This window comes from Phaethon aethereus (assembly GCF_964289735.1).
Source record: "Phaethon aethereus genome assembly, chromosome: 2".
Lineage (NCBI taxonomy): Eukaryota > Metazoa > Chordata > Aves > Phaethontiformes > Phaethontidae > Phaethon > Phaethon aethereus.
The window spans coordinates 121,617,377-121,689,465 of NC_138582.1; positions in this window are offsets into that span (position 1 = coordinate 121,617,377).

The following is a 72,089-nucleotide window of genomic DNA, read 5'->3' on the forward strand; positions in this document are numbered from 1 at the left end:
ATTGTCTTATGTGGTTTGCTCTCCATGTTGAGACCATGTGCGTTCTCCAGCAGGGCTTGTGCTGTTTTCTGTCACTCCTCAGCTAGAGAGTTTTCCACGAGCTCCACCTCTTGCAGTGAGTCATGGTTCAAAATGTACACTACTATTAAAAAGAAAAAAAAGGGGAAAACAATAAGTCGTGAGGGCTACAAAGAAATCTTTACACATTGTGAGGGAGTGAGCACCATTTCAACCTCAAATAAATTTTTTTTTTAGAGATCCCTGAAAATCTGTAGGAGGTGGATGAACTCATCTCCATCTCTTAAACCTAATGACAGTTCATATCTCTATGGTGAAATGATTTGTGCACTGACCCACCCGTTCTAAAATGCACGTCCTTGAATCTCAAAACTCGTCCCTGCCCGTAGGAGCTGTATCTCCAAATGTTCCCTGCGTAGCCGCCGAAACGTCCAGCGTCCACCTCTGTGATACAATTATGCGCAGTAAATATTAGCACAAAGGAGGTACTGAATACCCAAGTGCTGGGCAGAATTAATGCAGTTCATGCCTTTTCTGCAGTCCAAGCATGTTTCCTGAGAGCAATGATAACATCCTGAGCAGGCAGGTAATAGCAGGCTTCATACCGAAAAGATGCACAGATGATCCTTTGTCCCTCCCTCCAAACCCTTCCAAATTAGATGCGCAAAACTGGCTGCTGCTGCTGCCTTCTGGAGGAGCGTGCTGCAAGAGCGAGAGCCTCGGCGAGCAGAGTATAAATTGTCTGTGATATCTGAGCCTGTTTGCACTTTGCACTTTCCTTCCCTCACGAGATAACATTATCGAAATCCCAGCATAAAAGACCTGCAAGGTTGTAATGCAAAACTATAGGGAAATAATTCTGCACGTCCCTGACAGTCTGTTCTGCTGAGAAGATCTCCAGCTTGGGTCTGTGTGCCTGTGTGTTTTAAAATCTCTGCATAGTTGTGGCCAGATATGCCTCTAGGTCCGTGCTGTTCCTGCTTCTACTACAGTGCATGCACGCACACTGGGGGTTTTTCTTTATTATTTGCTTATGTGAAATAAACACTTGTGAGCCTGAGCTTCCTTTTCAGCTGAGCTCCTCCTAGAGGAGTCTTTACTCCCATTATTTCTCTCTAAGACTCATAATCCTTCGGTATTTAGAGCAGCAAGAACTGTCTTCTTCAGCACATGGGATGAATCAACATAATGGTTCTTCATCTCCATGTTGGGGGCAAGGTACCCACCCACGCTGGTGAAATGGCAGTCACCAAACATGCGAGACATGATGGATTTGGCTACGGTTGTGTTTTAGCATCTGTGACAACAAATGTTGCAGGTGAACACACTCTCCAACTTGGGCATTTGACTCAGGAAAGACCGTTTGAGTAGAAAATGTATTTCCTTTTGTGGTTTCCACCAGCTCATGGTTAATTTCCCTTTGTCCTAGTGTTACCGATACTCTTGACTCTTCCCATGTCACTGATATTCCCAGAGTTCTCTGAGAAGCACGTGATGTTGTGCAAGCACATACCCCTGCTTACTTATAGCCGGCCGTGCTGATGAGCCAGACCACGGGCAGCATGAAGTACCCAGCCTGCTGCTGTTTGTTATATTGCTGCAGACAGGAGGAAAAAAAGCCCTGCTATACATCACCCTCTCCCCCAGTCTCCTCACCCCAATATATTAAAATTATATTAATTAATTTAGCAGCACACTCCCATTAGAAGTAAATGCATGTTCTTAGAGGGCTCCATGATGGAGTATAAATGCCTCATTAATATTGGATATATCAACCTGGGAGCAGGAGCAAAGTCAGAGAGAATAGTGACTGGCAGTACAATGAGTCCACCAGACCCCATGCAGGGATGCTTCCTCGAGCTGCTCAGCCTGCATGCAGATGCATCCCGCTCTCCAAAGACACCATCTCTGCAGGTTTCCAGCGCCTGGGTCGTACCTCTGCAGCACAGCTCTGGCTGGTCTCCCTGGGCTTTTCACGGCGTTTTGACCAGGGAAAGCGGCTGTGGGCAGGCTGAGTACAAACCAGACCCCAGCTGACCTTGAAGTTGCCTCCCACAAGCTGTAAATATTGCTTTCTTCTCGGTATGCCACGGGAAGCGTTACCCGTTAAGAAACAACATTTCCTTGGATGCCAGCTCTTCTGATCTCCAGAAGTAACTGCCAGGAAACCTGTTAATACCTTGCTATGAGCCACCCTGGCGAGAGGACCGAGCCACCTCAAGCTGTTTTGTCCCAGCACGGAGCTGGGGTAATTCACCCATCTCAGCACTGCCATTTAATGGCACCTTTTCCAAAGAAGAGTAGGAGTTGTTGGAGGGGCAGAGGTGGATGAAGGTCACCAAGTGGGGGTGGCTCCAGTTAGCACCATGGCAGGGACAGACCCATGGAGGGAGCAGGGGTGATAGATGTCCCAAGGGCAGTCCTTGCTCCCCTCCTCCTCCTCATGGGTAGCAGGGAGTAGAGTGCTTCTCTGTCCTGTTGTCCACTAGAGATTTTTCACCCAGCCTTCTCAGGTCTCAAATGGTGGCAATGGAGGAGATACTGAGATCTGTTTATAGAGCTGTTTTTAGAAGCTCTTCCCTTCCAACACCTGGAGAAACACTTCCCACGAGTCATATTTCTTTCTTGGGCTCAACCCAAACTTGTACACTTCAGCCTCCTCTGCTCTGGGGTTTCTGAGTTCATTAGTCCGCTCTGTGCCGAATGAAGCATCTGGGACAATTTCACTCTATTTCTCTTTACAGACCTTGATCATTCAGGAGGAAGAATTAGTGGGAATCTCCTTCAGCATGGGGAAATCGTTATACATCTGCACTCACTTGCTCCTGCTCTCAGACAGGGCACAGAAACATGGCTTGCTCAAGGCTAAGCACGTGTGTTTTGGCATGTCTTGCCCACAGCAGCGATAAATCGACATAGAAGCAGTGATGGCTTATGTGGGTGCTCACAGGAGCCCGGACAACCCTAGTGACAGTAGGACTTTCCCACTAGGGTGTGGGGTCTGCTCTGCCCAGGACCTGGGCAGTCGTGCTTTCTGCCATGGGTGAGCTCTTCCTGGGCATTGCCACTGCACTTGGTCATGGTCCTCCCCTACGTAAAGCCCTTGTAGCAAGGCCTCTGGGAAGGAATCACTGTCCCCTGCAAGAAGATTGGCCCCATATGAATACGCAACAGGTTACATTTCCTTCTTGAAGCTGATATACCTATCATAAGTAAACTTCTGTTGTATATAAATGGGGAAGTTTCAGGGGAAAGTTGCATTGCTCAAGTCTAACATACTTCTCTAATTAACAAAGATAATTTTCTGCAATGCATGTGCACCTAATGACCATTCTGAGTGATCGTTAAGATGTACATAGAGTTAGCAGGATCCTTGCTGCTCATTCATCCGGAGAGACCTTATACACCAGGAAGGGAAAGCAGGGTGGAGGAAAACGGCTGGAAGTCCAGTGCCGTGCTCTGGACACGCTCCCACCCACGAGTGAGGTACAGCGTGCTGCTGTACCCGGCCAAGGGACCGCGGTGCGTGATCTCGGAGCTCACGTTTTGAACCAAGGTCCGCGCTACCAAGTCAACGATGGGAGCAAGCGTGCTCGGTGCTTTTCGCCAAGGTGTTAATGTACGTCTCTCGCTGCGTTCTCTGGGGCCTAACGCCGTGTCCGTCAGCTCCGACATTCCTCGCGAAGCTGGAAATTTCTACTGTCGGGCACCCAACAACTCGGGCACAGTCTGTTTCTTCCTCTGCTGAGCTGACTGCTATCTGACGGCCTCGCAGTCTCCCCTCTTCTTAACTCAGCTCTCGCCGGCAACCGAGCGCTTCTCGCTATAGCTGAGGCGCTAAGCCTAGGAAAGGGAATGCGTCGTGTTAACCGCCGCCATATCTGACCCATGTCTGCTTTTCATACGGTGACGGGGCGCGTGACAAGGTGGCTGCTATGCTCAGAAATGTGGGAAGCATTTGCAGCGAGGAGCGAAACCGTGCCAAGACAATAACTGGGAAGGGCTTTATTTCCAGCAGCTTGCCATGGGTCACAGCACAAATCCGTAAGGTTAGGCTTTTCCAGGTACGCCGCGTTGGAGTGTCGTAGCGCCTCGTAAAAGCTGACTGACAGAACACCACCGCCCCGGAGGAAGGAGAGATTTTAAGGTCAGCAGCAGCAGGTCTGAGCACGGCTCAGAGTCCAAACATGGCTCCTCAATCCCAGGGCTGCAGAACTTTTTAAGTGGACCTCTGCTGTGAGTCAGGAACGGAACGGTGACCCATGCAGGTTGAAGGTGAAGAACGTGTTTATTCAAATTCCTGTGAAACAAAACTATTCACTTTTGCAGAAGCCTAATTAGGATAGGCACCTTGTTTGCTGAGGGGAGAGAGCGAACCCGTCCTGCCACTGCCCCCAGGAAGGTCTGTGTGCCAGTCCCAGTCCCAGTCCCCTTCCAGCAGCCTCACTCTTTGGTTTATTGATGACTGAAGTGAAAATTTTTTTCTGATTATTTTTCCCCACATTTGTTCCTTTGAGAGAACAAAGTAAAGATTCATCACTTTCTCTCCCATGCTGGCCAGAAACATCCATCTCCCTTTCAAACAGTGTCCTCCTACCGCTGAGCTACCACGAGCGTGGCCAAGGAAGGCCGGCTGCAGGGGTGGCCAGAGCATCTGGAACGTGATGATTTGGGTTTCTTTTCATTTTTTGACAAAGTTGTGATGTGCTGTAGCCCAGCCTTTTCTAATGGGTTACTTTAACTCAGAAATCAATGCTTCTGGCAAGATGTAATTGCATGCCAAAGCTTAGAAGACTTTTAATTTAATTTCATTTCAGTGTACAGTACAGCCACAGCACAGCTTCCACGTTATACATCCTTGGAAGCCATCAGGAAGAAGAACGCTCAATTTAATGGGATGGCCTAGCTGGCCAGAGGTGAAACCAATTCAAGGAAGGAGATGCCTGGGCCATACTCATTAGTTCAGAAACTTTGCAGGACAAGATGAGTATTTAACTCCAAGAGCAAACAGGGAAAGCAGATGTGCTGACAAGTAAAAATCAGGTGCCATTAGTGATTTTCCAAAGGAAAAGAGACAAATGAACAACTGAGGCTTATTCCAAAGCACGGTGAAGTCCAGGAGAGTCTTTAGTCTCAGTGGACATTGGAGCAGGTCCCCGGTACAGTCCAAGGTCAAGCTCATCTCAGTTACCCCTCCATTTGTTCCTTCCTTCCTTCCTTCCTTCCTTCCTTCCTTCCTTCCTTCCTTCCTTCCTTCCTTCCTTCCTTCCTTCCTTCCTTCCTTCCTTCCTTCCTTCCTTCCTTCCTTCCTTCCTTCCTTCCTTCCTTCCTTCCTTCCTTCCTTCCTTCCTTCCTTCCTTCCTTCCTTCCTTCCTTCCTTCCTTCCTTCCTTCCTTCCTTCCTTCCTTCCTTCCTTCCTTCCTTCCTTCCTTCCTTCCTTCCTTCCTTCCTTCCTTCCTTCCATTTCCACTCAGGAGGTGCTGAGGGCTTTCTGCTGATAACCAGCTCACAGTTTACATGTTTTACATGGTGCCTGTGAGCCGCAGAGAGTGACTCGTGAGGGTCTGCAGCCACCTCCACACCCATGAACGCCACTGCAAACCCCACGGGGAGCTGCTGGGAGAGGCACTTGCTCTCCCTCTGTCTCTCCCTCCTCCCCTTTAGCAACACACAGATTGAAAATCCCACCTCAGTGATTCACATCAACAGTCGGCCCTGTTATTTCTCAGGCTGAGAACTCTTAACATTTCCTACCGACAGCTATTTGGGGAATATTAAGCCTGAATGTTTTGGTGGAAAGTGAATTCAAAGGGCCAGAAGAGCAGGGGAATGAACCAAAGCAACTCAACAACACTAAAAATTTTGTAATGCTTTTTTTAAACACAGAGGGAGCTTTGATACCGCACATGGCAACAAAGACTTTTGTCATGTAGGCTGCTTGGAGTTAATATGAAAGTGTCTCCGTTGTGCCAGCATTCGGTCGCAGGAAGCAAAGCTTGTAGTGGAGCGTGAGATGAAAATATTTTTAAGGCTCATCACTTTTTGACATCTCCATTCCAACACTTCCTCCCCAAAGCGGTGTGTACAGACAGCTCCGTCGTGGCTGCTACTTCTGATCTTCAGCCTCACCCAGCAAACACACTTAGAGCACACGTGCTGATGCAGACTATATGAGGAGGTGGAGGAGCTTACAGCGACAACCTGAAATCAATCTAAGGTGTGCAAGCTCTGGCCTCCAGTGAGCAGTCATTATCTTTCACACTGAAGCACAAAGGAGTTGAATCTGTCTATGAAATTGCATTATTCTACAACAGCGGGAAAAATCGACGTCCCGCGGTCGTGATTATGCAGGCGCTGGGCCATGCTGGAGACCACTGTGTGGTTTTGTTTTGATTTTAAAGAAGCAACTGGGCATTCAAGTCGTTCAACAAAATAAAAACTCTGATTTTTGGCAGAGGTAGTGCACGCACTGGATTAGGATCTGTGTGCCTAATTTCAAAAGCATATTTCTTCGGGGAAAAAAAACTTTTACATTTTTCTCTTTTTGTTACCTTCTGCCTCGAGATCTCAAAGCAGAGCAAGATTTGAACAAATTGCAGCTAGCCAGGAACATGTGATATTTATTCACAGTAAATGCTTTTCCTAGAAGTGTTCTTTGGAGCACATTTGCAACATATTGAATAAAAATTTGCATTTTAGAAGAAGATTCAGCCTTTCTAGGTCTGTGCAGCGAAGGCCCTGTCCTGCTAAATATTTCCCTGTAGCTGCTACAAGCCCAAGTGTGGCCCTGATGCTACAAGCACGCACGCTGCCTAATCACCTCAAGACTGGGTAGATGACCTGGTGCAAACGTTTGTCCGTGCTACATAGATACTCATTGTGTAGTACGGTTACAGGGGGTATAAAGGAGGGTATCAGGACCTGTGGAGCCTGCTACTACCACACAGCGCAGTGCACGTAGTACGTACATCTGGTACGCCACAGGTTTCCCACGCTCTGTTTCAGCCTGCAGGCATGTATTTGCAGACACCACGTAGCTGATCGCATCCATCTGTACAGTAGGCAGTATGGTTTGTGTAGGTAAGCCAGGGACTGACTTTCAGGTGGATGTACCGTGGTTTGGTGACATGCCTGGTTGGGATTGGAGTCCTGCTCGTATCCTTTGGGAGCGATACGGAAAGCCTAGCACTGTGGGATGGCAGCTCAGGTGTGCTTGGAGCATAGTCTGCAACTCAAGTGTAAAATGAACTAGAGACTGGGTATAAATTTGGTTAAGTCATTCCTGGAAATTTGGCAATGGATTAAGCTTTCCATGCACATAATGCCTAGCCCTGCACGGTGCTTGGCTGAGCAGTGCTTTCCCTATGAAACTCAACCCTGCTTGGTTTCATGTCCACTTCCATTTTCTAGTCCCACCTCAGCTTTCTAAGGGGACCTGGCAGAGGGCAGAAGTGAGAAAGGCAACTTTTCTAGTGAACCAGTGCCTAATTTCATACTGAAATCATTTGGTTTCAGGAAAAGAGGATGACTTTAAGTCATGGTTTCTGCTAACTTGGGCATTGAATTTTGGAGATCTTTTGACTGTGTAGCTGAAAAAAAAGAGAGAAAGGTTCATGAGACATTCCTGGACCTGAAGCTACTATGCGTAGTGCTTCTTTGCTACCCAGCAGAGTGGAGTGAGTAGGAAAAGAGAAAATAATGTATGTAATAATTTGAATTTGAAAGTGAATTTTTATTTGATTGAGTTCAGCAGTCCTTCTGTGTTTGACTTCTGCATTTATTTGTATATTCAAGCTCTACAAGCATGAGGGCTTGCTGGGTGAATTTTAAACAGATGCTCATGTACTGACCATCAGTGAATTCTGAATAGTTTAATTCCTTGTAAAATTTACACTGTGCTGTGTTGTTACCTAACTCCTCTTACCAGGGAATAAAAAGTGAAATAAATGGATATGGCACACATTGCATATTATAATTTATAGTGGGCTGCTCTACGGAGAGGAAGTTATTTCCTGACATTACTATTGAACATAAATAATGAATAAATTAGAGAATGTTGCAATCTGTTTATAGAGAATTCTCAGACAAAGGTGAAATTCATGAAAAAAATATTAGTTGCAAATTATTTGCTCAGCTCTAGTTCTTACTCCCGTGGCTCTGAGGGACCTTGACTACTCACGAGCTGATAACCTTCAATTCCAGCATGACAAGCTATGAACTCCTTTACATGACTTATAGAATCAGAAGAAATTTAATTAAAATATTTACAAATATTCATGCCTGCCTTCATCTCCAGAATGACCTCAAAGCAGAAGGGGGCTTTAGTTGACAAGAAATTTAGGTTATTCTCCTTCTGCCTTACCTGTCACTGAATCTCATGTGAAGCTTAATTTTGCATCATGACAGAGTAACAGCAAGGGGCTTAGTCCATATAAGGTCCTAAATTTCGGATGTTACGTAGATGAAGTTTATTTGTACCTCTTGACCCTTAGTAAAAAATGAGTGGGGTGAATGCAACACTGAAATTTTATGTCCAACGTCAAGTAGCGGTCATTACCACGTCGGAGAAAGGAGACTTAGATCAATGATCACCCAGCCAAGGTGTAAGGAGGAGGTTGCAATCTCATGTAAGAGCTGATGTGCTGGTTGGTATGAACAGGCTGCTGTTAGAGTAACCTCTTTTGGGAAAAGTCTTCTCTGCAAATCAGGAGATGAGAGCTTTATTCTCAGCTGTGTCAGAGACTTAAAAAAAAAAAGCCATTTTGTCCAGACACTTTAAGACTTAAAGCATTGATGTAGGTGCTTAGCCTCCTGTGATTTCTCTTCATTATGTTTGTGGCACCTAATTGCCATGTGGATGTGAATTTCAAAGTCGCCCATGCCCTCTCGCTGCCTATTCCTAGTTCAATAAAATAAAGATTATAATCTCTGCTGATCTCACAGGGATTCTGTGAGTGACCATTATACGGCTTTTTGTCTTAGAAGAGAATCTATAAAAGTTATAATGCCTTATTAGCAATGCAGATCAGTCTGGTGTGCCCACAAAGGCTTTTCAAGACATTTTGGATGAAATGGTTTGAACCAGTGAGGGTCATCCTGCCCTCAAACTCGGGGGGTTCATGCAAGAGCAACTGGTTAGTCTTTGAGGCAGTTCCTGTGCCCTGGGTTTTGGCAGCTCTTTTGGAGCAGCGTGGTTTGGGATGGCGAGAATGAGCAGTCCCTGAGCAGGGTGGTCAAAACATCATTTGTCTCTTGCACACTTGTCTCATGCACAAGAAATCCCCAGAAGAGGCTTTCTGAGAGCCCGTTAAACACTTCCCACGCCTGCCCGCTGGCTGCGGGTGAAGAACTGGCCCTGGTCACCAGTGGCTCCGGCCACTGCTCCAGGTTTGGAATAACCATGCGGATCCTGTCCCCTGAGGTACTCACAAGCCCACGTGTCTCATTTCAGGTTCCTTTGAGTCCCTGGAGCCGTTCATAAAGATTACAGAGTACATGATAATCGGACTCTTTTAGGCTTAATGCTTTTGCATGTCGCTACCATGTTTGCTAACTATCCGTGCTATTATCTCTATTAGACTTCCCCTTCCTGTCTGATACGGTGCATTTGTGAGAGGTTCAAGCAGAAATGAAAGAGGAGAAAACTCTACTTCCCAACTTTGAAGAGTCATCAGTTCAGTTTCTGCCTTGTTTTGGCTTCCTCCTAGTAGCTTTTGTTTTCCTTCCTTCCTTTAGTAGCTTTGAAGTATTTCTGTCTTCCCTGCCTGTCTCCTTTCTGTGTGCCCAGAAATCCCCCTCACCTGGCGCAGTGTTCCCAGGAACGGCTCCTCTCCACATGGGGTATTGCCATGGCTTGTGGCCCCTCCATAGTCCGCGGTGCTGCAGCTCAATGGGGCTTGTCCTGCCTCAAGCACCCTGGGGTGGGAAGCATGGGATACTTCGGCTTCACAGACTGGCATGGAGAAATGGGGAGATACAGTCTGTCAGGGGGAAACAAATCAGGTCAATAAATCTTCCCACCCGGTTACCCTAAACCTGCTTGAGTTCCTGTTCTTTTCAAGGCCTGCATTAATTTTATTTTATTTTATTTTATTTTATTTTATTTTATTTTATTTTATTTTATTTTATTTTATTTTATTTTATTTTATTTTATTTTATTTCATTTCATTTCATTTCATTTCATTTATTTTATTTTATTTTATTTTATTTTATTTTATTTTATTTTATTTTATTTCATTTCATTTCATTTCATTTCATTTTATTTTATTTTTTAAATTTTAAAGATCCCCTTTCTGTGAACAGTCTTTAAGGCAGGCACTGGGTTATTGTCCTTTTGGTTTTCCCGTTTGAGATTTAGTTGAGATTAGCCAGGACATAAACTCCTGCCCTGGTTGCAGTGGTTTTGCTTTGATGCATGCATTTCAGCTTTAAAGTCTTCCCTCTCCAGCAGCTGTAAACCACACCCCCACCCTCACCCCTGAGATTCACATGAGCAGAATAAATAGACATTTGCTTGGGTTTCTCACATATGGGTTTGGCAAGACCCCCAACCCTCTTCCTTACCTTCTTTGGTCCGGTTTGCTTTCCCTGTGTGTCTGACCATGCTCCTGTAGGACTATAATAATACAAGTAATAATTCCTTCAAGTGAATCCTGTTGGGAGAGGTGTCGGAGGACATTACAGTAACTGAAACAGCACATCAGGGCCGAGAGAACGTAATAACAAGCTGTTCTGCAAATTGTGGCCTAAAAGAAATGTGAAAACAAAATCTGAGGAAGAGCTGCTGTTTTTATATTACAGAGACCGTGATTTCTCCAGCTGTTTTGCCACTTCCCTGTTTTCAGCTTTCCACCTCTGTGCTGTATAAGGTTACAGGACTTAAAAAGCATTTAACTGTTATCCAGAATATAAAATCTCAGCGTGGACTGCCGGTTCAATCACAACCCACTATGATATAATAGATGTCATCTCTTCTCTGGATTAAATCTAACCAGGAAAGGGGACCCCACAGTATCTCCTCATCCATCCTGCAAACACCAGATGGGTGGGAGCAACCAGGACCACTGCGGTGAGCACCCGACTGCCCGTTACATTCTTGAAATGGGTGTTTGGGGAAGGTGGGACCTATCACAAGCAGCTGAAGTTCTGGTGGGAAGGAGAAAGTAGCCCTGTCACCCGCTGTTTGGTCCTTTTTCTTGCCATACCGCTTTAAATAACACCACGGGTCTGCTGCTGAGCGGTGGCCCATCGTAAGCACCAGCAATAGAGCTGTGCGTTGTTTGTGGGTGTCATCAGGGAGGTGGAGATGAAGCCTTCATCCTTACTGCTATCCATAATGTTGTGTTGCCCAGACCTAGCTTCTGGCCTTTGCTGAACCAAGCTGATGCCCTCCTTCACCGAGGAGGTTTGTTCCTTTCCCCAAAAGCCAGTTCTGCAAAGGAAAAGTGTTTGCTGTTTAGTCCTAGTGGGTGTGGAAGCTTGTTCATAAATTACCAACCTGCACATCACCATAAGGGTTCAAAACTAATTTCTTCAAGTTTACAGGGGTTGGAAAAACACAGTGCGATACCTTGTGGTGTGCAGTCACAGCCCGTTCTTGCGTGTTTGGATATCATCCCCTGGGGCTGTGGATGAAGAGCTCTGCGTGTGCTTCCCGAAAGCCCCCCATCCCCAGCTCCCGCTGCACGTCCCCTTGTCCAGGGCAACTCTCTACGCAGCCCACCCCATGGCAAAGAGAGGGCCGAACTCAGGGCTTCGTGGGGTCTGCAGGAGAGCTTCCATCAGCTCTGCAGGGGTCTGGCCAAAGCATGCGGTGACAGCAAGGGACCCACCCTTTGCAGGAGCGGCTCTTCGGGTGGAGATGGAGTCAGCCCCGCAGGCGCGTGCACGCGCAGCTCCTGGCAGGAGGCAGGCGATGGGGAATTTGTCTTCTTGCGATCAGCAAAGACAGCTTTCACAACCAAAGAGAAAGGTTTACTCTTTCGGAGGGCAGAGTGTAAACGTACTGAGAGCTGGCAGGGAGCGCAGAGGTGGAGTCACAGAGTCAGCCGCGAGTAAAATACAGACTCCTGGGTCCATAGTATAAGTGGTTCAACGTCACTAGTCATATAGCAGGTTTGTTTCCCTCTTACACTTCCACAGCATATTGCATACAAGGTACCACTGAAGAGATGACATGACACCATATCAGAGCATTTTTTTCCTCCTCATAGCAAGAATATATAATAATCTCTCTGGGAAGCACATCTCAGGCTATCTCCAAGAACAATAGATGCTTGTAAGGCATCCAGTGAAGTCAGAATAGCTGGAGGCTGCAAGTCACATAACTTTTTGTGCTTGCATAGCATTTTGTTTTCAGTAGATCTGAGTAGAAGACAGGAAATAACCAGATTTATTTTTTTATTTTTTTAAAACTGGCTACTTCTCAAATTGGTGGTTTTTTGAAAACTAGGAACTGCCATCTTAATTATCACACTGGTAAGAGCAGGATCATGCCATAGAAACAGGGGATCGCCTGTGGATGCTGCTGCTCTTCAGAGCAGACCATGGGAGCGGAAGGAGAGTACTGGGAGTTTGGAGGGGGTTTTAAACGACTGGATTTTTTGAAAAGGGGGCCCTAATATTTAAGATACGTTTTGTTACCTATCTATGACAGCAAATCCAGGTGTCATTTAGCCTGGCTTGGGACATGAGATGGTGTTACTGTACCTCGTTCAGGCTGGAATGAGGCCCCTAACATACTGTGTTCTTCCCAACAATGTGGACAAAAGGCAACATACTCTAATTCAGTGTTACTATATTTTGCTCCTAATTACGTGTTGCACAGACTTGGATTTGAGGAGGATTTTGAGGGGGCTGAGAGCTTCTTTGTGTTTGCTTTTTCCCCTGAAAAACAGTTTTTTCAATTTCATTAAGCTGTAGAGAAACAAATCATAATGTATTAAATCATACTTGCTGGAGAGGGTTTTCAGCATTCCCTAGGAAGGAGTCGTTTATGAGCATCTGAATTACCTGGAAGTGGTGTGAGGAGGAAGAAATGGGCTTTGTTTAATTCCAGGCCCTGTTTTCTGACTGAGTGACTGTCATCCCTCTTCTAGGCAGCTGCTTTGTACTACCAGGCAGAGGGGAGGGAGAGCGATAAGACACAGCTTTGACGGGAGGGCAGGTAGCTAAAGTTATGGCATTTAAATCAAGACTTGGGTTGTGCTCTTTGCTTTACGTGGTTTAAATTGCAGCTTCCAACAGAAGCTGGGTATCTGTCTACGTGCTTTGGCGTAGGGTCATAGATGCCGTGTTCTACTTGACTGGTACATTTAGGTGAAGTATACAGACATCAGTCTCAGGCAAAATTTTTCATTGTCAAATCATTTATTCCAGTGTCAGGACAGGACAAACAATTCAGCAAAAATTTTCATGGAATACAAAAAGGAAAAGCAGGTGCATTCAATGGACTTAGTAGAGGCATTTTCAACCCAGAGACTTCCTTTGTGCAGTTTGTGTGATTTGACAGATTCTTTGGAAATTGCAGTAGTTATTGATAAAGAATACCCTTTTTACCTCCTTCTTCCCCCTCCCCTCCATTGCATCCTTACATGCACCTTTACATGCATACTCACCATCCAAATGTGAGAACACACTTGAGACAAGGGAATGCTCAGCTCCAGACACTTCTCCATCTGATTTGTACTTTTGGAAGGGCCCTTCATTACCGAGCTTTAGGATAGTTTTGGATATTGACTCTCTTTTCTGTTGAAATTCTTTCACTCAGGTTAAAAATACTTGAATATGCAGTGCAAAAGATACTTGAATATTTGGACCAAATCCCGACGCTCAGCTACCGTTGCTGTATAAGCACCCAGTTGCCGTCGCCTTGTCTGAGCTGGTGAGTATTTACCCCTTTCAGTCTCAGTCCCTTTTTTGTTGATTGAAATCTCCCCTTTCTCTGTCCCTCACCCACAACTAATTTATAGCCCCCTGCCAAAAAATAAACAAAAAACTAGGCATCTTGGCTCACTCTATCTTGAGTGTTTTAGCTCATCTTGGGTCCACGCCGTCCTATACAGTAACCCCACATTACCCCGCTACCTCTCCGGAGCCTGACCTTGTTCCAAGCCTCTTGCACAAGAGCCAACCCATGCCTGAACCTCTACTCCAGGCTTTCCTTTATGTGGCTTTTTTTCTCTGTCCTGGGTCAGAAACCAGGCAGCCAAAGATGCCCATGCCTTGGATCGCTTCTCCATAGTGGCACTGACCTTGTTCCCCTGTGCCTTTCTTCACAGAGCTTACAGCACCTTGCAGAAAGAGTGGAGGGGGCTTTTCAGGCTTCTCCCGTTCATTTCCCTCACTGCCGGGGTGGTTCGGTAAATGCTCCACGCATAATGCAGGGGAGGGCCTGGGCAGCTGGCTGGGCTTCGGAGGAGGAAGGGAGCAACCCTTTGACCATCTGCGTCCTCCTCAATATCTGGAATCAGAGCCCAGATCAGGGAAGCTAGCCCTGCCTTGCCCTTTTCTTTTGCTCCATTCAAGATGCGGGGGAGCAAAATGTTTTGGGATGAAGAAAATATTTCTTTGGCTCAAGACAGTTTATTTTTTCCTTGCTGAAAAAAGGGGAAAAAAATGGTTTTGGACAACTCTGATTTTTTTTTCTCCTTTTTTAGTTTCTGGCCACCTAAGTGAAAATATCAATTATTTCCATGGTCACAGGCACTCTGCCAAACTCCTGCTCCTCAGGACTAGCGCTCCAGTATAACTTTATGGATTTATCATCTCAGCAGATTCAGCTTCGGCTGTTTGGTTCTGTAAACAACGTTTTGCTGTTTTTATGGTTCCTCATGCCTCCTCAGAGCACAGTGCTAACTGCTCCGCTCCCTGCACATCTGCTACCTGATGTTAAAAGCACTTGACCCGGCCACAGCCCAGGGACTCCTCTTTCTGTTGTTGCTGCGCCCTTCTTGGCCTTTGTGCTTGTTCTTTGTGTTGTCCAAGGTGTAATTCAGGTATTGCCACCATTCCCCAAACAGCTAAATCGCTTATATTTCTCACAGCTGACACAGAGGCCAAAGTACTTCATGCTATTAACCAACTCTGTGTTTAGCCTAGTAGGTCATTAGGCTGCCGCTGCCATTAAGGCTGCACAACTGGACCGTACTTGGCTCTACTTCCCTGTGTGTAAAACTGGGATGGAGTAGCTGGGACCGAGCATGGTATTTATTGCGATAAATTCAGATGTATTAGCAAACCCTGTTGTCCGGTTTGCTGCTGGTAGGAAAGGCATGACACCCTAGCAAGGGAGCAGAATGCAACGTAGATGCAGGGCACCATCCTTGAATGCTCAACCAACAGATGGAGCTTTCAAGACTTCAAATATAGCCTCCCCTTCCTTGTGAGCTGAAGGTACGTATTTTCCCCAAAGTTCATTTAAAGTGCTATAAAGGGAAGACCAAAGCCGTAAGGGCAGATCCAAACATTTGGAGGTCCTCCAGACTATAAACCTTGTGTATTTCATGCCTACAGCTGGTTTCATGCACAGCTCTTTCCTCCCAGAGCAGGGGTGGCCTGGCATGTCGAGACCTGGTCTTGGACTGTTTATGCCGTTTTTGATTGCTGTAACTTCAACTTGCCATAGGTTTTGGACTGCACAGGAAAAACTCAGGATTTGGAAATTGTGTTCCTCAATCACAACCAAGGATCTGGAGCATGGTGTCCTGATGAAAAAATTATATGTTCCCTGACCAGCACATGCTTATTTGTGAAATTCATTGCTTCTGTTGTTAAGAAGTCAAGATGAAGTTTGACTGCAAGCTCAGTACTATAGTTGGTGACACATCATCCACACCACAGTCGTCACTAAAAATACCATTTCTGCCACAAGAATTCACCATGAAGTAATGTATGTTTTCCAGGGTTTTTGTTCATACTACACTTTAATGCATAATGCAGGTTTTTTATTCATTAGATAAATAGATACTTCAGGTAATGAATATTCATTCTGTGTAGCAGAAATACCAAGATGAAGTGGCTTCTTATAACTGTTCAAGGGCTCAAAAGTGGATACTTGTACGTTTTCATGTTTGATTCTTGTTCCACATCACTTCAGAGGCATAATTTTTGTTGACAGAAAATTGGCCAGGCTTAATAAAGCAAGGTATTTCTATATCAGCTTCTGGGTTCTTTCAATACGTTGTCATTTTAGGAGCTAATTGACTTCATAGACAAGATACGTTGGGACCAAATTTTCAAAGGCTTATGCCTCTATGAAAAGATAATCCATAGGAAACTTTTTATTTTAAATAATAGCAAAGATTAATCTGTCTTACTCCCCAGCTCTGCAAGAGGCACTGCGTATTATTACAGGGAGAGAAAGCACATAGTTAAACTCCCGGCTCATGTCACCCTCCTGATTGTCATGCATGGGTGACACTAGGGCCGTTTCATCACTGTCTGGAGAAGAGGAGCATCTCAGAGCGTCTTCTGGTTTGTGTAATGGGAAGCTGGAGAGCTGACCCACCTGACGTAGTTCCAGATCCCTTTAGAGGTTTTCTGCCTCCATCTCCATGGCAGCTGCATAATTTCTGATCCCGCTACCTCCAGAGGCACCAGAGCTCCAAGAGCTGGAGTCGCTCAATCCAAGGGAAATAGATACAATCGTTCCCTTGGATGTTACTCTCTCCCATTTTGTTTTGCAAAGAGAAGCAAATCACCCAAGAATACTTCAGAGTCAGCTTGTCAGAAGATATTATGTAAATTAGCAAATCACGTGGGCTTGTATTTAGAGCAGGCAAGTAAAGAGAGAGAATTGTTTGGCTGTAACTTAGTTTGAGTTAATTGCCTGACTTTGAGGCACAAGATTGTCAAGTGACTTGCTCAGTCAGATGAAATGTAAGATTGGAGGAAACCAATCATGTATCAAAACTGAACTTTCCAAGATAGGAAATTATACATATACACACACATACACACATATACTTCTCAATTGTACCCCCTTGTGAAGCTATCCTGCTGAGATTACTGCATATTTCACAAAGTCAGGGATTGTTTCCTCTCATGCTTCCCTTCTCATATCATTCAAACCTGCACCCCTCAAGAGCAGTCTGGCAAAGCTCTGGAAAGGGGGTTGGCACCAAGTGCTATTGCTTCAGCTTTCAGAAGGAGACTCATCAGGCCCATCGAGTTACAGATTTGTGCAGTTCACGTTTTGCATTACACTTCTTGCTAATTATCAGAGGCAGCATGAGGTTGATTATTGAAAGGGCAGTCGCTGCTCCCAGGCCAGCCGTTCCTCCTGCTCCTGCAGACAAGAAGACCACTGCAAACTGTCACGGTAAAACCAGAAGTGCGTAGAGGTGGCTCCAACCTGAGATCCTCCGCGGCTCTTCCCAAACTTGCTCAGCAGCTCTGGAAACGTGTTTGGACAGAATGAGAGACCCTCCCCACTCGACCCTGCTCAGAGAGGCATATTTCTCTGTTTATCAAAACCAGAGATCCCGCCTCCCAAATATTGCAATGCTTGAGTGAAACATCGATGAATGGGGCTGGAGAGCAGCTGTCTGAGGTCCAGAGAGATCAGGCTGAGGCAAGCGGAAGAAAAGTCACAGAGGAGGCAATTGTCGGTATGGTACGGCAGTTTGGGTTCCCACCGAATTACTAACCATAAGCACCACAAAAGCAGGGGCAACAACTTCTTCTTGCAGCATAACCCTGCTCTGATGAGTATGAGAAAGCTGCCTGTTTCAGGAGGTCATCTGAGCAGGAACTCAGGTTGGGCGGGGGGTCCTGAGTGTGGTGGCCCCTCATCCGCAGAGCTCTCCTCCCCGGCCAGTCACACATTGACCGGCTGTTGTGCCTATAGAGCTGGGAACCCTGCTTGTCGCCCTGCGAACTGTCACGTCTCGAAGAGGTTGCCTTACAATGACTGACACAGAAACAGGATGAAGTAACTGAGTAGCGGCAGATTCCAAGAAGGGAGGTAGGTGGGCATATTCCTTTGAAGTCAAAGCTCCACAGGTTCACAGAATAATAATAATAGTGGGCTGGAAATACTGAATTTTGCATGTCAGCTTTTCCCAAAGGTTTCCATGCATATATTTCAGTGAATTACAGCTTATTTATATATTCTGTAAGTACTACAAGTTCACGGGCAGCTCTTGACTTCCTGTTAATGATATCAACCTGCCCAACACTCCCAGTGTAATCTCTGGAATAGTTTGTCAGTGTCTGCAAATGCAAATGGAGCAAACGCTCCCAAAACCTCCATCCGGTCACGGTGCTCTCCCTCCCCTGCTGCGGTCAGCCAGATAGCAAGCACTCCTAAATGAGTTGAGGAAAATCCCCTTACACAAGCGTTGCACATACCAATTTCAGTCTGTCACTTCCTCCCACCCTCATTCCCCCCCCGTTGCCCTCTGTAACCTGGAGTTAAGCAGGCACTTCGTCTGATAACACCAGGAAAGGTCAGAGCATTTGGTTTAGCATTTTGCTGGAAGAATAAGCAGCCTGGCTCTCTGGAGTGCCAGGGACGGTGATCTAGTGGCCCGCACAGAGGACCAGGAGCTATAAATTCCTCAGCCTTAATCCCTGCACTGACAATTACTTCTCCTGCGACCTTGAGCAAATTGCTTAATCTTTCTGCTTCTGCCTTTCCCCATTGTGAAACTGGGAATCCTGCCTCACCAGGCTGTTGTGAGGGTTAATTATTTAATGTGTGCGCCTAAGTGTCCTTCTGCTGCTGTCTGTTGTATTCTGTGTGTTTGTCGGTGTCTAACGCAGTGTCACTGCCTCGTGTGGGTGTTCAGAGCCTGATGGGGAAACCTCAAACAGCAGTTTCATCTCCAAAAGACATCATCCAGCAGGCTTGGGGCAAGAAGAAGGAGTAAATGCAGGAGGCTATGGGAGACTATTGACCTGGCAGACTGTCTTCCTTGTAGGAAGTGCTGTGAGAGCCATTTCCAGAGTGGAGGGAGAGGAGCATGGACATCATCGTCTGTTGATGCTTCAGACCATAAGGAGGTTATATCGCTTTTCTCTGCCTAATTGCCTGCTGCAGAAAGCGGGGCTGTGGCTTGGAGGTGGAAGGATGCTGCAGGTGAGCAACATGGTGTATGTGCTGCTGCTTTTCAACTCTGCAGACAAAAAGTAGCCTAAAATCTTTTAAGGAGCCTGGAAACAGGCCCTTCATGACAGTTGCACTCTGCAAAGGGGAAGAAAGAGAGAGGCAGCAGTATATGCTCCAACTGTTTCACTTCTCTCTCCACTTACATATCAATGTTAGTTCATGTGCCATTAATTAGACTTAATAGTCTATACTTTATCTCCCTTGTCATAATAAATTAAGTGTGAAAATTTTCAACAAAAAAACACTCAAGTGATCTCAGCATTAACAAGCTCAGCTTTCCTGAGACCTGAATTCAGCAGAGTGTTTCAGCATCTGCTTAAAGTTCAGCATGTGCTTAGCTGAGCTGCAGCCCGAGAGAGTACCAAGCGAAGGGCAAGCCTCCAAGATTGGGCTGCTCAACCCTCCAAACTGATGTTAGTAGCCCTGCCCTGGGCAAACGATTGACTCCATCCCAGTGGCATCACTTGTCTAAACAAATAGATGGTGTGTGCTTTTCATTTGTCACTGATCTTCAGCTTAAGGGGAAGTCGTTCATTTGGAACCCAGATTTTCCAGAACAAGTGGCTACATTTTGGCTTCCAAATCTGGCTGCTTGTATTTGAATTTTTAGTTAGGCAGGAGACCAGCTCTGAAAACTTTGGCTCCAGGCAGAAACTGCATTTCAAATAAGCTAGCCTGAGCAAACGTCGCAGAAATGTACTACACTCAGAGCTGGGGAAGGGGAGAGCTCTCAGAGCAGCTACCCAGCTCTTTTCAGTTCCAGCTTGGGTCATATATGCTCAGTCTCACATTCTCAAACTTGTCAGAAGTATCACTGAAGGAAAAGGTCTCTGCTCTCCAGGAAGCATCTAAAACAAGATCAATACTAGATTTTGCATAAGGTCAGTTGAGTTGGAGACTCTGTCCCCTCCACTAAAGCCAACAGGAACTAGTTCTCTTTGAAGGTCCCCAGATCTTACTGAAAGTCCTTAACACCTTGAGGGTCAAAGCTATACACTGTAAAAATATTATCTGGAGCTTTTGAATATTTTAGCTTCTGATCCTGGCCCAAATTTGGAAGACCAAATGAGTTCAAACCAGGAAGGAAAAAAACACCCCCAAAGGCAAGTGCTCACGTTTTCACTGGATCTCAAAGGGTTTGATTTGAATTTTGTTTGAGGTTGGATTGTGCTTCTGTTTTTATTCCAAGTGGGTTTGTGCACCCCAAAATGAGCAGTAATGCAAGAAGTAGTGTGGCACAAAATAATCTAAGTTTATGCCTTCAGAGCAAAACCCAGAAATACGTGCTGCTGTCAAGAGTCCCGCTGTGCTGAGGTCCGAGGTCTGTGCATATCTTTATTGGTGAGCTCCTGCAGGAACAAATAGCAGGCGAAGGCATGACTTGAACCGAGTTGCTTGTTACTGCTGCAACCGGAATTCAGCCCCTGCTGCTGCCAATTAGAGGGCTAATTGAGAAGTGGATCTTTAACCCCTTCGGAAATTGCTATCACAAGGAAATTTCCTGCCTCCCTCAATGGTGCTGTGAGACAGAGGCAGGCAAAGGCTGTGCTAACAGCAGCTGGGACAGGCACCATGAAGGAAAGTGCTGTTCAGGAAGAAAAACATGATGCTTCAGTATTCATGCAAAGTTTAAAGGGCATATGTGATTTGGAAGAAAACAAGAATGCAGTCTCGTTTTCTTGAGATTCAGGGGCTCATGTCCCAAAGCCCAGAAGCAAATTATGTCTTAAACTGCTGAATTTGTGTCATTAAAACTCTCCTGGAATATGGCATGCTGGACTTTTCCCATGGCAGAAACATTTCAGGCTCTCCCCTGATGAGGCCTAGGACAATACTATTTATTTAGAAAGTTTTCCAGAGTGTGTGTTTAGTATTCAGCAACCCATCTTTGCCATCTTCTCTCTCCATCTAAGGTCTCACCCCAAAAGCCGGCTGAGCTGATTGGTTGTTAAGACCTAACACATAGCGAGGACTCTCGCATGAAATCAAAAGATTAAATCTAGATTAAATCTGATTGTCCAGTGGTGCAACTTCACTGAAATTTTTTAAGCTTAAACTAGGGATGAATTTAGCTCAGAGTCATTAATCTGTTTGGGCAGCTAGCAGTTCTTTGCCTGATAGACACTAAATACTCATTTATTTGTTGCAAAACAGTTTTACATCATGGACAGTATCTGGCATGGAAGGAAAGAAAAGCAAACTACCCAAAATTGCCAGGAAGCTGTAATCCTCAGGGAATTTTCTCCTATCTAAATTAGAACTACCTCAGTAGCAGAAGGCTACTTGGGTATATTTTAATAGGAAGGACTGAAACAGATCTTCCATTGTGATCAACCATGCAAGTTCCCTCTGTTTTTGGTAGAAGTAGGATTGAATCTCAGGGTAGGAATATATCTGGATGACCACCCAAACTCGCCTTTCAAAAGTGTTCAGTTTTTCCCCAGCTACTTTTCCAAGTTCGTTTGCCAGACGCTGCACTTTTAAGCTGTGACTGGCAACAGAAGTGCAGCAAAACAGTAGGAAGAAAGAGGATTTTCTCCTAGGATTCCTGACCTGAGCAGAAATAGGCAGCACTGGAAATAGTGCAAAACCCATCTTCCTTGAAAACTTTCCAGTCCATTTTTGCAGACTGTAGGCATTTGGGCAGTCCAGATGAACTCTGGATAACCACCCAAATTTTTGGGTTTGCCCATCACTAAAAATATCACAGACTGGAGGGCACTGTCTTGAACTGAGTCTCCAAGCATTTTGAAATTCACCCAGCCCTGGTTGAAGTGATCATTATAATCTGGCAGGGAATGCAATCTGGGTTCCAGACTGAAGCTATTTTTAAAATCATCTTGCCAAAGCCCTCTTGGAGACAAAAAGGAAAGCCATTTTAGCCTGAACAGAATGATCAATAATTTCCTATTCTTGATGTAGCATTTATTTGTGAGAAGCCTAGATAACAGCACGTATCTGTAGGTAAATTGCATACAGCTAAGCAACTGTTAAGATTTGTAATCTTGCTGTAGAGTCCAAAATAGTAGTAATGATGATTTAAAAACCCTCCATACTCTGTTAGAATTTTTAGTTACCACCTACTCATGGCCTCCCACGCACTCCAGGAAACCAGCAAGCTTTCCCAGCTGCTCTGCAGCGAGCTCTTCACAAGCACAAGTACAATTATACTCTAAATAAGGCTAGAGGTTTCCCATGCAGACAACTTTACTACTTTTCTTACAATGTGTGAGGCCCTCCGTCAAGCCATAAGGTGGGCACGTGCACCAGCGCGGTCAGGTGAAACGAAGGGAAGGAAGCCTAGTTGTGTTTGATCCATTTGGGAATTCCCTTCCTAAAATATTTGTTGTTCCCAGACAGAGAAAAAAAACTAAAGAGCAGCTTGCAAAAGTGGTAGTGGGTAAGTTGTTATCAGGGACACCCAGCTTGGGAAAGCAGTTGAGACGAGACCTGTGTGTAGAGTGGGAGAGAGTAAGGGTGAGAGGAATGCATGGTCGATGCAAAGAGGACCCAAAACAGAAATAAGTGAGCAGGGCATGAAATCCAGAGAAAGTACAGTATGAACCGTAGTACAGCGACTAACCTGAGAGTAGATTACAGCAGTATCATCTGTCTTAAAGTGTGCAGAAGGGGGGACTCAGGAACAGGGGTGGATTGCTGGCAAATCGCTTACTATCTTTATCTTTTATCTGCATGAAACAATGATGAATTATCTATGTTTAATAGGAATTTATGACCCAATGAGTGATATTTAAAGGACTCAATGATGCGTTTAATAACCAAACATTCTTCCTGATCAGTGCTTATTTTATCTCTTGAGGATAGTGCTCCCTCTGACTGAGATTTTAAAAAAATGCCCCTGTCTCCCCTTAGCTTGTGCCAGAGTCCAGGGGTACTGCAAACCTCAGGAATATCTGAGAAATTAATTTTGCCTGAGAATGTATGAACTATATAGCTTATGCTCTTGTGGTTGCTCTGCACCTTTTGGTTGATGGTCATGATCTTTTGGTTGATCAAACACCTGCATTATGCTAGGAGAAACAGGTCTCTGGCCACATCCCTTCCTCTGTATCCCTTATGTTTTTGGGGATTCCCCCTAAGGAGAAGAAATCAGCCTTCACCTTAGTCTTGCAAAGGTTTCTCTTTTCCACTCTAAACCCCTCAAAACTTCTTAAATCTGGTTCAGTGAAAGGCTCAGGAGTGTACCCTAGTCATCTATCCCACTGCTGTCCTGAACTTACAGGCAAACATGAAATGACTGCTGCAATCCACGCATTGCATCATTTTTAACCTTCTGCTGTGGGAGCTCTGAAAGCAGGATTTGTATCAGCAGGCCACCAGCTGATGAATGGTGGCTGTTTCCTTCTCGTTTACTCTGTGACAGCCTTCCTAAGTTAATCACCATTAGACAGACATTAGCAAACAAATCCTTGCCCAACTCAACAGCCTTACGTTCTCCTATACCATAGGTTACTGTGACACAGCAGATGAGGGAAAACACTGAGGTACTTCTTCAGGGTTTCCTACAAATCACCCCATCGCAGAGAGGGATTTACCACCCACAGCAGAGTAGGAGCCAGTTCCTTCCTGCAGAAGCCTCTTGTCTGCGTGTCGGCTTTGCTGCCTTTAGCCGAACTCCTCAAAGAGGAGATTTATAGGCAGATGCACCAACATCGACCAGATCAGCCTTCATTTAATAACCACTCCTCCACAGTAAGGAGAAAATGCTGCCTCCCTATACCCCCCATGCCTGCCTCTGCTGCCTCCAGCAGCCCTTCCATCCTCAGCAAGAACCCGCTGCCTGCAGCAGTGCGGGAGCATTCACCCGTTGCTTTATTCAGCACGGACTGGCCTCCGCCGTCTGCCTTTGCTTTATTTCCCCATAAGAGTCACAAAACTTTTGATGACCTTGCCTTCTGCCCCCGAAGAAAGGTTTACAGCCTTTGGGGCTTTTCATTTTTCCTTCCCCTTCAGAAAGTCAGCTTAGTTTCAATGACAAAAATAAACAAGGCAATTGAAATGTCCCTGTGGATCCAAGCCTGGTTTAACTCGGCAGAGAGGCACTTCACTCCCTTTCTTTGGTCGACTAGGCTTGCCAGTGAAACCTGTACTTGAATTTCAATGCTTTTTTTTATTTGGGCTTGATTTATCTCTAAGTTTATCCTGCTAAGTTTTCTTCTAAAGCTCATTCTTTCCTGCATCACAATAAAAACATTATACAACACATAGTTCCCTACAAAAAAAGTTCTTTTACAGCAGTTCATCTGAGAAGTCATTTATGAATATCGTTTGTATACTGTGCTATTCTAATGCCCTGTAAATAAAAACCTACATATTCTTTATAGCTTGATCTAAAGCTTTACATAGTAGTACCTGTTCACTAATCCAGCCCTGTCTACTGTGTGACAGATTGACACGTACACAAATTCATTCTTATTGTATTTGAAATACCAAAATAAAAGTACCTTCTGTACTTTCTGCAGAATATTCCACCTTGAAATAGGTCCAGGTAGTTTCACTGTAGATGCAGGTGAATTTTCTGCGGTTCGTATTGCTGCAGTTCTTAAATGTATTATTCATTCAGAGTGATTGATTTGGTGTGCTGTCCACATTGCTTAAAAGCCACTGTCTGTTCGTCTGTCTGTTAATCTGTTTTGGCATCTTGCAGCCATAGAGCTATAGAAAACACTTTTTGTTTCTGTTGAAGTAGTGACCAAAAAAAAAGAAAATCATAAAAAAGGAACTGCTTGATCTTTGGATTCATAGACATTAAAAAAAATCTGCACCGCTGAGATGGCTGAATAGCTGAAAGGACAGATTTTTATATTCTGCCAGTGGTGTGCTAGAAGCATCGCGCATTTGTTGCTGCCTGATTAGTTAGATGCTGGGGCAGGGGAACCAGGAGGAGACATGGCAGCAGCGGATGCCCTCCGTAAGATCATGACCTCCATTCCAGTGTCATTTCACACCTCCGGCAGTGATCTTGTTACATCTCATAAGCTAAGTCAGGTCAGCCCCGGTCAGGCTAAGTGCTTGAATAGGAAACTTCTAAGGAAAAACTCAGGCGCTGTGGAAAGCGGGGCTGGCGGCTGGGTGGGTGACATTATCCCCCCGGCGTCGGTGCAAACGACGGGCTCTGTTAAGAAGCCTCCGTGCACCCGCTGTGACTCTGCTCCGGCAGCGAAAGGCTTCTCAGGTGGGTCAGATCCAGAGACGGCATCGGCTGCAGTTATTAGGTCTCCTGGCCTGGCCAAGCGCTGCTGTGGGTGATCGCCTGTGCCCCAGCAGCTCCCCGCTGCAGTTCCCATACGAGAGGTCACAGAGGCCTCTCATGAGAGGTCATGAGAGGTAAAGCTTGGCTTTGCCCTCCTCGCGAGCCCAGTGCTGCTGCTAAGCTCCATCCCCACGCACCTTGCAGCTCGGGAGGAGGCACATTAAACGTACACGCTGGGCAAGGAAGTCCTGCTATTTTGGAAGGGTACTTATACAGGAAAGGGAAACAGTGAAAAGCCAAAAAATGCTCATGTGAAAATCCCCCTGGCACTCCCGGTTCTCCTGCCCTCTTCCCTTCTGTTCCCAGCCACAGGTGGTCTTCTCCTCCGAGGACCCTCACCTCAGCTGGGGCACAAGCCCCGTTTATCCCCACTGCCCACCACGAGGAAGAGCGTTACTCAAAGGCTCTTTCTGCTGTCAGAGGGTTCTGCTCAGAGAGCGGGTGTATCCTTTTGTTGTAGTTTTTGACAGCAGCTGAAGGATTTTGGAAAGAGAGGAGGACAACTCTGCAGCGCGCTTCACTCCTTGGATGAGGTGCAGAACTTACTGATAGGGAAAGTGGGTGAGAGAAAAAATCTCCCCAAACCCACGTCTTTAGTGACAGCTACACTTGACAGTATGCAGATAAACGGTACAACGTTGAGAGAGATGACTAATTTGGTATTTAATCAAAACAATACTCTCAGCCTTATTAGTGTGGTCTAAATGTTAATGCTGCATCTCATGCCAGAAAGTGTTTTGCTTAATGTTTTAATTCTGAATTTACCAAAGTGGAAGGAGTTTCCTAACCTCACTCTCCATCTCTCAGTTGCAAAAGAAGTGGAGAGATGAACGTGCAGGCAGCTCTAAGGATAAACAATTCAGGCCAGCACAACTAGAACCAGCCAAAAAGTTTTGCTTGGTCTTCAGACTAAAGGCCAGTTCCCTCCATTCGGTGCAAAGACGACCTTCAGGAGACAGTGGCTCATTGCTATCCCCTCTTGGCATGGCGACTCCTCCACCAGTTTGGATTGTAATTGTGTGTGCCCCAGTTTAAGCACTCGTGCACGGCTGTGGGTGCCTGTGGTTGTTGGCAATGAATTCACAGATGTGGCCCGAGTTTAAACCAATTTCGGATACTCTGTCTTACCGGACTGCAGTCTGCCACTGGTGAACGCTGCGCACCACACTGTTCTCGTAGAGAAAACATCTCTGCTGTGTTTTTGAGGAGGGTTTCTCATTAAAAAAAAGAATAACCCACTTCCATGTGTGGGAATGCTCTTTCAGATGCAGCACAAATGGCAACGTTGCTCTTACAAGCCTAAAGTTTGAAACTTTTGACGTCATGGGTGTTTCAGACCTGGTGTAGTCTCCCTGGCTAGCGGCTGGAGGAGTTCTTCACAGCCCCATCCTCAGCACAACGCACAGTCAAAACCAACCCAAAATTCCACTTGAGAGTCTTTAAAAACATTCTTTGTATTTGATGCTTGAATTCCTGGGTGTCTATAAAATGCCATGCCCCAAAATGGCATTATGTGAACAATAGTCATTTTCTGAAACAGAGCTTCTCTCAAATCCCCTTCATTTGTGTTTGTTGCTGTTGTGATTCTTCACCTGCTGGCCTTTATCTAGCAAAGCAAGGTGAGTTCAAAGACAGCTCTGGAGGTCTGTAACGATTTTAATGACGAGGTGAAGTTGGAAGGTCTTGTGTATTACGAACTTAATGGGGCATTCTTCTCATTTACCCTGACATCCTTTACATGGAGTTGTGAAAAGGAAAAAGGTATGGACAAGTGATCACAACTGATTGATTTATTAAGAAATAACTGCCCCTTAGCTGTAAGAGAAGGCCCAGTGAGGCAAACAAATACTTAATAAACCCATATAATCCTACTAGAGTTACAATGGGCTTAAGTCCCCACTGTCTTGTCCCACTTGTTTTACTTTGCTATATGAAGCCATCAGATAAAGAACAATGACAAGAATCAATAACAGAGCTGTGTGAATAACTGAGATTTTGATATTCTCTGTCTATGCTGAAAAATCATGAGAGAAATTCATTTGCAGTTGACCTGCAATGAATTCTTTCCAACCTTTTTGGCAATCACTTTAAGTTAACTGTAGCATTTTCTTCAGCCTTAGATTAAATATTTTTTCTCTGACTTCAGCATCTACAAGTTTTTTAAATTAAAAAATAAATTGAAAGAAATATCAGAAGTGGCAGAAGTTAGTGGAACAGGAGTGACACTATTTTTCTTTATGATACCCAAATGAAAGGTTTAGATTGTTTTTACTGGATTTTGTTTGCAGTAGTACAAATCCACTGAAATTTTCAAACCATTTTTTTGTCACCAAATCACATGTTTTCTCCATGGAAAAAAATACTGCTATGAAGGGATTTGCCAGGCCTGTACTCAGTAGCCACATCCCCAGTGCTGATGCAGAAGCTGTTTATTCCAGGCATTTCATGCTCCTATAGAAAACCCAAAGTGATAGGCATGTGACTATTATAGGCACACAGCAAGGAACTTTATTATGGAGCATTTTGGGGAGGTACAGCTCTTTCTTTTGGAGTTTTGGGGCAATTCTCTAGAGATAAAACTGACGTCTGAAAGACCAAAAAATTTTTTTCTTTTGATGAACTTTTTCTCTTTTTAAGATCAAAGACCCATGGCAAGTGTTTTTAAGATTAAAGTTCCACACAACTTCCATGCCAAGTATTTTCTGCAAAAATTCCAAAGAACTAAACATTTTCAAGGTAAGCGTGTAAATCCATTGGTGCTTGCTTTCCCAGAGGCCAGGATAGACTATTTTAAGATTGCACTAGAAAACAGACAATGCATTGGGGTTGGTCAGGAAACAGAGTCAAACCAAGAGCTCAAGTTAGCATTGCCAGCCAAAAATAAGTAGCTGAGTAAGTACAAGTTATAGAGGAAATACTCAGTTTAATACATTCATTTTGTTCCAGGAAATGATGTCAAGCTATTGTCAATGGGAAGTGGTAAAACCCAACGGGTAGTGCAACGGCTGGGAAGTCTGTAAGCCTTTGTGATGCCTCCCCACTGCCTTCTGGATGAACTTGGCTGCTCACCTTCTCTCTGCTTCCACCCTCCCCTATTTATTTTCACAACACCTTGTCATGTGGGGACCTGAGATGCTGAGAAGCAAAATGACTTTGTGAAGGTCATACAGAAAACCAGGAATACAACTGTCCCCTGGGCTTTCTTGTCATAAGCTAGTGTGCAACCAGGAGAACCCGTGTTTTTCAGCAAGCTTTTTGGGTCTGTCACATTGAATAAGTAAGATTATTTTGGACTGCCTGCTTGTTTTTCCTATTTACAAACAAATGGTGGGGGAGAAAGCTTGCCTTTTTCTTTTCAGAAGGTGCTTCCTGCACTGGGATCCACCAGGTCTTTGTCTTCACTTACATATTACCACCTGTAGTAGGAAGGCTGCCCCATGATTTGGGTAAAGCAAACACAAAGTTCAGGAAAGGCAGGCAGGCAAGTAAATTGAATTGGTGCCTGAACAGCTGTTTGATAATGTTAATATACCATGGCCGTAACACAGTAATGTTTGAAAAGGGTCATCAGGAGCCCAGCCACATAGGAAAGTACACAGTACCAGTTTTGGAAATGTCCGAAACAACAGTTACCAAAGGAAATGAGGGAGGCAATGGGAGAATGGGGCTGCTTCTGAAGGGAAGACCCCAGCAGCTCTCCTGAAGTAAGACTTGAGCCACTCAAGGGCTAAGCACAAACCTGTGCAAGGAGAACAGTTGTGATAAAATGGCTAAACCAAAAATTTTTCACTTGTTTTCACAAAGAAGGGCAGATTTACAGAAAATGTTGAGTCTGTCTCCTCATGGACATGAGACTCTAGACAGACAGACAGACATGTATTTCTGAACCCGAGGAAAAAGCAGAACCCTGTGACAAAGTGATGGCAGCACCATGAAGATAATATTCTCCTGCCTCATGGCCGTATTTTTAGACACGTTAGCGGGTGAAGAAGCCTGACAGCCAGGCGTGTGCTGAAATTTGCCATAACTTTGTTCACAGTGGGACACGCACTCACGCTGACCATCAGCCAGTGGATCCACCTCTTGATGTGCCTGAAACAGATCTTTTCATGTTCAAAGGGGACAAGAGGTTTGAAGGTTTGGAGGCTGGCACAGGCTATGAAGGTGCCTGCCTCTGATCTTCATATGCCTCAGTTCTTCCAGGAAAACCCAAGCTAATTGCTGTTTTAAAAGACTATTTAATTTTAAAACCTTCCCCCTCCCGCTCCCCATTACTAAGCTGGCATGGCTTTCATCATGGAAAAGGTATGTGCCATGTGAAGAGAAAGTAAGGAAACGTGAGGCGGGCTCTTGCAGGTACTAAAAATAGTGTGTGTGGGAGGACAGCCAAGGAAGTCACTTCACAGGAGATAGGGATTGAGTGGCTTCCACTCTATGGGTCTTTGCTGAGCCCAACTAATTAATATTTGTAAAGTACCTTGAAGATGAAAAGCACCGATTTATGGCCAAGTTTAATTATTTGCATCATGTTACATAAAACTTTCACTAGCTACCTTCAAACACCACCAAACTCTTCCCTCTAAATGGTGAGCAAGCCAAAGAGTTCAAGGCAGAGTTTCAGAAGGTGGTGTGGGGACTCTGGGACAGGAGCAAAACCACAGCAATACATTGCACTGACGTCTCTTGGTCTGAGGCTGGAGGGTGGGCTCAACGTATATACCTTGACTTTGACTTTACTGGACCTGGGGTTTTCAGAGACACTTAAAGAAGGGTTCCTACTGAGTTCCTAATGAATTCCAGCCCGCTTTGATTTTACAGTGTATAATTAGGGCTCTTTTACACTGGCAATTAAAAGGGAAACAATTTTGGATAGGATGGCATTTGCACTGCACAATCATGTTTCTAACACACGCGATTAGCACCAGTGTTAGACCATGCTGCTAATGGTGTGCATGATAATTGGCAACCCTGTTAGCTAACACATGTTAAACACCTAAGCGCAAACTCAGAGGTAGAAGTACCAACGGGAAGAAATGTAAGGAAAGCAATCACTTAAACAGGAACCTCCACTCTTTGGAAGAGAAAGGCTTTAAACAGGTAGGACTAAATTCGTTGGGCAGCTCACCAGGTGAGATAAATCAATGTGATGCCATAGACTGCAAACTTTATTTTGAAATGGACCAATATTGTTGACATTGATATAGCCAATAATCTCTCTTTTTTTTAGATGAAGTAGTTAAAAGATCCCTCATCACATTATTACACCTGTCTTTGCAAGTGAGGCATTTTACTTCTTGAAATAGCATCCCTAGGGGACATATAATTTTGAATCATTTTCTCATTAAAAAGTATGGTTCCACTCATGAGAAACAGAATGTCCTAGTAAAATAAGACATGACAGGGCCAGAGATTTGTGACTTCAACACAAGGATTGAAATCTTGATTACTGAATAAAAGTGTCTGCAGAATTAATGATAACTTTGGGTTCTCCACTCATCTCAGTGGGATGCTGCTCATCATTTTCTGATTATTAAAAAGGAAAGTGCTCCTTAGCATTTGTAAACTCTAATCGGAAACACAACATTAGCTCTAAGGATGAAAGAGCTTCATCGAGCAAAGATGACTCAGGTTTTTGCCCAAATCGAACTTGGAGTTAGTTCAGGAAACTCATTTTGCTGCATCGTCTCTGCACCTCCTGATTTAGCTGCAGACTAGATAACTGAAACACGGAGAACATCTTTAAATCTAACATTTTCTCAGGAATCTCCTGAGAGACTTTGCAAGATTTTTAAGCCGGCATTCAGCTCAGTAAGATTTGCATACACACAGAACAGAAGCTCTGGCAATGACGGGCACCTTCTCCTGTCGTTTGCGATAGGCAGGTCCAAGGGTGCGGCGGAAGGGGCTGGAGGGGTAGAAGCTGCGTGCTCCCACGGCGCTTGCCTCGGAGCGGCTGCCCACCAGGCACCAGCACGCAGTCAAACCTGACCCTCTGCTTTTAGGAAGAGATTTAAAGGACCTGTCAGGGAAAGCTCCCTGTGACAAAGTAGTAAGTTTGTGTACAGGACCGAATATTCTTACTTTTCCTTCTTTAAGGAAGACCCTATTCTGCAATGCCACAGAGTACATTCTTAGTTGGAGAACTTTTTTTCATGCTTACAGAAGGCAACTGGGGTCCACTCTAGCAGTGGTTCACTTCTGTGATGGGCAATGAATCCATACATGTACAATTTTTTTTTTCCTTTTTATCTGCAGTGCAGATTTCCATTACACATTCTGCACTTGTTTCACACACACGATTCCTGCAGAAATCAATGGAAGTCCTATGTGCAGAAAAAGGCACAGAAAGTGCAACAGAGATTTGCACCACGGATTAAGAGATCCTCAGTGCTGATCAAAGAAGAATTTTGTCCGAGGTTTGTAAAGCACTTTTGAATCCTTCTTGATGAAAGGCTCTATAAAAATGTAAAGCTGCTGTTGTTGTTAATGTTCCCTTGGTACATAACAGGAGAAAAGATGCTGAAATTAAAGTTACATATATTAATATTGATTAAGAAATAAGCACATTCTTCTAGAATTTGATCTGCCTTTCATTATGTGCACTTGATCTTCCATTTTCAAACAGGGTATAGTTATGTCCTGGAAAATCACAGCCTTGAACTCCACCAAACCGCAACTACAGATTATATATTATTATATATAATTTTGGAAATCTGGCTGGAATACACCATAAAGCAAGAATAAAAGAAAAACTGTAAGGACATTTGTATTTGTCATCGTCTCTCCAGACAGAGCCCTGAGGATATGATATTCTTAGAATAAAGCTTTCATTTCACAGCGCATCAGTGGGAAAATTAACAAGCTCTCCTCGTACTGTTCCATAATTCATTTTCTTTGTTTTAGATATTGAGCTGAGCTGGTACAGTAACTTAAATAGATAGGGGAGATTTTAAACACAGATTTGGATTCTGGCTGGTTTGGGTTGTTTAGTTTTTTTCTGCTTTTTTCCTCCCTTATCCTGCAACTTCCTAGTATCTAAATAAGAAGTTGCCTCAATTTATTTTAGCACTTGCCTTTTAAATGGAAAGTGCCAGATACTGTTATAATGATTTAAAATACATCACAGCAGGCTCACTTCAGTTAGTGTGAGGGATGTAAACTGCTTCTCCTACAGCACCAGGAGCGACGTTCTTTCCACGGAGGAAGGAGCCTGCTCATCTCCAGCAGTGGCAATCGGAGACCAAAATACCAGAAAGCTCAGGGAGAGCTGTGTTCCAGCTGAGCCTCAGCAACAGGCAATTGCCTTAAAATGACAGCAGTTTTTGCTGTTGTTTTCTGGAAATATGAACTTACGTTTTTGCACGAAATCACACAAATGCAAAAGTAATATTCTTGACTCTATTTTCTATCAAGAAGCTTCCTCTGTCCTTAAAAGTCCTGGGAAACAGAAACAGAAAAAGGAGGCCATAGCAAAGCTAACTTTTCTCACTGAGAAAATTCCTGCTTGAACACCAGAAACATCAAAACTTTGAGAAAAATGTCGTCCGACTCCTGCTCATCGAGGTGTTGGGCCAAAAGCAACACTCCAGAAGAAAACTACAGTTTGGATCTGTAAATAAGTGGGTATAACAGCAGAACAGAGCTGTGAAAGTCCTGTGGTTCCTGAAGACCAAGAGCCAGCTCCGACACTGCTTCAGTAATGTCACTCCTTACAAGTCCCCCTGCCTGCACAGGAACAGGGACCAGCATGTGGCTTCTCTCAGACATCTCCGGCAAAGTGCTTGCCCACTTGCCGATGAAAACTCTTCTTGTCTGTTTAGGAAAAGATTGCCTACATCCTTCCCCCTCGACAAAAAATTAAGTTCTGGGGGAGAACGTGGTATGCCTGGTACTAAGTAGCCTACCAGGGACTTGTGCAACTTTGGCTTGCTTCCACCTGACCGTTTCCTTTGGCTATGCCTGTACAGCATTTAGGAAAATTGAATCCCCCAAAAGGACCATCCTGTCCACCTCAGCCATGGACAGCAATGCTGAGCCAGGAGGAGGACACAGTTTGAGATCACAGAATCACAGAATCACAGAATCACTAGGTTGGAAAGGACCTTTAAGATCATCAAGTCCAACCATTAATCCAGCACCACCATGTCCCCTAAACCATGTCCTGAAGCGCCACATCCACACGTTTTTTGAACACTTCCAGAGATGGCGACTCCACCACTTCCCTGGGAAGCCTGTTCCAATGCCTGACCACCCTCTCAGTGAAGAAATTTTTCCTAATATCCAATCTAAACCTCCCCTGGCGCAACTTGAGGCCATTTCCTCTTGTCCTATCACTAGTTACTTGGGAGAAGAGACCAACACCCTCGTCGCCACAACCCCCTTTCAGGTAGTTGTAGAGAGCGATAAGGTCTCCTCTCAGCCTCCTCTTCTCCAGACTAAACAACCCCAGTTCCCTCAGCCGCTCCTCATAAGACTTGTGCTCCACACCCCTCACCAGCTTCGTTGCCCTTCTCTGGACAACGCTCCAGCACCTCAACATCCTTCTTGTAGTGAGGGGCCCAAAACTGAACACAGTATTCAAGGTGCGGCCTCACCAGTGCCGAGTACAGGGGCACAATCACTTCCCTACTCCTGCTGGCCACACTATTCCTGATACAGGCCAGGACGCTGTTGGCCTTCTTGGCCACCTGGGCACACTGCCGGCTCATGTTCAGCCGGCTGTCAACCAGCACCCCCCGGTCCCTTTGTGCCGGGCTGCTCTCCAGCCACTCCTCCCCAAGCCTGTAGCGTTGCATGGGGTTGTTGTGGCCAAAGTGCAGGACCCGGCACTTGGCCTTATTAAACCTCATACAATTGGCTCTGCCCATCGATCCAGCCTGTCCAGATCCCTCTGCAGACCCCTCCTACCCTCCAGCAGATCAACACTCCCACCCAACTTGGTGTCATCTGCAAACTTACTGAGGGAGCACTCAATTCCCTCATCCAGGTCATCAATAAAGATATTGAACAAGAGCGGCCCCAGAACCGAGCCCTGGGGAACACCGCTTGTGACTGGCCGCCAGCCGGATTTAACGCCATTCACCACAACTCTCTGGGCTCGGCCATCCAGCCAGTTCCTCACCCAGCGAAGAGTAAACCCGTCTAAGCCACGAGCCGCCAGATTCTCCAGGAGAATGCTGTGGGAGACGCTGTCAAAGGCTTTACTAAAGTCCAGGTAGACAACGTCCACAGTCTTTCCCTCATCCACTAGGGAATGCTACCTGTCATAAAGAACAAGAGTCCAAATCAGAATTATCACTTCATACATTGAAACGGTCTGGCAGCTGAGGGGAGTCCATTGACCTAGACGCCTTCGTCACCCTTATGCAAAATATTCTTCGTAGCAGTGAAGACTGTCGCCAAATGTATAGAAAATCTACTTGTCGTGAACAAAAAGTGGAGTTGTAGTTGAGACAGCTGACAAAATTAAATACATTCTTTGGGCATCTGTAGTAGGAAAGCCACCTCTGTTCCCCACAGATAATCTCAAAGACTTCCTTGCCTCATCCACTTTTCCATCTGTTTGCAGTCGGTAGTGCCTCCCAGTGTAAGGCCGCTGGGTTTATAAGATGGGAATCCGAAACTGGATGAAGCCAGTGTCACCGTGATGGGGGAAAATGCATTCAGCGGGCAGTTTTCAATAAGAAGAGATGCTGTCTGGTCCAGAGCGATCTCTTTCCGCATGCCCATCTACACAGCGGCTGGCATTATGGCAACACAAATAATAGTGGGGGCAGCACATGGTGAAAATGTGTCCTTCCCTAGAACAAGCTTCCTTCTTATCGCAGCCAGAAATAGCACTGTATTATTCTGGCTTTTGAAAGAGATGAGCCTGGTTTTGCAAAAAAGCAAGGGCCCTCAGTTCCCATAGACTTCTGGTGTCAGCTAGCATTGTTCAACGCTCTGTAAGAGTGAAGTGCTGTGGGAGCGCTGCTAAGGGAGGATGAGGATGCTCTGACGATGTTAACCCTCTTAGACATGTGGCTACGATTCTGCTCGTCCAGAGGGTCACTACCACAATTGTGACCTCAGTCCATGATGGGGTCTGCTGTCAGGTGGAGGATCTGGTCCTTCCCCAGTCTACCTACAACTAATAAGGATGCCTACATCAGTCTATAACGGACATTTCTTACTTTATAGCAGAGTGTAGCAGGAGAGACAATATCCTCTATAGTTCAGTATTTGTGCTTATATAACTGTGCATACTTTGAATATTTGTACAAATATCTCAGAACCCTATAAAATTACTAAAAACAATGGGCTCCAGAAGTTAAAGAAAAATCAAGACAAATACCATACTGTAATTTTCTAGTTCAATGAATCTGTTTTGTGCCACAATCACACCTAGCCATGAACAAGCCCCAACATTTCCTTTGATGTGTATAAAATGTATTTTTAATTTCACTAGGCTGCTGCTTACTCTCATTTGAGAGGCTATTTGAAAGGGTAGCTGGGAATGGCTAGATTGCCTTCTCTGCACTTTGCGTTGTTTTACTGCTACCTCTGTCATGTCACCTCTTATTTTTCTCTTGTGTAAAATACAGTCTGAACCTCCTGATTCCTACCTCACAGAGACCTTTCCATGTCTCTGAACATTATCGTCACCTTCTAGACCTCCCTCTGGCTGCTATTACTTTTTTACAGTGCAGGGATGAGTGTAGCCAGACCCGAACAAGGGTATTGAAGCTAGGCATGACCCTGCATTTACAAATGCCATTATAGTGTTTCCGATTGCAAAATACTTATTGCAACCTCTGCTACGTGGACATGCTACAAAGCCCCTTTTCTGCCTGTACTGGGAAAGTTCATGCTCTACCAGCAACCTTGCTTAAACAGGGGCTATCGGGACTGCCAGCTATTTCCGAGCAGAAGAGATGACAGCACCGCAAGGCACCCGGGAGCGGCTTGCTGGGATCTCCCCTGTTAGTGAGTGGACCTTGCTCAGTGCCGGCTTCTCACTCAGGGCTTTGTGTTCCCTCCACCAGGTGGATGTTGGCAGATGGCAACACCATTTTGCTGTTTAATTATTTAAAATGCTGCATGCAAATCCACCTTTGGCATTCAACAATAGAACAGGGTGTTTGTGGTACATGTCCCATCTTTGATATGCTGTTTCATATTTCCTTCTTTATAAGGATGTAGAGATGATTCTGGTTTGCAGTACTTACACATGCACCCTATTCTTTCTGTGGGTCTCCCACACAGCGGGTTGCACGCTCGCTGTTGTGCGCTGGGATGACCTGACAGACAACTATAAACCAAAGGGACAGTCCATAACCTTCACTCGTGTGAATGGTCCCTTTGACTTCAATCATCAAGAGGCAGAACACTGTCTTTTCGAGGAAAGCAGGAAACAATATTTAGTAGTAGTAGGTTATTAAAAACAGTTGATGTTTGAAGCTGTTGGAAGAGTTGGAAATGGTGCCAACTTGTCACTGACCAAGGACTGAGGGCTGTCCATCCTGGTTCTCAGGACCAGCTTCAGTAGAATTGGAGGGATGTATCCAGGCTGTAACAGAGTACCAACCTCTAGCAGGAGGGAAAGAGTTTGTCATTGATACTGGTGGTGACATGCTTTGATTTTCTTGGTGCTCTGAGTCAAGTTATTATTTTTACAAGCTTTTTGGAAGAGTTTCCCTCATTTCCATCTAGTCATCAGCTACTAGTGTTAAGTTTTTGCCAATTAAAAAGTTATTATAAGCCTTTTGTCTGCTTGGGTTGGTTTTTTTTGTGAGACTGCATAATGTCAACAGAGCCCATAAAAACAGCAGTTACCAAACTGTTCCACTCTTTATGACAGTTCACAGGGTCATGACCCAATCCAGATCAAACCTTGATCTCATGTAGCCCTTAAACTGCCAGCTGCAGGATCTTGCTCAGGCATGTGTCCCATTTCTTTTGTGGTTGGCATGCGACGAGCTGCTCCCAGCAGCAGTCTTGGCACAAGGGCCTGTGCAGAGGTGGCTCTGTATGGAATGGCTCAGATCCTCAGGGTGAAGGACCAACTGTCCTCAGGGTGAAGGTCCAACTGTCCTCAGGGTATTTGGGTTCAGGGAAGGAAGAGTGATTGGGCAAATGGGAGGAGAGAACCATTTCAGAGCACCACATCCTGCTAATTGGCCCACTGTCAGGAGAGAAATAAGTGAGGAGACAATTATGTGCTACTGTGGAGGATTAGAGCTGTGAAAGGAGCCACACAAAACAGATTTACAGCAAACAAACCACAAGTTAAACAGCAGAACCCAAGTTAACCTGCAGATTGGTTTAAAAGGAAAAGCAGCAACAACACACACATTAATACAACTTAATGAGATAATAGCTACCCCAAGCTGCACTGATTGGAAACAATTGGCAGAGCCTGGGATATAAGGAATCACTTCCTGCAGCAATTTCCTTTTATTAAAAAAGCATTTAGAGCATTTACAAGCTTTTCATTTCTCAAGGATCTTATTTTTAACTCAATGCTCTCCTTAAAGACACATTCAGTCTGGCTGAATGCATGGCCAGGCCAGGAGGAATTCGATCAAAATACAGATGTTTGCCATCCCAGTGTCACTGCAGAGTCTATCACCCAGTTGTTACTGATCACAGAAGATGTTACTGAAATTTTGTTGAAGCAAGGAAATTCATACAGCCATTTGGCAAACCACCTAGATTTCCAACCTAGGCATGGCAAGAGCAATTCAAATGCCTAGGTATGAAAGCGCAGTCCTTCACAAATGCGGCTATATAAATGTAGCACCCCCATTTCCAACACAATCGTAAATACTTAAATCTCCACGATACATGGAAATCCAAAACATCAATGAAATAAAAGACAAAACCACCTTTAATGAAGGGTTATTCCTTCCCTATTGGGGCTATCATTGTTGATGGTGAGTTTGGGGTTTTTTGTTTGTTTGTTTCATAGTACACTGCTCCAACAAAGGGATTAAAAAAAGGTCTTGTTTCTGAAATATCTGAAATGAATTTTTAGTTCTGTTTTGTTTTCTCATGTGGGAAAAAAGAAAAAATATGATTTGGGTCAAAATTTGGGTCAAATGCTTATCTCAACTAAAAATAAAATATTTTCATGGTAGCAACAGCAGGCTACATTTATTTTTATTTACGTAGCCTTCTAACTTCAACATGAGCTTGAAACAGAAAAAATTAAACATCCCCTTTTGCCAGTATAGAGGAAAGACTGAAGTTTTTCTGGTTTTCCCCCTTTTTTCAGAGAGGGAGGAACTGAAGCCCTCTGACATGTGACACAGTTGCACAAATGTTTTTGCCCAAGCTTTGATTTTTTGTTATCCCGGAATAAAGTGAAGAGAAACATTTGCCCGGCTCTGGCTTTGAGACTTCAGTAAAGAACTGGGGCCCATCCTCCCTCTTTCCTGCACTGATCGTCTCCTGTGGGTTCTCTCTCCAAAAAGGAAGCCTTCGGAGAGCCAGCAGGACCTTCCTCTGCCATGACCAGGGCTTTGCTCCACCTGCATCTGAGTCCTCCTCTGTGGAGGTCCTGGATCTCCTCCCTTGCTCCCTCCAAAGGGGGAGCAGAGGGCAAAGTACGAGTTAGGTAGCAGAGGCATGAAGCAGTAAGCACCGAGTCATTCCCTGGCTATACTGTAGAGCATCATAGGACGCGTAGCCCTGCTGTGAAGCCGGAGAGAGACATCAGAGACCGCAAGGCACACAGACACAGCTCCTGGATAGTGCTGGAACAGCACTGCCAGGTCACTCTTTTAGGGTGTGTGTTTCTCCAAAGAAAAGCAAAATTTTTTTCTAGTCAAAGATGACCTTTCCTGTGTGTAAAATTTTGTCATAACTTAAAAAAAAAAAAGTTGATTTGGTATCTATTAGGACAGACAATTTTTAGCTAGCCTACTTTAGCTCTAGCTGCCTCTCCTACCTCTCAGAGCAGTGTCATTTAGAGAGGGAGTTTATCCATGCAGTGAAGAAGGGAATGAGGAGTCTAATAACTCGTTTATTTTAATGGCAACAGCATGACACTGTTCCCATCTTTGCAATTGTAGCTGGTCTTCTTTACCAATGTGTCTGCCCCGTCATAACTTGCAAGAAGCCATGTATCTCATAAAGAATTTCGTTAATTTTCAATATTTTCCAAAGTCCTGTAAATGAACAATGAACTTTTTATAGGTCTTTCATCAAGGAGTTAATAACAAGATGAAGGTTCTCTTTTCATCAGTTCTTAAGTGATGCTCCATTTGATTGAAGAAGATCAAAAATGATGATCAGAAAATAAAACGGAAGTTTTAAAGGCATCCTTTGTACAACACATTAACTGTCTCATTCCTGTTATTTCAGAAGTACCACCGGGTTTCTTTCAGGCTTGGGAAAAAAGTGTAACATTCTTGTGAATTGCCAGTACTTGCCTTTCTCTTACTTTAATTTTAGAAACCCTTGTATTAATGGTGGGCAACATACCTCTGCCAGATAGTGCCATGATTCTAAGTGGAAGCAACACCAACCGTAGCAAAACCATTAGATTCTGATATTGTGTATTACAGTACCTGTGGTCCTAATCTTGCACCCTACCCCATGCCAGCCTGCCTGGTGCAGCCGCACAGTGACCCTGTCCCATCTCACTGGCACCCAGCCAGCTACCCCGTCCCTGGGGGCTCTGCACCCCGGGGGAAGCGCAGGGAGAGGACAGCCCTTATGCAGGAGATCCTTTATCTTTCGTGTAGGAGAAGAATGTCATCCCGCTGCGTCTAGTTTTACCTGAAAATTTCCTCTTTTCTTTAATTGTCTCTTGAAAGCCTTCTGTATAAATCTTCTCTCCCCAGCTCATTTCACCTTTTTCCATTTGCTGAGCCCTGATTTACTGCTTTTAATTAGAAATAGGCAAATTCTCTGTGAAGATGTGAGATGCTTCTTCCCTGAACCAAGCTCACACACATACCTGTGCTCTGCCGAGCTCTTCACAGCACAACTTCATCCTTCTTCTTCCCTCTGCCCCTGTCCCCTCTCTCCTGTGACGCAGCCACCTCGTGCATGCACACCCCTCTCCCTTCCCTCCATCTAACCAGGGTTCACATCCTTTCTGCTCCCCTCTCTCACCGCAGCGTCCATAGTAAAAACCAGTATAATCCCCCTGCTACCACCAAAAGAAACTCCCTCTCTGAAATTCCCTGCCGTGGTTAAATGTTGATCCCTTGCCCCTTGGCAGGGTTTTGCTTCAGAGTGGGTCATTAATGTGTGGCTGCTAATAACGAGGGTTTGATGCAAGCTGGCATAGCTCATTGAGGCGCTGGAGGCTGTCATCCAAACATCCAAATGGTACTTTCTGTACTGGCAGAGCTTAGCTCTGCCTCTCTCTTGCAGAGAGGGAAACCAAGGCACAGCAGGACCAAAAACATGTCGCCATCCTGAGCTATTCCACCCTGTGGAATTGCTCAAACCAATTGTTCCCCTGAAGTGAGTGCTTGCGTTTAAGTGTGGTTTCAACCCAGGAGCGATTTGGGTTTCCAGCACTCAGTATTTCATAGCTTCTAATCGTCCTGCACAGTGAAGCCCGAAGAGAATCAGAAAATGTTACCTTTAATTTTGGAACAAGTTTAACGAAGCATTGGTCTTTAGGAGAAGCACTGTATTCTCAGGCAAGCTCAGAGAACTCAGAAAAGGGCACACTTTATTGCAGGTGCTTTGCACAACCTTCGCCAGGATTAAATATGATGGAAAAGGGGATAGCTAAATATAGATTGATACTACCACACTTTTTACAAAATGCTTGATCCCACAGTTCTGAGGACCAGTTATCTTCAGATTTGATTCTTAAAATCAGTTATCTTTTCAGCAGGATGTATAAATAAATCAGCAGAAGAGCCAGTTAATGACTCACTGTTATAAATTAAGTGGAATTTGTTATGAATATGATTCATTGAAACTTTCCTAACGAATCAATTTGTTTCCATCACACTGTAATTCAATAATAATACTTAGCATTTATATGGTGCTTTCAATAGCTCATGAAACTTTTCAGGCATTAATTGTGTCTGCGTTTCACCATGATATTGTGAGCTGCTGAGTGGGGCTGTCTCTCCCTTACAGGTGAGAATGTTGACGCCCAAAGAGCTTAAGGAAACATTTCAGCCTCTTGAAAGCGTTAGCGATTCTCTATTTCACCTTTGTTGGTATCTGCCCTCGGACACGGTGCACGGCGGTGACTCCGAGCGGTGAGCATCTGTGTGGGAGGCCAGTGCTCCATGGAGGACGTTTCGTCTGTCATGGTAGAGCTGGCATTTAAAAATCACAACCTGTTGCTGAGCTTGACATCCGCTGTCTGGAAGCTTTGCTCCCCACTGTGGTGCCTTCCCAACACAGTCCTTCTTTCTGCCTTTCCCCCATTCGAAGGCTGAACTCCAGAAATCCTGTGTCCCTGTGTCTGCACCCAGGGACCATCCCCTTCCCTGCCCTCCATGGACAAGTCCTGCTCTGGCCCTGACCCCTGCTCCTTGGCCCCACTTCAAGGATCTCTTCATCTGTCCAACTGCTGCGAACTTCAGCTTGAGCTGCTCATAAAACAGATCCTTCAGAAAAATGAAGCATTACAAACCACATAAAAGCAGTTCGGAATAAGGGCTTAGCTTTCAGGTAGTCTAGGCCTAAAAGACGGAGATGGATGTCATATAGGGCTTTTAAAAGCACAGAAACAGAACAGGTACCCGATTGCTACTCATGTCAGCAGGACATAGCCTAATTCAGCAACCTGAAAATGCCATGAGGAGACATTGGTTTCTCTAGGACCTACTAAACTTTGCTTTAAGCAAGGTGACATAAGATGGACTACTTTTGGATGTGGAGGCAGGATTAAGTCATACTTTGTCTCACTCCCATCTTCCGTGTTCACCTATGAGGGGATGTTATGAGAGGTGGCTACTGGAGTGCTAGTTGCTAGTTGCTTACCTCTTTTTAAAGCTGCTTGTGGATCTCTACGTCCCACGGTACCATATGAAGAACAACATATGAAGGTGGGTATATAGACAGCTGTAGGGATCTGTCATCCGGGTTTCTGCCTAGTACTGTATAGCACTGTAAGCCTAGAAGGTCTGTAATGCTCCAGCTACCATATCCTGAACATACCTGATCTCATCTGTTCTTTGTAATTAATCAGGATGTGGTCTTTCACAAAGCACACTATTATGTTATGGAACTCAGGATGCTGCAGAGGCCAAAAGCAAAACCATCTCCATAAACAATTAAAAAATTCATGGAAGAAAGGGCCACCAAGGACCATTAAACACAATGATGTGGATATGGTCTGTAGCTCAGGGACTTGCTAAATTACAAAATTCCAGAAGCTGGAGCTTGCTAGGGTGAGAAGATCCCTTACAGATGCCCATTCATTTATTATATTCTTTAGGTGCTTGCTAGCAGTTGCTGTCAGAGACACGATGCTGGGGCAGACACACCTCAAGTCTGCCCCTGAACAGCTATTCTTCTATCATGTTCCCATAAGGATTTGGGTGGAATACTGGTTAAAATGGGCCTGTGGCTCTGGGAAGCTGATCGTCGTGATGTCTGTGGAGTGGAAGAAAGAAAGTTGTCATCGCCCAAATAAAAAATTACAAATCATCACCTACCACGTCACATGAGAGGAAAACATAGGCTGTCACAGTTTTTATTGCCCAGCTTGATTTATTTTTTAACCATCTCCCTAGTTCCCTGCAAGTGCATATGGTAGTTTGCAGTTGACAAGGTCAGTGTTTCCATCCACGGGAAATGGCAAACCCCTTCCCAGCGCTGAGACAAATCCTCCCCTCTTGCCAAGATTACGAAATGCTGAGACAGAGACTATTAGTTAATTTACACTTTGTTACCATGGCTTTCTTGCTGCCAGTGCCTTGGGGCCTTTGTGGGACCTTGTACTCTACCTGGTACCAGCTATGCTGCCTAAAGCGACCCACTGACCACGACTGCCGCCTGCTCCAGACCCTTCAGCACCTTTTCTCTGACCGTGCTCCCATCTAGCCCTCAGCTGCGATGCCCAAGGCTCCTCCTGCCAGCACCTAAGGACCAAAACTCACATACAAGTCTTGATAACTGGCTTTTCCTCCTTGCCCTTGTATCTACCATTTTGAATCGCAGAGGCACAGCATTGCTGGCTGCCCTTGGTCTTTTGCCTTCTTGCTTGCGTCCTCCGCGCTGAACACAGTATTGCTTAGAGTAGAAAATAAATGTTTAGCTCCCTGCTTATGGCAAAACACTGAACTGATGACTGGTGCTCCCTGCTGAGGACCTTTTCAGTATGGGCTCCACAGGCAAATAAGTCACCTTGATGCCAATATTTGTCCCCATTTCCTGATGCGATGCATAAATCATATTGCTGTTCCTCATCAGCTCATAGCGCTTGCTTAACGGGTAGCTCTGCTGCTTCAGCAGGGAATTAGCTAGAACAACATTACAGTGATAAAGTAAGGCGAGTAAGCATCCATCAGTGGGTCAATTAGTAATGTTGTAAAGGAAGCTCTGAAATAACTCAAGCAGTAATACATTAGTTCTTGTGCACATGTTCAGAACTGTCGCTTGGTGAGTATGAAGTGAGGGAAAGAACAAATAATTAGGGATATGTTCTTTTTTAGATACATGCCAAAACCTCCCTTTAATTACAGTCTCTCTCACAGCCTTAGCAGCTTTTATCTCTAAACTCTTTAGACGGTATCTGCAGTCACTTTTAGAGGATGGATTTGAAGCCAACCCTCAGTTCTTATCAACCACGGACAAAGCTTGGTGCATCGACACCGAATAAGCAGACCTTTGAGTCCAAACACCCACCTGTAAGACACAGACTCACCGAAGAGAAGCCTCCATTCGCACCCCTCGCGGCGGTGAGGGGCATCCGTAGCGCTGGGACACTGCAGGGCCGTGGCAGGGGAGCCAGGGGCAGCCCTTCGCAGAGCTGCTGAGAGCCCGTCAGCCCCTGGCGTGCTGCAAACTAGCCTGCCTTCAAAGCCCGTGCAACCACGGCAGCTCCTATTCCTTACGAATCTGGCTAGAGAGCTCTACATCTGCCTAAACGGTGCTTTATAGTCACTGCTGAGAACTTCTTTTGTATGGAAACTTCATCGTTTCGTTACGAGGAATTTGAGCCACAATTTTATTCCAAAGGTACAGGTGACAGCGCGCTCCGTCGGTCGGTGTCATGATGCTGGAAGGCAAGCGAACGGTCACCTAAGAATAGTAATGTCCCCTGGCGATGCACTGCCCACCCCCAGACTCACTGCCAGAGCGACGGAAGAAGTGGGGACACCCGTGAGAAGCGCAGCCTGTGTATGTCGGCAGCTACGGAGAGGGGCAGATCAGTGATATAGTTTGGGTTAGAATATACCTGCTAGGGAAAAAAGAGGTGACTTGACTTACTTAAACTTAAAACAAAAAAAATTCAGCCGTCACATTGTCAGCACAGAGGTGCAGATGAGCAGGGAGCTCCTTACGTTTTTTCCCAGCACCAAAGCTGTTGCAATTGCCCCATTGCTGACCAGAGTCATTGTCCTCAACACTGGAGGAAAAAACATAATAAACTTGTTTATTAAAGTTTTAAGTCAGAACCCAGTACACTCCTAGACCCCTTAAGTATTTAAATGACCTGAAACTTAATTGCTAATCCTGTACACTGTAAGAATAAAATCAGGAGTTTAATTTCCAAGCTACCCCACGATTATTATTCATCGCCCAAAAGCATCATTAACACAGCATCAAGACTGACACAGCAATGCCTTGTACCCTCCAAAAATGTCAAATGCACTTATATTTAAATGGCTGAAAACCAGGATATAAAGAGTTACAGTAAAATCAATGTGTGCTCTGAAAGCAAGCTAGATCCACAACTGCTGTAAATTAGCATGGCTCCAGTGACCATAATAGAGTTACCTCAGTGTATGCCAGCTGAGGAGCTGATGTCTGTTTTTCCATTGCTGGGCATCTGTATATGATGAAAAATACCTAAACCACTATAGTATAGTTTCTAAATGCCTAGAAACTTGAAAATCAAATGAATCAAGTTGTTGGTTAGATCATAGTGACAATTACGTGGAGAGAGCAAAGGATACTGAGTGGTTTGGGATCAGGTCCTTGTCAGCAATAGCAAAAACCAGCAAACAAAAACATCGCATACTCCTATAAATAGCTTCAGAAGGAAGCATACAGTATCTGTGCTGAGGCATCAACCTTGGAAATATTTATGAATTGCCAATATTGCTTCTAAGATGCAAGACGCACCAAAGATTGAGCCAAGAATCATAAGTCACCTAGAAAAAAAAATAATAGGAAACTAAACTGAACAAATCTGAGCAGCCCCTCTGCAAATACAAAGTGCACTATATATCACTGCTGGCTGCAAAAGAAAAATTAAATAGGCATTTATTGCTGAGGGGTTCAAATAAGCATATTTATCCAGTCATTCTGGACACATAGGCAACAATTTTACAGTGATGTCTACTCTGGTGAGTTACTTGTCCTGGGCTGTGAGATCCAGGTCTGTCCCCATAGACCTCTTCATGGTAGCAGGACCACTAACCTCGCAGATTAGACAGCAGCATGCTACCAGCAATGCCAGTGGTCCATGATGAGATGCAAAATAATCCTCTCAGGAACTTAGTAAGTTCATCAAAGACATGCTAATTCCCACATGCTCAGAAATGCCTTAGCATTATGTGATATTTTAATTCATTGTTTTAATATAGTTGCAAGTGGTTTGCTGCAGCTCAGTGCTTGAAAAACGTTTCCTAACAAAGCGCTGAGGAAATGATAGGGAAGCCATGCTTTCTGCCTTGTTTTGGGTATGTGCATCCATTTTTATTGCAAAGCTTCCTGCTATGGTTTCAAAACTGCTCTTAGAGTGGCAGTTTTTGGCCCTAGCAGCATCTTCCTCTCCCTGTTTCCCTTCTCTCTCTGCTGAGATGAGCACTTCTGAGCCAAGGGCCAGAGGCTGTGAGGGTGGGGAAGAGGCTGGGGGAGCCCTGGGCACCCTGAGGAGATGGGTGCATGTGGCCCTCACAAGGGCTCCCTCCACTCCCAGCTCACTCTGGGACAAGCTAGGCAACTCCTATCTATCAAACGCTGAAGAAATTGTCCTTCCTCATTGTACAGCCTCTCTCTTTTTTTTTTTTTTCTTTCATTTAAATGACTATTTTCTACCATTTACTTTTGGTCTGTCTTAATTTTAAACCTTAATTTTAAATGACAACTTTTTTTTTTTTCCCCCCAACTCCTCACTTTATAGTCTTCCCAAGTTAGTAGCAATCAAAACCTAATGAATTCCTGAAGGTCAGATGAGCGTTTGGAGACCCATGGTTTGTGATGTAAATGGAGGGCCCAAGAATAGGATCCGGCTACAACCGCCACTGCAGTTGGCACTAATCAGCAAACATCTAATCAATGGGAACAGTAGCACATTCATGGGCAAGAGATATTATCTTGGCATATAAATAATGAAAGCCTCTAAAGCACTCCCAGATGTTGGAAACAAGATTCCTTCTGGGCATGTGAAGAATTTGCTTAGGGGAAAACAGAGCCTGCCACACAAAAAGAGCGAGCTGTTTTAGACTGATGAAGTTCTGTTTACGAGAAACTATTACTAAAAAAAGAAAAGAAATACCTATGTGGCTTGAATCAGCCAAAGCTGACCTCTCATCTGCCAGACACCTGTAAAGCAGACAATTGGTTTTATCTGGGGTATTCCAGTGATATTGCTGCCTGATTGACTTTCACACAAAAGAGGCCCTGCTTTCTTACTATTGCCAAATATCCAGTTTACAATCAGGTTTTCAGTATATCTTGGAATCCAGTCTTTCCTGAGAAAAATGAGCTTTTTGATCTCTTATAATGACAACTTATTTCATGAGATAAGGCTAAAAAAAGAGAAAGAACAATTAACAGTTAATTATTTCTTATGAGAAAATGCTTTAATTCACAGTCCAAGCAAGTAAAATTTTTTAATTCTGATAGTTAATGTTTGGACTTTTTAAAGAAAAGCAAAATTTACAGAAAATTTACAGAGTTATGGCAAGTTTTCTTAGCCTTTTGGTGATCAGGATATAATTTGTTTACAAGGCTTAGTCTTGCTTAAACTCTTTGTTCTTGCTGAGGACACTAGTCTTGCTGATCCAATACAGCTACTCACTTGAGTATATTACTCATGGGAGTATGCACCATCAGTCTATGAATAGACTGACAGCAAATGATCCTGGCTAACACAATCCTTATGTTACCAGCCAAGTAGTTTTAACACAGCTTATTTCACCTGAAAATGGAGAAAATGTTATCAGTGCAAACCCATCTCAAGGTATCAGTGACAAAAAATAAACTACTGTTTAACCTTGTTGTACAACATAAACAGAAAATACCAGGGATATGTCTCCAGGCCCTAATGGGTAGAGTGTGCCTCAAAGACCTTACCAAGGCAATTATTATTTTACCAATACCTGCTGTCCTGGTTTCAGCTGGGATAGAGTTTTCTTCTTAGTAGCTGGTATAGTGCTGTATTTTGGATTTAGGATGAGAATAATGTTGGTAACACACTGATGTTTTAGTTGTTGCTGAGCCCTGCTTACACTAAGTCAAGGACAGTCCAACTTCTCACACCGCCCTGCCAGCAAGGAGGCTGGGGGATGCTCAAGAAGCTGGGAGGGGGCACTGCCAGGACAGCTGACCCAAACTGGCCGAAGGGATATTCCATACCATATGATGTCATGCCGAACAATAAAACTGGGGGGAGTTGGCCAGGGCCAGCAGCCACTGCTCGAGGACTGGCTGGGCATCAGTCAGCGAGTGGTGAGGAATCGCACTGTGCATCGCTTCTTTTGTGTATTCTTTTATCATTATTATTATTTCCCCTTCTGTCCTATTAAATTGTCTGTATCTCAATCCATGTGTTTTACCTTTTTTTCCCGATTCTCTCCCCCATCTCATTGCGGGGGAGTGAGCGAATGGCTGTGTGGTGTTTAGCTGCCTGTTGAATTAAACCACACCCCATGCTCAATGCACCATCAGTGCCAGGATGGGGACAATCCTCAAGCGATGTCATTTACCTTTAGAAGCCTCTTCATATTTATCTCTCAAAAAGCACCATAACTTTCAGGAATGTAGTGGCTGGGATTTGTTAAAGCACAACCTTTCTTTCTATGAACCAACACATTGCTAGACGGCACTGAATATGTGAAGTTGTTGATTTTTGTCAGTCTCTTGCTGTACTGGAGGACAACGGAACAAACAAATGGGAGTTGCCTCTTTTTCTGCCAAAGCCATAGAGGAAGGGTTCGTCTGCCAGATGAAATGGCAGAATTGTAATAGGAAACGGGCTGGTGGTCCGATGAGGGTGGGATGGGGCAAGACTCAAACTGGCGAAGTGCGATGCCTTAACACAATGGGGACTAGATCCCTGATGGGTACCAGGTCTCTAGGTGCTGTTACCATAATGGGCATATTCCTAGTGCCACACTTTGGAGAAGCAGTTTTTGGAGATTGCTGTTGTTCTTGGACTTCCAGCAGTTGGGGCGTTACAAGGCACACCCTCAAACAGAGACTGTGACTGGACCCTCCAGGGACGTATGCATGTACTTTATGTCTTCTGGAAACTTCACTGACTCCAGTGAGGCAAAACTTATCATTTTGAAAGACTTTGTTGGATCAGGGCTTGATTTGTAATGGTAACTCCGTTTTGTCACCTCTTAATGTCAACCTCTCATACATTTCACAGTAACTAAGAAATCATTAGTTGCTACCAAATCCCTGCTTTCTGCCAAGCAGCAGATACCTACTGCAGCAAAAATAATACACTTCTGTCAAATAGAAATAAATCCCGAGCATTCTTGTGAAAATTCAAGCCATTGTGAACAGATGGTTATAGCACAAGGCTTATTTCTATGGTAATCTCTGACAGTGCCTTCCTGTAGGGCTTCGGGCAAGTTACTTAAGCCTCTCTGTCCTTGTTTTTTGACTTTCATAGTCATAATACTTGTCTCATAGAAGAGGTATGCGCTCTAAACAGTATTTGGAAAGCACCAGGAGGCTCTCTGAAAGAATGTAATTGTAAATTAACGAGTGTATTGTCAGCACCTCCTCCAAAATTCTCTGGATCTAAGTCAAGCTTTATATACCCATCACAGGAGTCTCAATGCACACTGCCCCATGGAAGAAATGACTGTCGTCAGTACACTGTGCCAATTAGCTGATATGCAGAAGAATAAGTACTAGGTAATGGTGTCATGCTTGGGAATGTGTCACAAGCGTGTTTCCTTTGCTGGAATAATCTGTAGGTGGCAAGAGGACCTCAAAAATCTTTCAAAGGCACTCAGGCACAAGACTTGGTATTGCGGTTTGTATTTTTCCCAGCCTGACCTCTCATGACCTACAGTGCAGAGGATGACCTCTGACAGCAGCGCGTGGAGTGCCTGGCCATGAGGTAACACACAGCAGACGTGAGGGGCTTAGATATTGCCTCTGTCTTGTGCTTCAGCCTCCATTGGCACATCTGGGTCTCTGCTCTGGCATCTGGGGGCAGAGCCAAGCCGTGTCCTTGCTGCATATGAGAGTTTTGGGCTTGACTTAGCCACCGTGTACCCTGGTTTCAGTGGAAAAGAAAGGCAGGCATGGGCTGGGCAGGAGATGCACTGCCTTTCCAAGGGGCTTTCATCCCGAGAGCAGGACCCCCTGGCCAGCCTGGCAAGCTGATGAGATATTCCCCAATTCCCTGTGTAACGCTGAAATAGGGGCACTCCTCTACCACAGAGAATAACGAAACAAAACAGATTAAAAAACTCAACAGGTTGGTTTAGCTATATCAGGCAGTAACTTATTCACTAGAGAGACTGCTATAACCCATATTGCAAATGAACTTTTGGCTTCCGTAGGAGAATTTCATTGTACAGCTATACCAGAAGTCCTTGTCCCAGACCTGTGATACAGAGACATTTTGTGCAGCTGGGGACATGTTATGGATCTGAATTGGAAGGACATCAGAACTGTGGTTCTGCATGTAGGTTTGACATAAAAATTGGTCATTTTGAAGGAATTTTGTCTGAAGACTCTGTTCAGTCTATCTCTGCCCCCCACCCAGCACATTGTGTTTGGCAGGAGAAGATACGGGTGAAACCATTTCAGAAAATAGCCCTGACTTTTGTATACTTCCATTTCTTTTATATTGCTGGATAATTTAATGTGACGCATGGAAAAAATATAGTGTTTTATCAGCTCTGTGTTCAAGCAGGTGGTGCTGTATTTTGTATAAAGGACAGTGCTTAATTTAAGATTTCTACCATAGCAGCAATTCTAAATGACAGCATTTGTATTAAAAGAGCTGCTCTTCCCAGCAGCACTGTTATAAAAGTACTGAAACAGTAGTGATATTATTATAGATCTACTCCAGTAACAAAAGTTCTACTGTAAGAAAATCTCTGATTTAGAAAAATCCTTGCCATCTTTCGTCAGTGATAAATGTTCCCTTGGTTTCTATACTGGTGCAATTTAATCCTCACAATTTGAAGAGCTTGCAGGAAAGCAGCTGTGTACAGTAAAAGCACGACCTGTTGTAATAGCTTCAGTGGGAGCAAAGGTGGCAAAATCGGGCCGGGAGCAGTATTCCGGGTAACAGTGCAGAGCAACCAGCTGGGAGCGGTGCTTGCCAAAGCCCTTTGTTCACCGTGCGTGGGCACACGTGCGTGAGGCTGTAGGAGAGACATCCTCCCGCTTCCCCCCGAGCCCCCGGGCAGGGGCTGCAGTGCCCTGCTGCAGGGCAGGTCCCCTTTGCTTGGGGGAAGAGTTTAATTTGCTGCTTGTGTGAATCAGGAGGAGCACAAACATGCTATTAGTCTGTCCCTGAAGCCAACGGCTTTCCCATCACGGGTGACTCAGCAGCAAGGAGCAGCGTGGCCTCGTCCCTTCTCCTCCATCCACTCCACCCTGCTGGTGGCGGGGTCAAGCATGGGGCTGACATCAACCTCTCTCTGGTAAGATGGCTTGAGATGTCCACCCACACACTGCGTGTGTTGGCGTTTCAGAAAGCCATCCATTTCTCATCCGTGATGAGAAATGATTGACCTCGGTCCCATTACATCAATGTTAACATTTTCAGTGCAATCAGAAGCCACAGCCTAGAAGAGTTGTTTCCACTTTCCTGGGTTTTGTGGTAGGGCTTAGAGTGGTTCAAACCAACATGACTGTAGGAGTCCAAGCACATGTTCTGGTGGGCTGGGCAAGGGGCTGGGCAAGGCATTTTGTGCCAAAGTTCATTCATCCTTTCTCCTCGTATTGCATCTAAGTGATTTTTTAATTACACTAATGTCTTTGTCTCATGACATTGTCTCACAGGTCACCTCACTCTCCAATTACTGCTTGTGTAAAGAAGTGCTTCTTAACACTGCCCTCAATTTCTTTTTACTTTATTTCCATTTGTACTTATCTGTGATGGAATGAAAGTATGAACCATGGCTGAAATTAGCCATTAGGTTTTTTACATACTTCAATTAGTATTCTTTTAAGAAAAACCATTTCTTGCTCTTTTTTTTTTTTTTTTTTTTTTCTGGTCCATATATAACCAGTTCTTTTTGCCCTCACAAGCTTCATGTCTTAGTTTTCAAATTAACTTTCCCAATTCTTTTCTGAATCTTTCTGGTGCCATAGTAATTTCCTTATAATATGGTGACCAAGAATTAATGACTAATTTATTTCATCTTCCTCTGACAATATTTTGAACACCAGTTCAAAATATTTCCCGTACAGGAAACAGTCTTTCTTTTGAATTAAGTGCTGCCATGGCCTACCTGAGATCTGCTGTGGCTGAGAGCTAAGTTTATCTCCACACTGTGGGGTAGTGAAGAGAAAATTTAAACACAGTCTGCGTGACCAGACTCAGGAGCGGGTGCAAGATGCCACGGGTCACTCTGCTCTTCTCATCCGTCACCTCGTTTGCTGTTCACTTGGTGCTTGAGGGGGACTTCATGGGGGAATCAACTGAAATTAATTTATCAATGTTTATCCCTGTGAGTTTCTCATACCTGTCCTATCCCAGAAATTTTATGTCCTGTATTCCCTGGTGATCCCAGACTTTGCATGGGAAGGCGGCTCCAAAGGAGATGAGGGTCAGGGGAGAATGCACAAGTGGCTGCCATCCATAGGTTTGGTTTTGTCCAGGTTGCTCTTCCTCCCCACATCTCAGGGATGAGAGGACAGGAGGAAGGAGGAGGGCTGTCCATCCCGTCTCAGGACACCTGGGGTTATTCCCAGAAGGGCAGTCCCTCAGTCGATTCATCAAATGACATCCCAAGATGTTCTCTTACCCTCTTGCTGACTCTTGTGGTGGAGAGCAGGTTAGACTTGCTTCAGCACGGGGGGCGGAATTGGCCAACAGTAATTAAAAGTGAGTGTCAGCTCACACTGAGGCTCCACATTATTAGTTTAAATGAAGATACTTTCCATGGACAGTGAGCCTTGCATACCATCGCACAAGCTATTGCATGCAATTAGCTTGCAGAAAAACCTGTGACATGCCAAAGGAAATATCAGGCAGGAAAACACCAGCATCCGTGCCCTCCCTCAATGGGAAGAGGTGCGTCCCATGAAACAGGCTGGCTTTCTGCTGACACAGAAATCACATGCAGGACCTGCGAAGACTTTGAGCCCAGGCCAGCCTGGATGTATGCAATGGATGTACGCAACCCAGGCTCGCCCCTCAGAAGCTCGCTTCTTGCTAAAATACCAAAATCACTTTTTATTACGAATCGCTCACCTTCTTCGCAGTTGAATAGTCAACTTCATTTGCAGTCAATCTGGCTTCTTCAAGGCTGGTTTAGCTATGTTGGTGTAATTTCTGATGCATGTTTGCCCAAGCTGCTCATAAGCACCTTCCACTCTGAGGACTGCACCACCTGTCCAATCTACTCTAGCTCTTACAGCAGCACTGCTCTTCCAAAATGCTTTCTCATATCTAGCTTAAACTGTCCTTGCTGCAATTTAATCCCATTTCTTCTTGTTCTACATGCCATGGCAGTGGAGTGCAGTTTTTTCCAGCTTTTCCTCACAAGTCCTGTTTTCAAGACCTTTGATTATTAAGACTGTACCCTCTTGCAATTTTTTTCACAACTTTCTTGAAGCCCAGCGCTCAAACCTGGACATGGCATTCCTTTAGTACTGAGGGGCAATGAGCCTTCCATTCACTTCATTTAATCTAATTTACTGACCATGTTTTTGATCTGGGAAAATGTCTCATTTACAATTTTTTTAAACCTTGGGCTGGATAATGCTGATATCACTGCCAGAAGAGTACAAGCAAGTGTCTAGCAGCTGTGAGGAAGAGGCAAGACCTGGGAAGAACAAAACCATCCACTCATTATCAGCCATATTCTGCAATGACCAACTTCCACCCCAGACCTACTGAGCACAAAGCTTGCTCCTTCCTGCAGGGACAACCAACCATGCAAAAGGGAGTAAGATGCAAGCCATAGTCTGCGTGAATTTACCTAATGCAAATCAGCGCTGTGAGATCTAAATAAATGGTGTTTGTACCTTACCACTGCCTGTGTTGTAAAAGATTTATCGTGTAGCTACAGCAGCTGTAGCTCTCCCCTGGTGATATGTAGGTACATAGAAATCATAGTAAGGGGGAGTGTATGAACCCATGGACCTCCCGTTCAGCAGAAGGCTACCTCCAAGACCCTCTGTAGGTGGAGGGTACTGCTAGACTGAGTCCCCAAGAAGAAGAGGAAAATAGCAATTCCAGTTCTGCGCTAGGCTCTTACATGCACATTTGCACAGCTACATATTGTACCCTTCCTAAACATCCTGACGTTAGAAGAAGATATTTCTTCTCCAGTGCAAGGACTATTACTGTCAATTTACGTGTCTCTGCGCAGGGATGTATCTGACTCAGCACGTTTCCAGCAAACTTCCTGACATTAATATCAAATGGGGCTCCTGTCCAGTCTTATTGTACATGCAACAACATCGGTGTTAAGCTACCTAGATGAATTACATTACAGGTGACAGAAATCCAATACCTTGCCATTTATGTATCATGAAGCAGACACCTAGGATTTTCTCACCAGCAAAGCTGCATGCCATTAAGTCTGTGGTGCTTTCCACAAAAAACCCCAAAACCAAACAGTGAAGACAATAGTTTTAAATAATTTCCATGGTGAGCACAAATGAGACATATCCAGGTCTTTATGTCCTTTCTCTCTGTTTTACATGCCAGTGCAATCTAGGGACATAGTCTACAGCAATGACTAAGGACATTAGAATAGCTGCTTTATAGTAGTGGATGGTTTATGAGTACTTGTGCAGAGCACTGCAGATAAACTGAGTATGCTACTAGACTGTCAGATTATCCTCATAACAGGTTAGAGTAAGGTGACCCAGGCAGGTTACCACGATCAATATAGAAATGTTACGGTGAAGTTATGTATGTATAGCAGCTCCCATATAAAACAAGTTCTTCCCATGTTGCCCATGCAATTCAGCTGCCTTTAATTCTAAATTGCCACTTTCAAGAACAAAATGGAGCAGCATTTCTGTGGGTAGTGGATGTTTTTCTGCTTCTTCATTGCAGATACAACAACAGGCCACCGTTTTTGCTGAGCTAGCTGTTTCCTTGCATAGCCAAGTCTCTATGTTTTCGTTGGCAGGGCTATATTGCAGATTTTAGGAGCCACAAGGAGCAAATCATGCTTTAGATTCTGTAACATAAGCGTTAAATAGTTCTGCGCTGAAATACACTGTGGGTGCAATTAGATGTCTTTGCCATACCCAAAAAAAGTAAACACAGATCTTGGCTGTTCACCTAAGCCCATGAGCAAGCCTGCACAGCATGGGGTTATTCATGTGGGGCAGCCCTGGAGCATAAGCCAAGCCGGGAACAATTCAGGGTCTCGCACAGATTTGGCAGGGCAGCAGATAGGTCAGCCCTGCTCCACGCCCTCCCAACAGCAAGAGCCGCAGCAGCTCGTGGCCTCATTTCCCAGCCTGACGGAGGGCTCCGTGCTTGGCTGGAGCCGTGCAAACCATCATGCTGGTGCAGAACACAGGACCGCAGCTCCTGGCATTGCACTGAGGACATGAGGAGTTTGCAGAGTGGCAAAAAGCGGTGTCACTGCAAGATGAAACGTATGACAAACTGCAGATGTCCTTGCTACCTTCCCTGTTTTCTTGCAGGCACCTCACGTGGTTTGATAAATTTGTTTCTTGGCCTATTTCAGAGCCGGCTCAGACAGGGATTATAAAAATTTCCAGAAATGTCCCAATTCAGAGACAGTTTTTCATGGGCTCTAACTTACTGCCACTGAAATCAGTTGCCTGTAATCTCAAATGTAAATTCATGTTTTGAGGATCCTCAGGTTCTTGTTTTCCTGAGAGAGACCTGTTTTCCAGAGTTTTGAACATCCTCCCCCCAGAAGGGAGCCCTGCTGCAGCTTGGCAATCCAAAGACTTCAAGAACCCTAAAACTACTTGTGGACATTTCAGGCTGCACTATTGATTTTCCTGGGGAGGCACCTACAAGGAGCAGGGTTTTCTCTAGACCCTCCAACCCCACATTCAGGCACTGCCTTCCTTTTTGGAATTCTTCATCTTAGAATGAAACATTCAACAAATGTTTTAGGAGCGTTGTCATAGTTATTCTTATCTCCTTCCTCAGCAGAGGGAAATCACTTATAAACATTTCCAGCTTCACTCCCCTTTTGCTTAGATTAACAAACTGACCAGTATGTTACTGCTCTTGGTGATAAGCTTCACTGCAGTTCAGGGCAGAGTAAAACACTCCTTCCATGAGAGTATTATCAGACTGAGAGCCTGGTGGTGTATTACACAGTTTCTTTGTCTCGCTGTAATGCTGTTTTAACATGAGTCAGTTTCTGGCACCGAGTCACCTCCAAGCAGCAAAGAGTCCTACCAAAAAATATACATATATTTCACTTCACCCTAAAGCTATGCCATCCATTCTTGGGATTTTGTCCCCAGCCTCACATGATCTGGGTTGGTTTCAGATTTTTTGAAAGGGGCAGTTATCCCAATTTCTTTTCTTTGGAGCTTGTGACATTTCACCCATCCAAATAGGCAGTCACCTCCCATTGCTCTGAAAAGTTGGAAGAGACCTTCTGCTGGAGGAGCTGCCTGCCATGTCACTGCAAGCTGTGTGCAAACGACACTGCCCATGGCAGGGAAGTTGGGGATCTCCCTCCATGGCTTTCTGTGGGTACCTCCTTGCTGGCCTGCTGGACACCATGTTTCTTGCTTGTTACAGAGCATCATTGTTACAGAGGTCTGCTTCACTCCAGCTGCCACTTCTCTCTTTCCTGTAATTTTATTCCACAAATTCAGACTTTGGACTATGAGCCCAAATGTGCATTAAAAAGTGTTGGTTATCATTGTTCACAGAAGAATGTGTTCTGCCCCACACAAGAAAAGCTCACATATGGAAACAGAAATAGGAACAGAAATCTATTGCCCCAGATTACCATACAGTGCCCTTCTGCTGGCCTTGATGTCCAGAAGCTCGTCACCCACCATCACCAGCCTAGAGCAACCTATGTTCAGGACTTCACCAGATGTTTCCCCTTTCATGTCATCCCCATATTTACATACTTAACTCTTTGCACATCCCGTGGGCATCACCACATTGAGCCAGTCAGTAGTTTGGCAGTTGCTGGACAGCCGTAAGGGAAGCAGGACACACATGAATCTCACTGAAGCTGGTGGTTTTACTCCTGCTCAGCTCCTAGTGTAATTCGTTACCCTTTTCCTCATGTTTGCAAAAGAAACCATTGAATAGGGTCAGATATTCCTCATGACTCTTTAATTTCCTGAGCATAGGTGCTCGATGTCTTTCCAGAAGACCCACTTCCTTGAGTGGGGAGACCTCCCCATGCATTCAGTATCACAGCCTCACTCCTGTAAGACCTCTGTGAATAACTCAGCTGACACTTTCAGCAGGAACTGTGGGTGCTGAGCACAGGCAGGGTCAGCCCTATCCCACACAGCCCATGACAAAGCCCATGGTTTCCACCATACCCAAACGAGAGCCACAGACTGCAGCAGCCTGGGGACCAGCATCAACCTGGTGAAGATGGTGTGGAAAGATTGTCTCCCATCTTATGGGCAGTGTCATCTGGCACGAATGCACATGTGGGAGATTAAACATGTAAAAGCCAGCAGCAGCAACAACAACAACAATTTCCATAATAGTTCTCTCCTCTTTTTTTTTTTTTTTGAAGGAAAATGCGTTGACCATCTAATTTGGATTCATAAAGGAAACCTATTAATGAAAGGCTTCAAAGAACTGTCTCAGAACTTTTAATCAGTAGTTGCATTTTAGCATGGAAAAAAAGCAGAGGGGGCTTTGTTGTTGGTGGTGGTTTTTGTAGTTTTGTTTTAAAGCACCAGACTATTTGAAAGCAGGCTGGGAGAGGGAGCCCAGCAGGGAGCCTCTTCTCGCCCACCTGGAGAAGAGGCCCCCTGAATGCTTGTTTTCATTAGCATGGGCCTCTCTGGCTCTTCAAAACCCTTTCCACCCGTTGCCAAGGCAACGTGGAGCCGTATTGCGGCACACGAGTGTTGCGCATCAACTGGTGTGTTGCACTTAACTGAAATAAATAAGCAAATAAACATGGAAAATGGCCACGGGCCAAAGAAGGGCACTGTCTTTTATCATGGACATCTAACATTTATAGGGATTTTCAAACAGTCTACTAGGCGTATCGGCAGAGAGGTAGTTGATCAAAAAAGGAAAATGCATGAGCACGCACAGCCAGTTCTTTTCATTTTAATGGGTCTTCTTGCTTGAATAAGGTGAAAGGGATTGGGTCTAGAATGCGCAATCCCACTTGCGAGCCTCAAGTTGCATTTTCATGCCATTTGACGTCTCTCAGCTGGGCCTGGTTTTTCGGCAGAGCTCGGCTCCTGCTGCAGCGTTGAGCATCAGCACCTATGTTTTCGCAGCAGGCCTGGACACCACCCAGGCTACAGGCGGAGCTGCCAAGCACTGAAAAGACAACCTCCACAGCAGGAGCTTTCAAGATCCAGCTGCTCCTGGACTCTCACCTTCACTCTCACCTTCATACTGCAACGATACGCGTTACTGGGGATAAGAGTAAAGACCATGGGCCTGAGGCTTTGGTTTCCAGGCAGCGTGAGCAACCAGCCCGGTGGGGAAGGGGGGTGTCTGGGGAGACACCTGTTGTTTGTGCTTGAGGAGCGGCACCTGCCGCCATGCTAGTGAAGGGGCGTGAGGTCTCCACCACTGCCTGCACAAGGCCCCAGCACCGAGGGGTAACAGCTGCAACACCCCTTCAGATTATCGGAGAACAGCCAAGGGAGAACCGGGATTCCTGGGAATACTTGTAGAAAGTCCAGCTAAGCACGGCTGCAAAAATAGTTTTCCTTCGGGCTCAGGAAGGGAGGTGCTGGCTGCAACTGCTGGCGGGGGAAGAGGGAAGGGAGTGGGGTGGGAAGTTCTGCAAGGAGCAGCATCCATTGCCCGGTACCACGCCATGCCGTGCCGTGCTAGCAGCCATCGGAGCAGGAGCTGGCAGCAGGATCTCGGCCGAGGCAAGGCAGCAAGCTGCGCGCAGATCCTGCGTGCTGTTGGGTGCAGATGGGAGGCCAGGGAAGGAGCAGGGAGGAGATAGGAGGGCTGCCTTTCCTCAGCAGGGTCACAACCGACTCCCGTCAGCTTCAGCAGAGCTCGTGCTTCCCTCGAGGTGACTGAGAGGTGAAGAACTGCAACCTTCATGGGCGTTCATGGAATGATTTCTGAACATGGTCCCGGCTACCGAACGCAGACCCAGCGCCAGATAGCTCTCAGGCCCAGAGTCAGCGCTCCATCGAGTCCCGTCTTCAGCTAGCACCTTCTACCTTGCAGTTTAGAAACAGAACAGAGAGCGTGGCGTGATGCCACACCAGCCATCTCCCTTCACCTTGCTTCACCTTGTAAGACCAGCTTGCAGCTTTGCCAGAGTGAGCCCCTCTCTGCCAGCACGCAGCCCCCTCCACAGGACCCAAATGTCTGTGGGTGCCCTTGCCCAGCTCCCTGAACACCTCCATCCCTTTGCTGCCTTGGGAGCCTTGTGATGCAGCAAGCAGCGTGCAGGCTGTTTGTCCCACCCAGGCTATGCATTTTAAACGCATCCACAGGCCATCCTATCAAATTGTGATCATTCTGACTCTGTGTGTGTGTGTGGTGTTTGCACACCAGCTAAACCCACGGGCTCTCAGAGGGTCACCATGTCCCCTCGGCACTCCCGTGCAACGTGCGGCGAGCGGCAGCACACACCAAAGGACTTTCTCCAGCCCCCCTCCCCTCAGCGCAGCCCACGGGTTTCTCTGCACAGTTCCCTGTTCCGAGAGGACCTGCGGTGCTAGCAGCTCCTCCAGCGTGTGTTAGCATGGCAGCTATGTGATTTTGAGCTCCCAAGTGTTACTGTAACACAGATCTTCCAGATGCAAGGATTCAAAAGTGTTATGGTACCAAATGTGTGGGCATGCATGCACGGGTACACGCCTGTGCCTTGCACATGTGTGTATAAACAGGTGTGTATTCTTGTATGTTGCATTATATATTTTTATATCCAATAAATACAGTATCTAGATAAATAGATATTTGTATTTGTTTTGTGTATCGATACTCAAATATGTAATGCCTTTAAAATGTATATGTACCTATAAGATGTACAAAATGTGCCAGGTATTTGTCAAGGGCTAAGTCTTCAAATGATGTATTTGATTCTAGTTTATATTTTCATTTCATTTTACTTCTTATGTGAGCTGTCACCTGTTTATTTAGGACTTTCAAATATGTAGCTATATATAACTATGATTGCTGAAATGAGTGTAAACATCATTAAAAAATGTATCGTCTTGTGCAAGCTCTGTAACTGTCACAGTCATAAATACACAAATGGAAATGATGATCAATCATGGGTGTACTACAAAAAATATTCATTTATACAGCTATGAGAAAATTTGAGTTGCCCAGAAGTACTTGAAGCTGATCATGGCAAACGCATCTCGTAAGCCGAAGACTGAAAAATGGTTTTATAATGAGGACTCCAAAATTCTTGCAAAAAAAACCCAAAAACCTAAGACCTCAGAAACAGAAGGAGCAGAAAAAAAGTGCTGTGGAAGGAACAACAGCATGCACCCTATTTGGGGTTCAGCTGGGTTTGGTTTTGGTACCTGTGTTTTGCCTGGATTGCTTAAGTTCAAAAGTGTGTTAGGAAACATGGGGAAAACCTTGTCTCTCTCTGACATGTATGATGAAACCTGTTTGGGATTGATACCCCATCCACCCATTTGTGATGACTTCAGGTCTCACGTAGTGCCCGTTACTGAGTGGCGCAGATGAGTCGGAGTCTCTCATGCAGCCCAATTTTCAGGATTTGGTGCTGATTTGCTGAGGGTTTCCCAGCTGCTCATGCCTGAGGACAGGGAACAGTCTGCAACCAGGGCTGTATCCTGGGAGGTGGGAATGTAGACCTGACCCTATGCAAGAAGGGAAGCCTGAGTCACAAGGGACTTGCTTGCAGCCACACAGGCAGAGCAGAGAATTAAACTCCATAGGCATTAAAAACCAAAGAATAAACCTTCTGAGCTTCCACAATAAACATGATTGTCCAGATCCTTGAATGGTGAAAATTGGCACAAAACCCCTTAACTGCACCAGAGCTCCACTGATCTGCATCTTCTGAGGCCATGGTGCAGTGAAAGAGGCTTATAGCATATGTAATGGAGTACACCTCGTCCTTCTCCCTGGCTAACATCTATCAGGCTCAGTAATGATACATATTAGAGGATGTCCAGCATGATCTATGGAGTGGTTTAAATTGCATCAGACTTAGGGTGGCCTCTCACATTGCCCTGAATGGAGAAACTCAATAATTCTGAGCTACCGTAGCTCTGAAAAATTGTGCCTGTAAATCTCCTTCTCATCCGGCTCGTTGCATTTCCAAGGATGATCGTGGTGCAGCTGCATCGAATATGCACCCTACAAAGTGTGTGTTTCAAAGACTTTGTTTTTTACACACAGTAGATAGGCGTTTCAGTTCACCTTTAAGGAACAAGCTCCATTTCACCAATCTGTTTTTCTGGTAGTACATCTGTTAGGAAGAAAAAGGCATATGGGTCTGCTCTGACAAAAGGCAAGGTCCTCTTGGTAAGATCAGGTCCTTGAGCCCGATAGCACCAATTCTTTCCCACGTGAGATGAAACCCATCCCAGCAGCAGGGAAGAGCAGAAGTCCTATGCACCACTTCAGCCCTATTTAAACTCAAGTGCAGGAAGGGGCAGGGGGAAGAGGAGGAAACCATATGTCAGCTGTCTGTAGAAGTATCAAATTAAGCTGATAAGTAATCTTTGCTTGGCAAGGACTGCACTGTTGGTCTTAATTAGTATCCTTTTGAGATCAGGCAGAAGAGTGAAGAATAGCAGGGCTTGGCAGTTTATTTGCTGGTTGTTCCCTGGTCATGTTTTCCAGGTGTTTTGTGGAGGGTAGGACGAGTATGCTCCATTTCACATTGCTGAGATAGCATTTCCCTGGAACAGGGAAGATGTGGATTAACCTAAATTAGAAGGGAAAAAACTCCAGCAAAAACCCCAACCCACCAAAACAAAACCAAACCACAGCCTCTGTGGCTCTGGAGAGGGTCCTGGTGTCCCAGGGGGTAAAAACCAGCTTCCTATTATTTCAACAAGTCATGGTTGCAGTCCTGCCACCCTCAGCCCACTGACAGCACCCTTTGCCGGCGGCCCCGCCAAAATCAATGGCACAGTTTAAGGATTTGGATGCTAGGACTCTGATCAGCAATGCACTTAAATATGCACTCAACTTAAACATCCGAACAATCCCTTTGAATTCAATAGCTGTACTCATGGAGTTAAAAATAATCCTGTTGTTAAGTGCCTCCATCAGATCAAGGTCTAATTATTTACTCTACGTGAGTAGTTCCAGAGGAACTCAGGTCTTTGCTGTTTGCGTTAGTAAACTTAAGAAAAATAGCCTACTTTTCTGATTTATGGAGTGGCAAAACAAAGCATACTTTGAAGAGGGAAGTGCTCTTAAAATCTTTTGTGCAATGAAACCTATGGCAAACAGATTAGAATTAAAAAAAGCAGAGATAATTTTCCTAACAAAAAAAATATCTTCTGTCAAAAAAGAAATTTTGCCAGAGATCTTATGGATGCTTTAAAGTGATGTCTTAAGACAAGGCTTGTCTTTTGGAGGTTTTTATTGCAATGTATTTTTTAAAGTTAGTTGCTACTTCTGGATGGTCTTGAGATGGAGTTTCAATAAGGAGAAAGCATAAATGAATAAAAAACAAAATCTGGAGTCCCCACATTAATTTCTGAATATTGCTTCTGCCCTCTAAATACAATTTGTCCCCATGCATAAAGCCTCTCCAAAGCCTTATGCTGCTGCATATTATGTCCCTAAAATAGGGCTTATTTAAAATAGGCTTTAAGGCATATGGTGCTTTTATACTCCGTCATTGCATCTGGTCACCTCTGGCCCAAGCTGGCAGTCCTGGCAGTGAAAAATCTTAGCTGAACAAGTGGGTTAAAATGCCTCTTTGACTGTTTAGATCAAGACCCCCAGGTCTGGTGCTGGCTGGATGTTTTCCAGAATCTTTTATAGCCTGCAAAATCTGAAGAGAAAACTTATGGAAGAGTCAAGCTCCTCCAGGAACCCCAGTAATGCTTGCTTCTGCTTGAACTGGAAATGCCATTAGGACAGGGTCTTACCTAACAAACAGTGCTTCCAGTGATGGTCCCAAGATTGTGCCGGAAAGGGAAGGGTGGAGGCAAGAGCAAAATATCTTTAAAAGTTAATGAAATCTTTCATTTCAGTAATTGAGATGAGCATTTGATTTATGTTTGGTTCTTTCCTGGCTGGAGACTCTCAATCAGAGCCCGTTTGTCCTACACATCAAGGCCAGGATTCGTCTCAGGGCACATCAGGTGCTTGGTTTCCAACAGCTGGGGTGAAACACAGGCTCTCTTGAGGGTGATTCACATCATAAGTGGGCTGAGTTATCCTCAGGAGGTGCCTGTCTCTCTCTGCCTTGACTGTCATGCGAAGCAAGGGCTGACAGCACTCCAAACTTAGCCACCTCGACTACGTGTCTACAGCACAATAGGATGAATTTGGGCTTATACATATTTTTTCCTCCCTCCAGGTAAAATTTCACTTTGCAGTGACCTCCTGCACTGTTCCTATCTCAAAAGCAGTCTCCAGGGGAACATCAGGTCTCACAGAGCAAATGGGCACTCTGTTGACCCTGAAGGCTTTCGCCATTGATGTCCTTCCCTTGGGTGTTTCAGAGGCGTCTTCCTGGTTTTTCATCCTTTCCACGAGACACCAGCACTATTAATATTCCTGATCATAAACTCCAGAGAACCACAAGCAGAGCTCCTGTACTCAGAATAGCTCCAGTGCTAAATATAGGGAATTTTTATGAATCTATTTGCCACTTGCGTTAGTCAGGGCAGAAATACATTATTGTAAGATGTCTAAGCATTTTGTCATTGCTCACTGGCTGTATCAAAACGTAGTCTAAGCAGTTATCACTGTATTTCTGATTAATATTATAACAACTACCGGCTAATCCCAGAGTCAGCAGTGAAAACTGCTCTAATCGTTTTCTGGCTACGTAACTTCCCCGTTATTTGTTGTATACTGCAGATTTTGGTGTGTGGGGGTTCTTTTTTCTTCTAATGTTAAATGTGAGATTTTATCCTCAAAGGAGTGATTATCTCAGAGCAAAATTGGCAAGGTTAAACACTATCTATAAAAAACATTCAGCAGTGTGCCATGAAATGAATTACATAATATATCAGTCATCTACCTGGCTTTTGAAAAAGTGCGAATATGTGTTTGTTCAGTCTGGGTGAGTATTTTATATTAGGCTTCTTTTTCCATGAAGGTAAAAATGACCTTGGTTATTAGAAAGCAAAGATATATTGAACAGAGTAGAATCAACACAGTTCTATTTCATTTAGTCCTCACTAAAATTGAAAGAAGATAAAATATAGATTGAATTTATTTTACTATATATTGCCTCTTTCGAACTTCAGTAAAGCATTAGCCACTAAGGAAAACCCTTCTCCACCTCCCTTCCATAATCTCTTACAGATGGCATGTTAAGGAAATTGCGTTGACTTTATTGATTCTTTGCTATGAGGTTCAACTAACAGCCGGTGTGTTAGGGTGAAATGCATGCTGTACTATAGTTACAGGAAGCACTTTGACCTGGCAGCTCTGTGTATCTATACAAAAAAGTCCCTGACACTTTAAAATCACAAATTGGTAATATTTTTTTACCCTTAGGCATTAGTAGATCTTCTCTTTAGGACCCCATTTTAAAAAGCTGTATTGTACAGTATGAGTATTTTACAGAATGAAGGAAAACAGTATCCTGCCAAGATGGAAGGGCAGAGGCTGAAACCTAGCTGCTGTATTCTGCCAGGTTACCATAATTTCTATTAGCTCCTTTCCAGAAATACTCCCCTTGTAATTATCATAAAATGACCGGTGTGTGATGCTGCACGCTACTGGCCTCTCGCAGCTCAATCACTCATCAGGTGGAACTTCAGACATCTCCAAATTTAAATTTCCTGTTAAAGTGAAGCGATCAATGTGCACTCTTTCTTCTTTTTATTTTGATTTTAAGATTAATTGGTGTCTTAAAAATTCTGGGAAGCGTTTTCATCTGGCATGAACAGTCTAGCTCTAGTGGAGTCCACAGAGGTACACCCATTTCTACCAGCTTAGCAGCTGGCCCTCTGAATGTGAAAATCTACATTAGCACCTATTTTACAGGTGATAATTGCTGCCTAAGTACTGCAAGCCCAGGATATTAGCACTAGTTCTGAGAAACTTCACAGTGGGTCAAATTCATCCCAGGAATGAAGGAGCTGGTGGCACAACTTCCAACAGATTTCATCTCCCATGGTCTTCCTCAGCCCCATGGCTCCCCTTCCTTCTTTGTCTCCTCACCATAATGGTCCTTTGCCCGCGTCCTGAGGGGCTGTGCGCTGCATTGCAGAAGATGAAATCCTAGCTGCGAGGCTAATGATGGAGCAGAATGAAAGTATGAAGCACCCAACCTGCAACTTCCATGACTTTTGGGAATCCGTATAAATAGTTTGCCTATTTTGGCCAAAATATCTCAAACTGGGTTTTGTTTTGTGAGGTTTGTTTTTTTTTTGTAAAGTTGCGAGAAGTGTAGAAGTGTAGAACCCACAATTATTTTTTAACATTTTCTATGTAATATAACCTTAAAATTTTGCTGGTTCTTACGACGTTACACTGTCCCCCACAATACTTGCTCGTTTTTCTAGAAACACTCCATCATGGGAGATCTCAGTTCCCATTTAAAAAAATAGATTGTTATCCTTCACAACTGGAGGGCTCAAAGGCTAAAATCTCCATCCTTCCTTCTGATTTATGCTACTTCTGCTTCCCTGTAATACATTCCTTTTTAAGCTAAGTTATTCTTCCTGGGGGTGCTTATTTTAGCTCATAGTTTTTTGTCTTTTTGGCATAACAACACTGTGCCTAAACTTCCAGAAGAGTGCTTAATTGGGATTGATATGGTGCATGGGGCTTGTAGTGAGATGGACTGTAGGAGAACCGGGAAGCGACAGACAATGTGAGCCACTCTTCTTTACGTTAGCTGTCTGATATTTGCCATATCCTGTTTTGGGGTCTGAACTTACTCCCTGGATGGATTTCAGTGGATGGATTACAGTTCAGGATTGCATAGGTGTATTTCTATTTGACATGTCTCTGCAAAATAAATATAATATATTAGTGGCATAAAATCTCCTAAGGGCCTGATAAGAAATTCTTCTGTTCATCAGTCAAATTATGCTACTAGTAAGAAGCGTGGCTGACCTAACTTACTTCAGGGCCGAATTCAAAGGTAGTATATACAGCAATGTAATTTAGACCTCTTGGCCTCATTCCTCACCTCTACTGCAGAGCTCAGCACTGCAGAGCTCACTAGCACTAGCAGGGAGGGGCTTCCCATTTTGGATATAAAGCCATTTTCACCCCCATTAATTCCCTCCATCATGCACTAAGTCTAGGCTGAGAAAAAATTTTGCGTTCATTTGATCAGATGGTCCCTCACTGCTCCAAGGCAAGTCTTGGGTAGTTCCCAAGCCCAGTCTGTGCTCTGTGACCTTCAGCCATACCTGAAGTTTCAGCCCCTGGAGAGCTTTTGTTGGCTCTGCCGATTTCACTAGCAAAATCCAAGATGAGAAGGAAAACCTTCAAGGCCAGCGTGTGTCTCTTTTCACTCAGTGATCTCCTTTCCTTTCTACCTGCCTTCCATCTTTGCCCTCCCCAAGCGCTCTAGGGTTGTTGAGTGCCTCACGCCAATGCAGGTTTCTCTTTGTCCCTTCCCACCAAGCAAAATGTTATCGCTTTAATTCTGCTCGTTGAGGAACTGATCTACGGAGAGATTAAACTTATTGCAAGCCCGGCAATAAGTCAGTAGCCACGCAGGTGTTCTCCAAGGCCCCAGCCTGCAGGCTCCGCTCCGGCGCTGTCCCTTCCTCCCCTCCTTTCCTACGGACCACGCTTCCCGCCATCGCTAGCTGCGTACGGCCCTACCAGCCTGCTCCGCCTGAGCTTGGCGCCGCTGAGATCTGTGCGCGTCAGGGCATACCCCAATTCATTCCCCTCTTCCTCTGCCTGCACCAGCGGACGTATCTCCATGCCATTATAAAAGGATTATTTTAAAACACTTTTTAAAGCTGCCGCAGGCAATCCGAGACAGCCTGGAGATGGGAGAAGGGTTCACAACTCAGTCACCTGGTGTGCCCGGGCACCGCGGCCGGTGCGGCACCGTCACGTCACCATACTGCGAGACCGCTGCGGTACCTCTCTGCCTGGCGGGGCGAGTGCCAAATAGCAGGAGGCTGGCTGGCTCTCGTTAAAATCCGTTTTACCTTCCACTGTTACTTTAACACTGCCTGCCTGAGGTGTTTAAACGAGACATGACATTGCACCAAAACTCGCCCCGCACGGCTTCGTTCTCCTCCTTCCCCAAACCCCGGGTGACTGTGAAGAACAAGGAACCCGATTCCGGCAGCGGGGCCTGTTGCAGGCTGCGATATTCATGCGGCATTAGATCATGTTAACGTTAGGTATAATCCAGTACAAATCCTCTTAGTGTCGCTGGCACTGTAAGGGCTGTTATAATTGCTCATAGCTTAAAACAATTTTGCAGCTTTTCTTCACCTCCACGAGTCAGTTCCAATTAGAGGAAGGGAACTTTCCGAACCTGCAGAGTTTCTATTTAGGACACAGCCCCGTCCTGACAACACGCTGTCAGCCCTGCTGAGCAGCCGGGAAAATGTCCACTGTATTACTGAGACGTGACAAAAACAGTGGGAGAAGAGGAGCATGTGTGCTCCAGTTTCTTTCAAAGTCTCTCAGAAGCACCTCCTCAGGCGTTTATTTTGTTCTGCCTGACGCTGCGTGCGCGGGGCCGCGCAGCCTCCTCCTGTGTCGCCCTTTATTCAAATGCTGTTCCCATTTCAGAAAGTTGGAGGAAAGGGGGAGCGGAGAAAGGAGAAGAAATCAAGCGGCAGTGAGCTGGCAAACGTGCCCTTGGCTGGCGGGGAGGCAGGGTTTCGGCTGGCATGGACAACCCCCGCCACCCAAAGGCAGAGGTGTGTGGGGTGGAGGAGACGACGCGCAGTCACAGCCGGCAACGAGCAGCTGGGGCCGGCCCCGGCCATGCGGCTCTGGGCTTGCGCTCCCCCGTGCAGCAGAGCGATGTGGGGTGTATCTAGGGCGAGCCAGGCACTGGGGCACCCCGTGGCCGGGAAGGTGGTCGTGCATGCAATGCAGATGCTGGGCAGCAAAGCCACAATGACCGGGAGAGACATTTGTCCCCTCATCCCCGCTGGCAACACACACCTCCATCCCACCTCCCCTGTCCCCAGCAGTCACAGGCACACGACCCCGGTGTCCACGGGCAAGCGACGGCAGCAGCAGGGTGGCTCGCCTGCTCCATGCATGCACGAAACCAACAGCCTGAGCGTTGTTAGACAAACAATGCTCCACACCAGGCTGTTTAGCTGCCAGGCTCCCTGTCACCATCCCTTTTTCCCCAGGAGTGAATGGATACCAGCACTGGCTTTATGCCGAAGGACCAGGCAGCCAGAGAGCGCACCTGCAATATCTGGGTCTGCCTCCAGGATAACAAGTGAAACCTTCTGTTGCCACGTCCTTGTTTTGCAAGGGGTTCACAACAGCCTAGTATGCGGTAAAAAATGTTGGCAGAAGGAATGACCATAAATGTGACCACAGCGGTGGCCAGATACGCTCTGTCAGAGAGTTCAATTCGAGGCCAGCTTTGCAGTAGAAAGCTAGAAGTACGTGGAAGCTGAAGCTTTATTCCAGGCTGAAGGGGTAATGTTTGAAATGGAGGTGCCTCCTGGGAGCATGGAAAAAAACAGTGTGCCAAGGTATCAGCTGGTGATTAAATTACACACAAGACTGGGAACCGAAATAGCATGTCACCAAAGCCAAAAAAGACAAGACTGTATCCTCCAGTGCTTTCCCTGCTTCTTGCTTGCAAGCATCTGCTCTCTCTGTCTGAACTAGCTCTGCACCAGTTCAACTCACTAACCTGGAAAAAGAATGTTTCTGCCAGGTAAGTGAGCTGATTTGTTTGGTGAAAGGTCCAGTGTCGCTGGGACGGGGGGCGAGGAGGAGCTCGTGCACATGGCAGCAGGGATAGACAGAGTGAGGAAGAGGAGCGGGAGACAATGGAGCCAAACTCTCCCTCCAGCAGAAGCAAGGGCTTAGAGTGGCTCAGCCGTAACACATAACCAGGATAAACAATGCACAAGTGAGCAGGTACAAAGTAAACAAATAAAGGCTCAGGAGTGTGAGATCCAAGAATAAAACAAAGATTTTTGCTTTCTTTTCTTCCTTCCTTCCTTCCTAATCCACCCACCCATAATAACAGAAACACATAGGAGGAAATGAATTTCAGGAACCGGCTCTGGAGAGGAACACATGCTCCTTGCTCCCTCCTGTTATGCTTGGCTCGAATCGGACGGACACACCTGGCCCTCCGCACAGGCACTATTTATCCACCTCATTCCCCACCGTGGTGTGATCGTCTCCCCACTTCTTCCCCAGACTTGTCTGCTGGCAACCTGCCAGGCTATGGTGGAGAAGAGACCCTGATGTCTTCTGGCACGGGCAGTGGCTGGCCTCAGAGAGGCCGCTTTCCGCTGCCGTCACACTTAAGCAGCCAGTCTATCATCTCCCAGTACTGATTTTGCCTTTCCTACTCCAGCTTTGCTTGGTGCACAGATGTGGCCAACGTAGCCAAGCTGTATCTTCGTTCTCCTCTCTCAATGGCCCTGGGAGCACAGGAAGGGGCCTGATTTGTGGATGCTCCCCGCTTGCAGCAGCTCTCCCAAAACTCCTCTTCCCGTAGCTCCCTGGTGCTGGGGCTCCTCCCCAACCCATGGCACCTTCCACCTCCAGGTGACTCATTGCCAAGGTAAACCGCCCCAGATGAGGATGCTTTGGGGGTGTCATGCTGATTTCAAAGCTGTGCAGCAAAAATGGAGCAGGTAACTCCATGCAAGGAAAAAAAGGGAGTTATACCTGGAAAAACAGTGGGGTAGGAGCAGAAAAGAAGCAAATCCATAGGCATGGTCAGCTTCATTTCTCCCTGCAAAATAAGCTAGCCAAGTGGAAGTAAAATCTTATTTACCTATACCACTAAATCTAGTTTCCTGGTGTTAACATAAGCCAGGCTTAGAGGTTTTTTGTGACCAGCAACTGCAATGAAGACATTCATCAAGAAGTGGAGCCAGGCCACCGTATCGGCTATGTCCCCCACACTCAGCTTCTCCAAGAATTCAGAACAAAGGTGGCTAAAGCTAGTTCAGCCTTTGGAGCAGGTCCAGAATCAGGACCTAGCTGGTGGATCTGCAAATCCTGCTTGATATAGCAACCAAGGAAATTACCATGGGGGAAATTAGAGTGTAAACCTGCAGAGCCAGCAGCTAGTCAGCAGTATGTGCCTGTTCCTACCCTCTAGTACCTGCAAGGTGACCTCCCCATCAGTGGAGGAGACCAGTTCGGTTTAATAAACCAAACTGGATGTTTCAATCACCTTGCCTTCTTCTTGCAGTGATAGCTGGCACTAAAACGAGAGTATAAAGAATAAGCCAGTAAATTAAAATGACCCAGCTCTAGGATGCTGAGAAAATCTGCAGAGGAGCTCTCACTTGCTGAGATACAGACTGCCCTCAACTCCCAGTAGCCTCCGTGGGGCCTGAAAACATGCCGTGATAGAAAACAAATTACTGGCTTTTTTGCACATCTCTGGAGATTTTCCAAGAATTCCTGCAGGACTTTGTTGACTTTGCAACAGAAAAGTTCACTGTTCAGGAAAACAGTGATTCGTCCTGGGAAGAGTTTGCTTTCGTAAGATTCATTAGCAAGGGGGAGGGAATGTTGAAGATGGTTGTGTAGGGAGAGGGATACTTGCGTTTGCACCACATCTGTTTACATGTGCAGGCAGAGTGCCAAGCAAGGATGTCCTCTTATTCTCCAACAACTGAATCTTTTCCTTGTGAAACGCATCCTTCCCTCCCAGCTCCCAGCACGTCCCCAGCCATCGGGCATTGCATGACATTTGCCCAGAGGATGTTCCCTCCCCTGGGTCCTCGCAATCTCAGCTCCGTCCTCAGCCCCTTTCATCATATCTTATGCAAGGCAAAGTCACATGTTAAAAACATTTTTATTAAGTGGCTCTGTCATTTATACCAAAACAGACATGCTGATAAATGAGGAATGATCCTTTCCCTGTGATGTCACGGCAACTTGCATTCAAATTCATTTGATGAAAACAAATGTGCTTAAACTTCCACAAATGGGAGAAGGCTGCTTCTGAAATTATTTCCATTTTCAAGGTCAGTAAGCAAGGAGTTGGTCCATGTTCCTTGGAGACAGCTTCCAATCAGAGGAAACGGTTCCCCTGTCAGCCAGCTGTTATCTGCATAGTCCTCCTCTGCTATTTGATGTGCTACGGGCTTCTTGTCACTTGACTGTGAGATATTTTCATCATTCCTTTGGCTGACACCCTTCGCGTTCCCTCTTCCCTGGTGCAGAAATCCCCACATCTAATAGCAGCAAGGGGTTGGGATGCGTCTAAGCCAGCTCAGGTTCTTTCTCGTACTGTTACCACAATGTCATTTTTCCAGGACACATTTCATATACATCTTATGACCTCTTTAGCACTCTTCCTGGCAAATAAATACATTGATTTTAATAGCCACTTGAATTCAACCCAGAGGAGAGTGATTAGGCTCTTAATGAGCTATGCAGTACACATTCTCTATTGGCTAAATCTTGAGGTGCTTACTCAGGGAAATTGCCACAGAGGCTGAGGCTGTGTAAAGCACTTCCAGATGTGGCCCCTTCAAATTAACTGAAAGACTAAGAATCATTCATTTCAGCAACAAGAAAGGAATACCAACACAGCTCGCTGGCTGATTTGCAGCCTCTGATCTCCCTTCCCTTACCCCTCCTGCCCTAACTGTGAAGGAAAAGGTGAGGAAGCACAGACAGGGAAGCTGGCATGATGTTCCCCCAGTTGCCAGTGCCTCTCTCAGCTAAAC